The sequence below is a fragment of the Nicotiana sylvestris genome, chromosome 5 (genome assembly GCF_000393655.2).
Source record: "Nicotiana sylvestris chromosome 5, ASM39365v2, whole genome shotgun sequence".
Classification (NCBI taxonomy): domain Eukaryota; kingdom Viridiplantae; phylum Streptophyta; class Magnoliopsida; order Solanales; family Solanaceae; genus Nicotiana; species Nicotiana sylvestris.
In genome coordinates this window covers 26,547,655-26,619,743 of record NC_091061.1, presented here as the reverse complement: position 1 = coordinate 26,619,743, position 72,089 = coordinate 26,547,655, and the positions used below count along the sequence as shown (strand labels likewise).

The window sequence follows — 72,089 nt, the reverse complement described above, 5'->3', positions numbered from 1 at the left end:
CTATGTCGAATTCAGTAAGCAAGATTTGCCACTTGGCCAGTCTCCCAGTAGGCATCGGTTTCTGAAATATATACTTCAAAGGATCCAGCCTACTTATGAGGAAAGTAGTGTGGGCTTGGAGATAATGTCTCAGCTTTTGAGCAACCCACGTCAGAGCGCAACATGTCCTTTCCAGCAGAGTGTATTTGGCCTCGTAGCCGGTGAATTTCTTGCTCAAGTAGTAGATTGCTTGCTCCTTCTTTCCGGTTATGTCGTGTTGCCCGAGGACGCAACCGAAAGAGTTCTCCAAGACTGTCAGATACAAGAAAAGTGGCCTCCCTGGTTCTGGAGGGACCAAGACTGGGGGATTCGAAAGGTATTCTTTGACTTTATCAAAGGCTTCTTGACACTCAGTTGTCCATTTGATCGCCGCATCTTTCCTTAACAGCTTGAATATGGGCTCACACGTGCTTGTCAGCTGGGCAATAAATCGACTGATGTAGTTCAACCTGCCCAACAAACTCATCACGTCTTTCTTCGTTCTCGGGGGAGGTAGATCTCTGATAGATTTTATCTTAGTTGGATCTAGTTCGATACCTCTCCTGCTTACGATGAAGCCCAAAAGTTTGCCCGACGGAACTCCGAAAGCACATTTGGCTGGGTTCAGCTTCAAGTCATATTTCCTTACTCTCTCGAAAAACTTCCTCAAGTCTTGGATGTGTTTATCCTGCATCCTGGACTTGACTATCACGTCGTCCACGTACACCTCTATTTCCTGATGCATCATGTCATGAAAAATGGCAGTCATGGCTCTCATGTAAGTAGCCCCGGCATTCTTCAGACCAAACGGCATGACCCGATAACAGTAGGTGCCCCAAGGCGTGGTGAAGGCAGTTTTCTCGGCGTCCTCTTCATCCATCAATACCTGATGATACCCAGCGTAACAATCTACGAAAGACTGTATTTCGTGTTTGGCGCAATTATCAACGAGGATGTGGATGTTGGGCAGTGGGAAATTATCTTTAGGACTTGCTCTGTTCAGATCTCGGTAATCTACACATACCCGAGTTTTCCCGTCCTTTTTCGGTACTGGAACCACATTTGCCAACCAAGTTGTATACTGGACTACCCGAATCACTCCCGTTTTCAATTGTTTGGTGATCTCCTCTTTAATCTTGTCACTGACCTCAGTTTTGAACTTTCGTTGCTTTTGTTGAACTGGAGGACAATCAGGATGAATCGGCAATTTATGAACCACTAGATCAATACCTAGACCCGGCATGTCATCATATGACCAAGCAAACACGTCTTTAAATTCAAAAAGAAGTTGAATTATCGCCTCTCGCATTTTCTTGTCCGTGTGAATGCTTATTTTGGTCTCCCGGATTTCTTCAGGAGTTCCTAAATTAACCGGTTCGGTGTCATTCAGATTTGGCTTAGGTTTATTCTCAAAATGTTCCAACTCTCGGTTTATTTCCCTAAAAGCTTCTTCCTCATCATATTCTGGTTCTGGGTTCATTAATTCGCAGTTAAATAGCTCGTTGTGATCTGGGCGTGAAGTCCGCAAGCATGTCATATTTAAAGCCGCATTATTATAACTGAAAGGAAAGATAAAAGGAAAAATAACAAAAATCAGAACAAAAGAAAGAATGGGAAAGCAATGATGATTTTTTTTTCATTTTCTTTGGAAAGTTGGAAGACAACAATGTTTACAACTTAGGAATTCAAAACAACAATTGAAAGGAAGAAAACGTTCAAGTTTTGTCCTGGAGATAACTTGCGACACAGGAAAGGTGGCAGGACAGGTCTACCCGGACTTCCGTCTAGTCGGGAATGGCGTGGCCTCCCAGTTTTGAAGTTTGGCGTTCGGTCCCACGTACAGCATCTCAGCAGTGCTTGTGCCTTCACCTGGTTGAACCATGTGAGTCTCGTAGAGCATTTCCCTCATTGCCCCACATATCTCCTCGATTTCCTCAGCCGTGAAGACCTCGTCGTCCTCTTCTTCGGTGTATCTTGGCCTGATGAAGGTTTCATACAAATCCGGCAATGGTTGAGGTAACTTCCAACCCTCATTTCTCCTTTTCTTTGCCCACTCTTTGTCTGCTGGAGTAGGTTTGAAGCCTAGTCCAAAAGGTGTCTTGGTGACTGGCAAGGTAATGGGTTCTGTTATTCCCTGAAGGGTTCGTCCAAGCCCTTTCCCTGGCCTAAATCCGTGCCGGATCATCTCTTTGGCCACCATAACCGAGGCGTTAGACAAGAAAGGCTGGGGGCAGGGTATTCCCTCTTCGTGCTGCTCTGCCAGTACAATCTCGAAAGCTTGATAGACCGTATGTTCGCTCCCTTCTCTCGGTTCAAGATATGGGATGGATGGGTCCCGATAGATAGCATGCTCGTCTTCCCAATGGACCACGATCTCTCGGTCTTCGTACTCGAACTTCACCATCTGGTGAAGAGTGGAAGGCACAACTCCTGCCGCATGGATCCAAGGTCTGCCGAGGAGGAAATTGTAGGACGTATCCATGTCGAGCACCTGAAAGGTTACTTCAAACTCGACTGGTCCTATGACCAACAACAGGTCTATTGCCCCCATGGTATCTCTCTTGATGCCGTCGAAAGCCCTTACGCAGACATTGTTGGGTCGGATTCTTCCGGTCCCAATTTCCATTCTTTGTAGCGTGGAGAGCGGGCAAATGTCAACACCTGATCCCCCATCCAACATTACCCGCTTGACATAGTAGTCCTCGCATTTAACTGTTAGATGCAAGGCCTTGTTGTGTGCCGCTCCTTCCGGGGGTAAATCGTTCTTGCTGAAAGAGATTTGGTTGACGGCGAAGAATCTTTCTGTCATCCGCTCTAGTTGTTCAACCGAGGTTTCAACTGGCACATATGCTTCATTCAGGGTCTTCAGTAAGATCTTTTGATGCTCGGCCGACCTCATCAACAATGATAGCATGGACACTTGCTCGGGGTACTTGCGCAGTTGATCTATCACTTCGTAATCCGGCATTTTCATTTGTTGGAAGAACACTTCCGCTTCTTCAACGCTTACAGGCTTCTTTGGTGGGAAGCGCCTTTGTGTGGCGTTGTTCAGCTCTTGGGTATTTGAATACCTTCCAATGAAAGTATTTTCTGGAAGTTCTCCCATGACCTCTTTACCTTTGTACATTACCAAAGTCTTCTGATAATTCCATGGTACTGTGGATGAGTTGGTCATCGGCTTTTGTGGCACGCGTCCGATAACCACTGGCTCATTCAGCCGAGGTGGTTGAATCGTCCCCCGGGCCACATAGGCCCCTTTTGGCACGTACATAGGTTTTTTCTTTTTGATCCCGAAGTTCTGCGTCTTCTCAGCTCGACCTCGTGGTATGTAAAGAACTCCATCCTTTACCGGTACCACTTTCTTCTCCACCTTCTCTTCGGGCTCGCTCTTTATAGCCTTGGCCTCCTCCCCCTTTTCTGGTTTCTGGTCTGTCTCAGGCCTCTTCCCCGTGTCGACAATGGCAATTATAGCTTTCAGAGCAGGGTCGAATTCTTTGTCTTCGCAAATAATTCCGATCAGCGGCCCATTATTGTGAGCAGGCAATGGATTGTTAGTTACATTCGGGATCTCCTCGTCCCTTAGCACTATTTTCCCTTGCTCTATCAAATTCTCGACCACTCTTTTCAACGACCAGCAGTCATTTGTATCATGTCCCTCGGCCCCTGAATGATAGGCGCATCTGACTCCAGCTTTGTAAGAAGGTGACGTCGGGTTTTGCCTTGTTTGAGGGATTGGTTGCAAGAAACCCAACTGGACTAGCTTCGGGAACAAAGTAGAGTATGGTTCACCGATGGGCGTGAAAGTCCGCCTTCGAGGTGGCTCCTGAGGGCGGAAGTTATTCTGCGGGGGTTGCGGGTTATAGTGGTTGCGGTAAGGAGGCTGATTTCTGGGAGGCGGAGCTGGGCCTCGGTTGGCTTGTTGCGGCAGATGGACATAAGGCTGGGCGTTCATGACCATATAGGGTTGATGAGCATATGCCATATTTGAGTGGGGGTAGTAGTGTTGTGGGGTCCTTTCCGGAAAACGGGGCCTGGGATGACGATACTCCCTTACTTCCCAGGCTGCCATGGTCGTTTCTTCCTTCTTCTTCCCTCTGGCCATTCCTCCGGACCCGCTTTGGACGGCTTGGGAGGTTGCCCTTATGGCTGCTTGACTCAGAATCCTACCTGTCTTCAGACCATTCTCCACCATCTCTCCAATCTTAATTGCTTCTGCAAATGGCTTTCCCATGGCTGACATCATGTTTTGGAAATAGTCAGACTCTTGAGCCTGGAGAAAGGTAGTGACCATTTCCACTTCATCCATGGGAGGCTTCACCCTTGACGCCTGCTCACGCCACTTAATAGCATATTCTCTGAAGCTTTCTTCTTCAAATTCGACAGAGAATTTCGGTCTGGCGCAATGTCGATGTTATACTGGAATTGTTTCACAAAATCTCTGGCGAGATCATCCCATATATGCCATCGGGACATTTCCTGGTCCATATACCATTCCGAGGCTATCCCTACTAGACTTTCCCCAAAATATGCCATTAGCAGTTCTTCTTTTCCGCCGGCTCCCCGCAATTGGTTGCAGTATTTCTTAAGATGTGCAATGGGGTCACCGTGCCCATCGTATTTCTCGAACTTTGGGGTCTTGAAACCCGCTGGCAGGTGCACGTGAGGGAACATGCATAGGTCGGCGTAAGAGACGCTCTTCTGCCCGCTCAATCCTTGCATATTCTTCAAACTTTGTTCAAGGCTTCTCATTCTCTTGGCAATCTCATTTTGTTCTGCAATTCTGGGGTTCTGATCCTGCTCGGGTGCAAGCTCGCACTGAGGCGGTGGAGGATTAGTGCTGGTAGCGAACCTAGTTGGTTCCATTGAGAACGATGGTGCTTGGAATGTAAAAGAGGATGAGTCAAAGCTCGGCTTGTACGTGGCAGGCTGTGCCGTAATCGGGCAAGGCGGGGCAGTAAAGATGTTCATGCTTGCATCGGTGGCTGACATTTGGGGATGAGGCTCAGAAGGCGATCCAGCAGAGAAGGCTGAGGTGGCTGGGTACCCGAATGGGGTAGCAGGATAATTTATGGGGACATTAGAAGTCCCACTTGACCTGGAGAATAATTCAGGGAATCCGGGAACGACACTTGGCGACTCTTTCCCATTATTCCAGTCGTCCAACATTTCCAACATGCGGAGCTGTAGGATTCTATTTTCCTCCTAACAACAGGTAGTTGAACACTTCTCTTTGACCTCGTGAAGTATGAGTGCGAGGCCAGACTTTCACCAAACCAACCGTCTTTTCCAAAAACCCTGAAGGTACTCAACGACAAACGCAGGGTTAATTTGTAGCAAACAACAAATAGGCAATCTCACGTTGGGCATGATGCACCTATACAGTTAAGTGGATTCCTACATGTTTGCTACGAGAGCATGCGTCGTTCCGGCATTTTTCCTCTTATTATTATTTTTCCCTCTTTTTTTCTTTTTCTTCTTCTTTTTTTTTGTTTTTCTTTTATGTTTTTTTTTATTTTGCAGTAAAAGAAATGCGACCGGATCCGATGAGGATTGCCTACGTGAATCAGATCATTACGTAGTTCGAAACACAAATGAAAGAAACACACCTTTTATTATTGAAATGGTCTATTAAAAACTACATTTTTCAAAAGAAAGATCAAATTTTGAAAATAAACCCAGACTAAAAATCACCCTGATGGGAAAACAGGCAGAAGATGCTAAGATACAGACTTGACTTATGAGTGCATTATGGTTTTGAAAATTGGTGTCCGCGGGGCATCGTTCGGCCTCGCTGCGGTCCTAGGTGTGAGATCCCTCTCAAGTTGCTCCAGCTCATGCATGGTCTATTTGACATAACTCATCACTGCCGAGAGGACGGTAACGCTGGTCATGTTCTCACATCGTAGACACCGTCTGGTGATGGCAAGGGCAATGGCCCTGATCTTATCTCTGGTTTGCTTTTTCTCTATGAGTAGACGTTTTATCTGATCACTACATGTCTTGAATACCTGAGCATCCTGTGTATGTTGATTCTTCAGTTGCCGTACTTCTAACTTCATCTGGGCCAATAAGTCGTACCAGTATCTGCTCTCAATTTGGAAATCCTTAGCCTGATTAACTGCTTTGGTCTCAAGTATAGCCATCTCTCTCTTCATTTTGGCAACAGTTTTCTCGTGGTCGCGTTTCGATTGGTTCAAGTATCGGCGATGCTTCTCTACTTTTACTCCCCACTGTGCCTTGAGCTTCGCCATAATCTTTCCCGACTCTTCTAAACCATCTCGCCATTCCGCGACTTCTCTTCTCAAACCCTTAATCAACTGTTGGTCTGATCGACTTCTGGGCTGTTCATCAAGAGACAATCTCAATTTTTGGATTTGGGCCTTAAGTTCTTCATTCTCTCGGACCAATTTATTCTTTTCGCTTCGATCCGCCGCGATTTGCATGCTGTTACTGAATTTCAGACTGTCAATTTGTAGCTTCAAATCACCGATCTCGGCCCGATGCCCCTTTTCTTTTGCTAACAAGTTCCATTGCCCTTGGGATAATTCCACAAAATCTTTGAGATGCAGTCTCTTAGCCGGTCTTTCACAAGACAGGTCGCCCCTGAACCAAGCGTGATATCCTGGGGCAACTTCCCCTTTTGCTATATCCATTACACAAGTGCTTGCCGTCAGATGTTGGCACTCACTCCAGATTTGGCGAACTTCTTCTTCGGGGAAACGACCATCTGGACTGATCTCAATCACTTGGGTACTCAGATCTTCATCTTTCGGCACCACTTGATACCTCCCAAGTTGCCTCAAAACCCGATATGGTGCGTAGGGTTGGATGCTTTTAAGTCCCATCAACAGAAAGTGGGGCCTGGTTGCTGGCATGTATATGATTTCCTCAACAGGCGACCATCCGAGCGTCCACTGGATTTGGCTAGCAGTGAGAGTTCGGAAAAATGAGGTCCATGATGTGACGCCCTCAGGTAGATTGAAACCTTTGACTCTAGTGTAGAATTCTCCAATGCAAGTCTTCTCAGGCGAACCGTAACCCAAGAGCGGAGAGCGGCGGCATAAGTGATCGGTCATCCATATTTGCAACAGTAGGTTACATCCTTCGAAAAAGTCGCCCCTGGCTCGACAAGCAGTGAGAGCCCGGAAAATGTCAGCCATAATCATAGGCGCTAGAGTACTCTTATCTTGGGTGAGCAAAGTACTGACGACCCCAACTACTTTTAGATCGATGTTGCCGTCCTTCCTTGGGAACACTATAAGACCTAAGAAGGCTGTCATAAAAGCTAACTGCCTGTGTTCGTCCCACTTTTGTCGGTTGCCTTTACTACACAGTTTGAAATCCGGCTTATTGAACCCGCCCTCATGACCATATATAGCATACATGAGATGGAGACTGCAGAAACCTTTGGCAAGATCTGGGTGGTGAAATGTTCGGGGTATTTTCAGAAAATCCAGAAACCGGTGTACCGTGACGGCCCTAGGTGCAATCAAGTATTTGAACCTTAATGGAGCTTCATCACCCCCAATGTATCCCGCTATTTCCTCCAACGTCGGGGTTAGTTCGAAGTCTGAAAAATGAAATACATTGTGCGCCGAATCCCAGTAAGTGACCAATGATCTGATAATATTGCCCCGAGGTTGAATGTCTAGTAAATCCGGGAGATTTTTCAGATATTTCCTCACTTTTCCTTGCCCCTCCTTGCCTAAATCATTCCACCATAATCGCAACTCAAAAGGGATCTTGGTCATTACTGAAAACGGTTCATTTTGTATCGTGCTCATCCTGCACATTTATTTAGGGTGATAAGCTTTATTAGACTCAAAAATTAAAATTATCTAGATTTTTTTTTTGCAAAAACGGGAGGTTGGACCCGCCGAGGGTTGCCTACGTATCTCACCCCGTGCGAGAATCAAACCGGCGTAGTTCGGTCGGATCAAAATAGGGAAAGAAAATAAAATCCTTTAAAGAAAAGAAGAATAACCCTTCTTTTTTTGAAATTTTGTTATATGTTTTGTTTTTCATTTTATTATTTATTTTTGAAAAGAGACCAAGGAAATATTTACACATTTTAAACTTCCTCTTTTTTTGAAATTTTGAAAATCTTTTAAAGAGGTGCTACAAATGAAACAATTTTTTTTTTTTGGTTTTTTATTTATATATTTTTTTGGATTTTGAAAGTGATTAAAAGGAATAGTCGAAACTGAAAGGAAAGCTTTTTTTTCATTTTTTTTTTATTTCAGAAAATTCCGGTTAGGTTTGACATTACTCGGACATGGTTTTTTTTTCAAAAGACTAAGTAATTATCTCCCTACCCTGCTATTTTCCTCTTCTCTTTTTTTTTGACATTTTTCGGAAACCGGTCAACATGCAGATCCAAAGCAAATAGGTGCGCACAACAAAAGGGATGCAGCAGGATGGTCTTTTCGTTCCAGGTTGCCTGTCCTAGACGGACCCAACCCCTGTGTTGAGTCCTGTATGTCAAATGCAACATGATGCAGATAAGCGTTCCTACTAGGGATCCGGCATGAGGTTTCGTTATACTAAGTTTATAACCTGGGTAGATGTTCTAGACTGTGTACCCGAGCGGACAACTCGGGTCGAGAAGGGGCAACTTACCGGGAACCAAAAGGCCGTCCGGCTTCGTAACTTATCCGTCCTCTTTCTTATTTCAGGTATCGACACTAACAGAATAAGGAGGCTCGGCCAGGGAGCTTCTCCCCGGAGGTGAAAAGAGAATGGTTCGGCACAATTTATATATAGTTCAGATAATATCAAAGCGGTAAACAACAACATTTAGCACGTTATGTCAAAACATGTAATAAATATCAGATAATAAAGCCAAATATAACAATTATTCTAAGCTCGAATTCTTGAACCCTGAACCAGTGGTTCTGGGTTAATCATCCCCAGCAGAGTCGCCAGAGCTGTCACACCTCCTTTTTGCGCGCCCCGCCCCGAAGGGTAAAAATGCGCGAGGGAGTTTTTCCAATTTAAGTGACAATATTCGAAATGGGATTATTTATTTAATTCAGAGTCGCCACTTGGGAAAGGTTTGGCTTTTGGTGTCCCAAGTCACCGGTTTATCTTGAATCCCAAATCGAGGAAATTTTCGACTTTCCAAATGAAGTCTGCGAACCAGAAATTCTAAGTAAGGAATTCTGTTGACCCGAGGGAAGGTGTTAGGCACCCTCGAATCCCGTGGTTCTAGCACGGTCGCTTAAATTGTTATAATGGCTAAATATCTGATTTAAATACATGTTGTGACTTATGTGCTTTATTAAGTTTAAACCGCTTTTATTATTATCATTTAGTTTTATAGAATTGCAACGTCGCGAAAATGTATCTTGAACCACGTCGCATTCAATGCACCCGTAGTTGTTGACCATTTCGACTCCGTTGAGATTTGGATTCGGGTCACATCAATGTGCACCCGAGTTTAAGAATGTAACTTAATTAAGCCGCGCCTAAAGAAGCCTAGCGCGTTATTATTTTTGTAGAAGGCCATGAAATTCACTAAACGGCCTATCCTGAATTCTAAATATTTGTTATGGTTATTTGTTGAGGGCCCCGCAATTTCGCATTTTTTATTTGGCGAGGCTCGTCTCTATTTTAGAAAGGGTATCCTAAAGTGGCTACATTTCTAATGCATTTATCTCTAAAACTAGAAGGAAAGGTACATGCTAATTTAATTATATGCTTTGGCCTAACCTGGATTCTTATCAATTTCTGCTTAATTATTTACAAAGTGAAGAGGCGTCATACCTTGTGAGGCATGCGAAATTGACCAAATGCTATACTTGTATCCAAACATTTCTTGAATTGAACTTAACTAGACTTATTTTAGGCTAGATTAAGGGAATTGAACACTAGGCTTTATTGCTAATGGGGATTCGAACGTGCTCCTATATACTACCTAGCGGGTCCTGATAAAAGAACTAAAGTAAAACAGAACATCATTGTGTAAGGTGGAAATATTCTATCCTATGCATGTCATTATAGTTAAACAGGAATCCGGTCAAAAATTCTATGTCAATTATCCATGCATTCTACATATTGTACCATTACATCTCGTACTAACAAGCAACTATAAACTAAGACGCAAGAGACTAGGACTCAGCTAAGCACCAAACTGATCTTTTCCTGCTATTGAAATTTACAAACTAATCATATATATAGAAAGAAATCAACATGCCATGAGTATTACAACAAACATTTAAACTTCTCCAACTTTCATTTCATGCTTTCAAACTGTTATGGTTACACCAATATGGGACTTGAAATGTGTACCTGGATACTGAAATGCAAAGAAGAAGTGGAAGCAGAAGAGTCAGCAGCAGCAGCACAAGAATGGTAGTAACAAACAAAGCAATACAACAACAATGACAATCCCAGACCAACAGACCAAAGCAGTAAACCAATGGTACAATAATCAATATTTGATCTTTTCAAAACTCAGAGGAAAAATCCTAAAATCTGATAGAAACAAAACAAACTGGATACTGGACTTCAGACACGAAAGGATGAGAAAAAGTAGTGTTTTCCAGTCGAGCAAGAATTTCTTTTCTAAATCCCCTCCTGATTTCCAAAAAAAACAAACTCTCTTTCTCCCTTAGAAACTGATTCTGTTTGGTTTCAGCTTCCCTTTTGTGTGTATCTCTCTCAAGGTGTATCCCTATCTTCCTCCCTCTCTCTTATCTTATCCCCTCCCCTTTTATAGCTCCAAATCAGGCTATTTGAACAGCCTGTTAATCAATCAGGTCCCCTCCCATGTGCTGTCCCTTTTCAGTTTCCACTTAGCTAATTAAGTATAAACCTCCCCCATGATATTCCTGACAGTACCCTCTAATATTTAAACTAAAAGGCAGACAGGGCAGCAAGAATATAATCTGACAAACATGCTGTCAAATTATTTTAATCAGAATGGCTTTTATGCACATGTTGTGCACTAATGCACATGCCCTCCAATTCAGGCTGTAACTAACAGACCAAACCTTAGATTTCTGAAATCAAATTAGCAACTATAAGTTACTAAACCCAGTCCCTAATTGATTCAGGCAATGCTTACAGAAGCAGGTCAATTGGTTATTGTTCGGACAACTGAAACTAATTGACGACATATGTCGACTCGACTATACTAATCATAACACGTACAATCGTAGCCAAAAATCAGAAATCTAAGAGTATCACACAAGGGGTTCAAATTGCAATGTTAACACAGAAATGACCTCGGGAGCTAATTGAATGACCAATTACGAATTCAATTGAACATACAGTTTACACACATACATTACGAAGAAAGACTTGACCGAATACAGAGGTCCGGTCAAGGTGGACAATAGCAGTTCAAAAACACAAACTAAAACAAAACGTTTGGCCATACGGACGGACCTTTAACAACACACAAACACACGAACTGAAATAAAGAAAAGAAAATTAACTCACCTTAAATCTTTGAAAGAAAAAAAATCAGAAAAAATCCACTTGTGTTTTGAACAGATCCTCCTCAAGGTTGAACGGACTTTAATCGAAGTGCTTTTCAAATGAGAAACACTTTGATTAAGGTTCATGAAACCCTAATCTCTTGGCTTGAACAGACACGGACCAGGCTTGGGTTTCTAGGGTTCGTGGATGGTAGATTTGGGACTTGGGCTTTCTTGGTTAGATTCGGACCAAACCAAGCATGGTTTGGTCACGAGGGGGGTCCGGGGACTGTTTGGTAAGAATTTAGGGCAAATCGGTGTAGATCGAGTTTTGACTCGAATCTTCAAATGAAGATTCGAGACGGTGGGATGAGATTCGAGCTGAAAGGTTGGTGGATTCATGTTTAGGGTGTCAAGGTGGTCCTGGGGTGTTAAGGTGAAGGCCACCGACGTTCATGCCGCCGGGATTAATGGCGAGAAATAAGGGAGCGGTTAGGGTTTCGTGGGGAAGGGGATGAGGACGAAGGCTGGGGTATTGGATAGGGGGCAGGGTATGGTTGGAAACTTATATATGAGATGGGTGGGGTTGATCTCAGCCGTTGGATGAGGCGAAATGGAAGGCTCAGATCTTTCATCTGATGAGGAAACGGTGTCGTTTCTCATTCAGGGTTTAGGGGTTGGTTTGGGTAAGACGGGTCGGGTTAGTTCATGGGTATGGGAATGTGATCTAGGCCGTTGATCAATCTGAGATCAACGGCCCAGATTAGATCAGGTTAAAACGGCGTCGTTTGGACGCTCTGGGTATCAGCTGGTCTGGACCGGGTTACACAGGGGTTTTGGGTTTGAGTTTTGGGCCTCGAATTAAAAATGAAAAATAAGCCCAACTGATTTTCAACCCAATTTTGCACTCTCTTTTATTATTATTTTATTTTATTTTTTATTTTAAAACAAAACCTAAGTAAATCAAATTAAAATTAAATAAACACTTAATACAATTATTTGCACACACATATTAAAATATTTAAAACAGGTAAAATCAAACAAAACAAAAATCACGGACGAAGACGCATATTTATGATTTTCTATTTAACAACCGGATTGCGGTTCAAATTACGCATGACACGTATATTTTGTATTTTATTTTAATAAAATGGGCAAAAATCATAAATAATTAACAAAACGCCACGTAAAATCCGAAAATTGTACAGCATGACCATTTGTTATTATTTTTCATTTCTTTTTTGGAGCGATTGTCGCGTAAGACAAAAATCAATTGCTCACAACAATAACTCAGTATAATTACACCAATGGGGTTTGGGGAGGATAGTGTGTACGCAGACCTTACCCCTACCCTGGGGTAGAGAGACTATTTCTGATAGACCCTCGGCATCCCTCCCTCCAAGAACTCCTCACCTTACTCTTGGGGTGACTCGAACTCACAATACAAAGATAGAATTATTATACCGGAAATAGACTTGCAAAAGCTAAAGTCTTGGAGGAACTGTTGGTATGACACAAGGTTACCAGAACCAAAGGCGCATATAACAATATCCTATACTTTCATATCAATTATCAAAAAGATCCAAAATTGAAACTGCTATTGTGAAACACTACATTCATGTGCTCCAATAATCTGCTCAAGTATTGGAAGAGATTCCAGGAGGCAGCTGTTGCTGCTAGTAAGGAAGAAAGAAATCATAGCCTTCGATGAGATTTGAAACCGAGACCTCATGGTTCTCACCTACTTTATTGATCATTAGGCCACACCCTTGAGTGACAATTTATCAAGCGATTCTCTTGCTTAACAATTGTTATATGAAATGGTAATGTATACCATAAACTTTGTATTAGAATATTTTATGCTTCTTTGAGTCACTCCCACCTTGAAACTTATCAAGTGATTCTCTTTCTTAACAATACATATATGAAATGGGTAATGACTAATGTGTACCATAAACGTTTTTTTTTTTTAGAATAATAAGAGTTTGTACTTCATTGAGTCATTCCCTAGCTACTTGAAATTTATCAAGTGATTCTCGTAACTTAAATGCAAATCCGACCAATTCTAAACTTAAAATAAGGAGTAAATGTATCACATGAACTACTTCTCTTATATGAGCAAGTGATGTTAGTAAGACACCACAAGAACCAACATTATAATTTCTAGATAAATAAGGAACCAAAAGCATAATTATCCAAGGTTGATATGCAGTTCAAGATACAAATATAGGATACTCCACAATAGTCACTAAAACAGGCAAGGTAGCAATGAAGAGTGAGAGGGGGGGGGGCGGTCATCTCAACCAGGGGCGGAGCTAGAGTGTTGCTAGCGGGTTCGACCGAACCCAGTAGCTTTGGTTCAAACCTTGTATTTGTCTTAAAAAATCCATTGAATATGTATAAATTATTAATTTAGAACCCAATAACTTAAAACGATTAGAATTCTAAACCCATAGGCTTGAAATCCTAGCTCCGCCTCTGATCTCAACCATGTAGCATTGGCGTGACTTGTTTTTCTGAACATCGTTCGTATATTATTTCCAGTTCAGGAGATGCCCGAGGAAATTGCATCAACTTCATCGAGTAGCACTGGCGTGGCTTGTTATTATCTGATTAGTATAGAGTTTGATCGACTAACTTAATTAAGAGTGCACAATGTGTAGGCATTTGATTAAAGCAAAGTTGAATCGACAATATAGAGTTTCTAAGAAACTTCAACTTCTATCACTAATACTTGCAAAGTCTCTATACCTTTGGAGCAACGAATTCATTAAAGTTGAGGTGTTGTAAATACTTTTGGAATTTAGACAAGCTACCTAATTTATTCTTCAATTTATTATACTTTGTTTACTAACCGTTGTATTATTTTAATATTTCTTCTCTTAATTTTTTCCAATTAAAAAAGCAGGTAAATGCCAATTATTTCGAGAATAGTGGATCAAGAAGAAGAATAAGAGACTTAAATTTTATTTTTGGGATATTCTAGGTCATCAGGGTTAATTTTTAAAATTTGCTGATAAATTTGGCTGAATAATAAAATGGAGGTTAGATGTAGACAATATTCGGAGGCATAGAGTTAAAGTTGGACCTTTAAAAAAAAAATCATTCTGCAGCGAACTCCTCAAATATTCATATTGATTAAAGGTATCAAATTGTATATTTTCCTTCTTTTTTTAAAAAGAAAAAGAAAAAGAAAAAACATCTCGCGGCTTATCTCTCCCTGCCTCTTTTGATAACTTGCCCCCAACCCCTTCCTTTCTTATGGTAAATTGAGATTATTGTAACTAGATATGTACTTTTAACGACTGGTAAGGCTGCCTACATATTACTCTCCTTATACCTTGTTGGTGAAATTTACTTGCCTTGTTGTTGTTGTTGTATTTGTCGCATCTCCTTTTTGCCCGCGCCGCCCGCAAAGGGACGCGGAAGGGAGTTTTTTTCAATTAAAGGACAATCGAAACGGGATTTATTTATTTATTTTAGAGTCGCCACTTGGGAGATTTATGGTGTCCCAAGTCACCGGTTTTAATCCCGAATCGAGGAAAAGAATGACTCTGTATTACAGTCCGCAAACCAGAAATCCGGATAAGGAATTCTGTTAACCCGGGAGAAGGTGTTAGGCATTCCCGAGTTCCGTGGTTCTAGCACGGTCGCTCAACTGTCATATTCGGCTTGATTATCTGATTTAATACATGTTGAACCTATGTGCGAATTTTAACTTTTAACCGCTTTTATCATTATTATTATTTTTATCGAGAATTGCAATATCATGAAAATACATCTCGAACCACGTCACATCAATGCACCCGTGGTTGTTGGCACATTTCAACTCTGTTGAGATTTGGATTTGGGTCACATAAATGTGCACCCGAGTTTAAGAAGATAACATTATTAAATACGCGCCTAAAGCGACTAGCGTATCATTATTTTGGGTAGGGCCGTGAAATTTGCTAAACGGCCCGTCTTGGAATCTAAGTATTTAATACATACATTTATCGAGGGCCCCGCCATTTATGTGTTCATCCAGCGAGGCTCATCTCATTTATTTTAAAAGGACGATCCTAAAGTGACTACATTTTTATTAAGTTTGTCTCTAAAAGAAAATCTCCAAATTAATTACATGTTTAAAAAAAAGGACGTGACTTATTAGTTATTAGACTAAGACAAAATGCAAATGAAAAATTGTAATCGAGCTTGTACAAAGGGAGGTTATTTCGTTCCTTATTCTATTAGTTAATAACACTAAAGTTGAGATTATGAATAGAACACGAGATTGACACCCGGTAATATCAAAACAAACCAACTATTCTTTGATTAATTTAAACTAACATTATTAGATGACTTGAACTATTGGAATTGACTATGTGTAATACAAAGCCATTTTTTACTCTTTTTACGACTTGTCGAAGCAATGTGTCAATGCTTAAAAAAACCGACATTAAGCTAACATCAATCACTAACATTCGAGAATATTAGTTTACTAACATTATTCACATGTTTGTAGAAATAGATTCAACAGTTCAGTTTAGGTATTCCGCAGGCATTTGCATGATATTAATGAATGAGATATCCTAATATACAAATCAGTAGAAAAGCTAGATCAAACTTAAAGCTTCAAATTTTCATGTATATTCATGCTTATGTTTTCGGCTTACAAATGACCAAGGTTACAGCTGTGTACCAGATTCGAGGCCCGGGAAAATTTGAAGAGAACCAAGCAAGCTCGATAGAAAAACCCCAAAAGTTTGTAAAAGACTAAAAAGCAACAACCCACATCACCACAAACAGACTCAACCATGTGTGTATTAAACCCGGAACTAAACTCGTTTCTCACTTTGTTTTTGCTTTCTCTTTTTAAACCCTCTGACACTCTCTTAAAATTTTCAGGATGTCTTCCTCTCTCTTAATGTTCAGAAAAATCCTCTCTTTTTTTCAATATTTTCGGAATCCCCTCCTTTTCTCAATCCAGCCTCTTTTATTTGTGTCCAGCTCCTCTATTTATAGTCAAACTCTTCTTATTTAAATTAAATAACACTATCTTCCACCCATCCCCCTTTTTAATCCCACTACCTAATGTTTTGTCCCCAACTACATTAAACAAATATATTAGTTCTCACTAACACATATCTTTTCTTTATTTAATTCCATTATTCTCCACTACCGCATGCTTTGTCCCCCACTATATTAAACAATGTATTAATTCCCCACCATTATGTCTTGTCCCCCCACTACGTATTATTTTAATATTATTGAATACTTAGTGGACAGAACACTCCTATTAAATAATTGTTCAAATTTTCAATTCCAAGAATACCCCTCTGAAATTACTGAAATTATCATTTTACCCCTGAAAATACTGCAATTGCCCATTCTACCCCCATCAGCTATAACCAATTCACCTAATCAATCCTAACCAAAATATAGCAGCTATAATCAATTCCTAATCAAATTTCATCAACAAATAATCAACTTCTGCATAATAAACTTGCCCAATTAAACAACATTCATGAATTACTAACAGAGTCAGATTCATATCAACAAACTTAACAGGACAAACAAGTAGATTTAAATCACTAAACTCAACATCAGTTGAACTCAAAATAAATCGAACAACATCATAACAAAGATGAATGATTCAAACTAAATCAAAAACTAAAGACCAACACATAAACACTCACATTAAATCACTTGATGAAAAACTAACAAACTTCAAACAAACAATGAACCCGAATTAAATCTAACACATTCCTATATTAAAACTAAACAAGAACAATGAATAAAAACAAACTGAAGAAATAATCAAGAAATGATAAACAACGAACAAGAAAAGAATCAAACATATACTGATTTCAAATTTGAGAATATCAAACAAAATACGGGCAGAAATGAAACTTAAACCAACTAACCGTAAATGAACAACGACGAACTCGAACGGCAATGGAAAAACTCGAACCAAAACTGCCAACAACCTAACGGATCTTGACTTCAACGACAACCCACCTTCTCTTTTAACCTCGACGAACTCAGAACGACAAATGACGACCTCGACGGATGGAACCTGAAGAACAACGAGATAGTAGGTTGTTTGGACACCCCACTGTGTGTGTGTGTGTGTGTGTGTGTGTTGTGGTGGTTCATCGTTCATGGCTGGAGATCGCAGACTAGGCAGCAGTCATGGTGGTCGTGGGGCTGCCGGACGTGAGGGGGATTTGACTTGGGTGGTCGACTGAAGAAGGAAGCAGCTGTGGTTGTTTGGACGTGAAGCAGATGCAAAATGGCAGCCATGGGACGTGAGGCGTTTGGGTTTGCTGGAGGTCGACGAGACAGTGGCTATGACGAAGAAGAAGAAGAAGCAGCAGCGATGGTGGTTTGGACATGAAGCAGATGCTCGACGAGCAGAAACGCAGCAGCATTGCTGCTCGTTATCGGCGGACGCTGGAGATGGTCGTAACTCGACTGACGGAAAAGAAGAAACAGCAGCCATGGCTGCGTGTGTGTGTTGACGGAGACGAAAGCGAGCAGCTATGGGAGCTGGAGTCTCGAGTGTGGTCGACGACAAGGCTGGTGGTGGTGAGGAGACTGCTTCAGGTGGTCGGCGATGAGGAGGCAGCCATGGCTGCTAGGGCTTGTAGGGGTTTGGTTTTAGAGAAGAAGAAGAGGGAGAGGGGCGGGTAGGTTCTTTAGGTTTTTGGGTTTGTTTTTTTGTGAAATGAAAGATAGGGAGATAGGGGTGTTGGGTCTTTTGGGTTATGGATTGGGTCGACCCGGTTTGAAATGGGCCGGGTCGTAGGGGAAGGTTGGGTATCTTTGGGCCTGTGATTTAAAATTGAAGAAAAGGCCCAATCCGATCTCTTCTATTTTTGTTCTTTTCTATTTATTCAATTTCCTAAATAATAAAGCTAAAATGCTAAGATTAAATTACAAAAAAAACAAAATTATCTAAAAATATTAATTAACTCCTAATAACAATTATCGCACATTTAAATAGCAATTAACGATAAAATCACATAATTTGGCCGTTAAATGCTAAAAATGCACCGTACATTATTTTTTATGATTTTTTCATTTTGTAAAACAAAATTCAGTTAAATATTAAATGCAAACGCAACATATTTTTATATTTTTATTAATTTAAACAAATAAACATGCACAAACAAAAATACAAATAATTATCTAAAAATGCCATAAAATTCAAAAATTGCACACAAAAGAAAATTGTTTTATTTTGAATTTTTTGGGAGTAATTCTCATACAGGGCAAAAATCACGTGCTCACAGTATTATATGTACTTTTACGAGTTAATTATACGTTTCAATGAATTGAAATTGTGATATTATATATACTATACTCATTCTTTATATAGAGGGTTCCTTGCGCCGATGCTCTATCAGAAACAGTCTCTCTAAAAGGTTGAATTTACATAGACCCCACTGTGTGATTACACTGGGTTTCTTCTTCTTCTTCTTCTTCTTCTTCTTGTATTCTTTACATTCAGGTGTAAAAAAAAACTCTTTAGCACTAGCTAATTAAAGTTATATTGCTAGATTTGCTTACTAACAAGTCATATAAACTATATATATATATATATATATATATATATATATATATATATATATATATATATATATATATATATATATATATATATATATATATATATATATATACTGCATTCAATTTTTTTAATGGGATTGTCATAGTTTTAAAACATTGATAAAGGTATTTGACGTTTTATGTGGTCCAAAGTTCTCGTAGTTGCAATTATTGGGCTATGTTATACGGACTCTCCAAAACAGTTGTCGTACTTGTGTCGGATTCTTCAAAAATGAACTACGTATTTTTGAAGGATGTGATATGCACCCATCGACATTTTCGGAGAGTCCGAGCAACATAGATTGTTGGATCTTTTTTGAAGCTTAACATCTTCATGGCCTTGGCAGAATAGTTTGTATATATAATACTGATAAATGTTTGGTTGTCCAACCCAAGTTAAACTGAGAATTGGTCCAACACTTATTCTAGCTATATGCATAGCAAGAGCTTTGCTCTGACATACATTGAATCTATGTTGCTCATGTTGAATTTGGCAAATCCCACATCGGTAGTTTAGCCATTTGGTAGGGAATTTTTCCCTATAAAAGGAGGCCTAATGTTTAGGATTTAGACACACCTCTTATTTGTCTTCTTATCTTCTTAAGACATTTGTATCTTCTCTCTTTAGTATTATTTCACTTGTATTTTTGGAGTGGAATAAAATATTGATTGTGTCCGAGAAAGTAGGCAAATTTGGCCAAACCTCGTAAATTCTGGTGTTCTTTTATTGTTGTCTTATTATCTTATTTATCATTTGGTGGCTGTCATAATTTTTGGTATAGTAGTTGTGATTCATTCACACTATATACATTTGGCTTCCGCAATAATTGGTATCAGAGCTAAGGTACTGTCTAAGTATGCTCTGTGGTTGCAGCATAGTCTGATCTTCCACATCAGAAAAGATTTATCTTGGTACTGTGTCAAGGTTCTATCTTAGTATGCTCTGTGGTTGCAGCTTAGTCTGATCTTCCACACCAGAAAGAAAATAATCTTGATTTGTGTCGTCAGCTATTAAATAATATTCCTGTCAAAATGGGAAGCAATAAACAAGAAGAATCTACATCAAGTGTCAATAATACGTCATCGTTGGCATCCTCGCTTATGATAAGAATTGTGTCAAATGCGAAATTGCGGTAGAAATTTTTGACGGATCAGAACATTTTGGGATGTGACAAGGCGAGATTCTAGATGTCCTTTTTCAACAAGGGCTGGATCTTGCCATTGAAGAAAAGAAACCAGATGTTATTAGAGAAGAAGATTGGAAAATTATCAACCGTGTTGCTTGAGGTACCATTCGATCCTACCTAGCTAGAGAGCAAAAATATCCATACACAAAGGAAACTTCTGCAAGTAAATTATGGAAAGCACTGGAGGATAAAATTTTGAATAGTCAAAATAAATTGTACATGAAAAAAGACTGTTTCGCTTCACCTATGTTACTGGTACCATAATGAATGAACATATTACCAGTTCAATAAGTTGGTCACAGATTTGCGAAATATGGATGCAACTTTTGATGATGGTGACTTGGCCTTGATGTTGTTGGGGTCACTTCCTGATGAGTACGAGCACCTTGAAACTACTCTACTCCATGGGAATGACGAAATTTCTCTCAGAGAAGTTTGTTCGGCTTTGTACAGCTATGAACAAGAAGGGAGAAAAACAAAAGGGCAGAGAAGGAGAAGCACTGGTTGTGAGGGGTCGTCCTCAAAATCAAATGAAGACAAAGAAGGGAAGATCCAAGTCAAGATCTAGACCCAGCAAAGATGAATGTGCCTTTTGTCGAGAAAAGGGACATTGGAAGAAAGACTGTCCGAAGTTGAAGAATAAGGCCAAACATAACAATGAAAAGGCCATTATGGATTCAAATGTAGCTGATTGTGATGATTCAGACTTCTCATTAGTTACAACAGAACCATCAACATCATCATACATATGGTTGATGGACTCGACTTGTAGCTATCATATGTGTCCCAACAGGGACTGGTTCGTGGATTTTCAAGAAGGAGAATATGGAGTCATCCACACAACGGATAACAACTCTCTTACCTCATATGGCATTGGTTCAATACGATTAAGGAACCATGATAGAATGATCATAACATTAGTAGATGTTCGATATGTACCGGATTTGAAGAAGAATCTCATCTCTGTGGGAGCCCTAGAATCAAAAAGGGTTCAAAATCATTGTAGAAAATGGAGTGATGAGAGTATGCTCTGGTGCACTAGTGGTAATGAAGGCCAATCGGAAGAATAATAACATGTACCGTCATCGCGGTAGCATAGTTATTGGGACAGCGACAATAACATCCAGTGACGAAAAAGAGGCAGAAGCAACCAGGCTATGGCACATGCGCTTGGGACATGCTGGAGGAAAATCCTTAAAAACTCTATCAGATTAAGGATTGTTAAAAGGAGTAAAGGCTTTCAACTTAGAGTTTTGCGAGCATTGTGTCAAAGGAAAATAGACAAGGGTTAAATTTGGTACAACGATCCATAATACTAAAGGCATTTTGGATTATGTACACTCTGATGTTTAGGGTCCTTCCAAAACACCTTCATTGGGTGGGAAGCACTATTTTGTAACCTTTGTTGATAACTTTTATTCCCGAAGAGTGTGGGTGTATACAATGAAGAGCAAAGATTAAGTATTGGGAATTTTTCTCAAATGGAAGACGATGGTGGAGAATCAAACAGGCAGGAGGATCAAGTGTATTCGCATGGACAATGGAGGTGAATACAAAAATGATCATTTAAATAAGGTCTTTGAAAAATATGGCATCGTCCGACACTTCACTGTCAGACATACACAACAACAGAATGGAGTGGCAGAACGTATGAACCGGACCTTGCTGGAGAAGGTACGGTGTATGTTGTCCAATGCTGGCTCGGGCAAATTTTTTTGGCCTGAGGCAGTTACATATGCATGCCACCTCATTAATCGTCTACCATCTGCTGCTATTGATGGCAAGACACCATTTGAAAAATGGTATGGAAAGCCTGTTGTAGATTATAACTCTTTGCACGTATTTGGTTCAACTGCATATTATCATGTGACAAGTCAAAATTGGATCCAAGGGCAAAGAAGGCTATTTTTATGGGGATTACTTCTAGAGTCAAAGGATATCGCTTATGGTGTCCTATGACAAAGAAAGTAATATTCAGCAGGGATGTTACCTTTGATGAATCTGCTATGATAAATAAGGTAACAGAAGATACCAAACAAAATGATGGTGCTTCTAAGCAGGTGGAGTTTGAGGGAAAATTTATTTTTCCTATACAAGAAGCAGAGGAGGAAACAAATGAAGATTATCCTCTGGAAGAAGAGCCAGTAGAGAGGGAGATTCCAACTCAGGAACCTCAACAACAACTTGAATCAATTGCAAATAGCAGGCCAAAAAGGACAATAACAAAACCCGTTCGTCTTATAGAGACGGTTGCTTGTGCCGCCTCAATTGTAGCTGATGATGTTCCTACCACTTATAAAGACTCAGTCCAAAGTTCAGAAGAAGATAAGTGGAGGATTGCCATGAATGATGAAATACAGTCCCTTCATCAGAATCATACATGGAGATTGGCTAATCTCCCGAAGGAAAAGAAAGCAATTGGGTGCAAATGGGTATTTGCAAAGAAAGAAGGATTTCCTAACCAAGAAGATGTTCGCTACAAAGCAAGATTGGTAGCCAAAAGATATGCTCAAAAGGAGGGAATTGATTACAATGAAGTGTTTTCTCCAGTTGTAAAACATTCCTCCATTAGAATTATGTTGGCTTTGGTAGCACAATTGGATTTGGAACTAGTTCAGATGGATGTAAAAACTGCGTTTTTACATGGAAACTTGGAGGAGGAAATCTACATGACTCAGCCAGAAGGATTCAAAGTTGCTGGAAAAGAAAATATGGTGTGCAAACTTGAAAAATCATTGTACGGATTGAAACAATCTTCTAGACAATGGTACAAGCGATTTGACGAGTTTATGTTGCGGCAAGGGTACAAGAGAAGCAAATACGATCATTGTGTGTATTTGCACAAGCTTAAAGATGGTTCCTTTGTATATCTTCTCCTATATGTTGATGATATGTTGATAGCTTCCAAGAATTTGGAAGAAATTGATAAGTTGAAGATTCAACTGAAGAAGGAGTTCGAGATGAAGGATCTGGGTGAGGCAAAGAAAATTCTTGGCATGGAGATAATAAGAGATAGGCGTTCAAAGAAACTCTGTTTATCTTAGAAAGAATATTTGAAAAGAGTACTACAATGTTTTGGCATAGATGAAAAGACTAAGCCAGTTAGTACTCCACTTGCTCCCCATTTTAAGCTAAGTACTACTATATCGCCAAAAGATGAAGCTGAACGAGAGTATATGTCAAAGGTACCATACGCAAATGTTGTTGGTAGCTTGATGTATGCAATGGTCTGTACGAGATCTGACATTTCACAAGTTGTTGGAGTTATTAGCAGATATATGCATAATCCAGGAAAGGAGCATTGGCAAGCTATGAAGTGGATTCTACGGTATATTCATAATACTGTAGATGCTGGGTTAGTTTTTGAGCAGGAAGACAATCAGTCTGTAATTGGATATTGTGATTCGGATTTTGCGGGTGATCTGGACAAACGAAGATCAACTACTGGTTATGTGTTTACTTTTGCAAAGGCACCGGTTAGTTGGAAGTCTACTTTGCAGTCAACAGTTGCTTTGCCTACAATAGAGGCAGAGTACATGGCTATTACAGAGGCTGTGAAAGAGGCAATTTGGCTTCAAGGGTTGCTAAAAGAGCTTGGTGTTGAACAAAAAAGTATCACAATTTTTTGTGATAGTCAAAGTGCTATTCAATTAGCGAAGAACCAAGTTTATCATGCAAGGACGAAACACATTGATGTTCGATATCATTTCATATGAGAAATCATAGAAGAAGGTGGAGTCATGGTGAAGAAAATTCATACTACAGAGAATCCTGCTGATATGCTAACAAAAGTGGTGACTGCGGTCAAGTTTCAACATTGTTTGGATTTGATCAACATTGTTGAACACTGAAGATTTAAGATGAAGACACAACCAAAATTTGTTATTGAGAGAAAATTGAAGATGTGGAATTTTGCCAAGGTGGAGATTTGTTGAATTTGGCAAATCCCACATCGGTGGTTTAGCCATTTGGTAGGGAATTTTTCCCTATAAAAGGAGGCCTAATGTTTAGGATTTAGACACACCTCTCATTTGCCTTCTTATCTTCTTAAGACATTTGTATCTTCTCTCTTTAGTATTATTTCACTTGTATTTTTGGAGTGGAATAAAATATTGGTTGTGTCCGAGGAAGTAGGCAAAATTGGCCGAACCTCGTAAATTTTGGTGTTCTTTTATTGTTGTCTTATTATCTTATTTATCATTTGGTGGCTATCATAATTTTTGGTACAGTAGTTGTGACTCATTCACACTATATACATTTGGCTTCCGCAACAGCTCAGACTCTCCAAAAATATTATCGTATGCGTGTCGGATCCTCTAAAAATAGTATATTTTTTGAGGATCCGATACGGGTACGACATCCCGATCCCGTGCAACATCGCATTGAATACCCATGGTTTTATTGTGATAGACATGAGGTGACATGGGTTTCGATTGATGTCAAGCGTCTTAAAGTATGACACTACTTTCTTGACTATAATCTAGAATTACGTTATATGCAGCATGTTTTAAGTTCCCATTCAAATTATCAGAAGTCAGAACGGCGATGACGGATATCCGACAGAGACTTACAGTTGGAGGGGACAAACTCAATTGGCTTACAGATCTTCCTATTAATGTCATACACCAGATTCAGGATCACATGTCTATTGAGGATGCTGCAAAAATGAGTGTTTTGCATAGAGCATTGAGATATGTTTGGGCCTCAAACCCGAAACTCGTGTTTGATGCACAGTTTTGCACAAAGAGAACACCATCAGACATCATTAGTACAATTCTGTTCCAACACCATGGAGCCATTAAGACCTTCTTCCTGGATATATCGATAATACCTTCTTCTCAGCACTCAGTTGTCGATCGATGGATGCTATTTTTGTCAAGGAATGGTCTCGTGAATCTCACTCTTCAGAATCAAAACAATGGCAATGCTCCTTATAAATTGCCTTCATATGTGTATGGTGTGAGACTAGAACGTTTTTGTTATGATACAATCATGTGAGAGTCACGTGGGTAGTTAGTTAGTTGAGAAGGTTGTTAGTTGTTGTATGTAAATTAAGGGTACTTTAGTCTTTTCTTCTTGTATATATATATATCGGCGGCTGTGTATGAGAGTGCAGAGCTTAGACTTGCAAATTCGCTCATTTCTTTTCAATAACAGAAACCGTTTCTAGAACTTTCCTCCAATAACGAGCTCGAGGAATTCTTACAATTTGACAGTTTTGTCCTGTCAAACTGCATTTTCAGGCCACCATGCGGTTTTAGGGGTTTCCACATGCTCAAATGGATTCAACTTAAGCGAGTTGCCTTCGAATTAGACGTTGCAAATTCTTCCCTCTGGATGCCAAACCTTGAGATACTGCATTTTGAGCAGTGCAGTGATCTTCGTTTCTTCAATACATATTCCCCAATTTTTTTTTATTTATATAGCTGGGGCACTGTCACCCTTAAATTGGGTCCTTTCATGGACTGCCAGAAACTGAAAATATTTGCAATTGAATCACAACAAGTTTCACTGAACAGACAAGATAAAGCAATGAAATTGAAATTGGTGTAGTTTTTGGTTGTGTAGTCTTTTGCTTCTGGTACTGGAGCAGAGAGTCTTCCCACGCGCCTCACCAGATTGAGATGTCTCTAGTTATCTGAGTATGATTTTGGCAGTGAAGATCAAACATGTGCCCTTCTATGTAGTGGCGCGGAGTCAGAATTTTCGTTAAGGGGTGTCAAAATATATAAAAGTAAACATATCAGGAAATTAAGGCGAGTCAATACATAGTATATATACATATAATTTATTTTTTTATCTACCTACTGTAACGACCCGACCGGTCGTTTTAATAATTAACGCCTTGATCCCCTATTAACTGTTTTCCCCGTGTTTGTTTATGCTATTTTGATTTCCCGGGATGTTTGGTTTTGAGTTTCGAAGAGTTTTGGGACACTTAGTCCCTAAAGGAGAGCTTAAGTTTTAGAATTTGGATCCTACTCGTACCAGTGTGAAGAAAGCCTCAGAATGGAATTCCGTCGGTTCCGTTAGCTCTGTTGGTGATTTTGGGCTTAGGGGCGTGTTCGGATTGTGTTTTGGAGGTCCGTAGCTTATTTGGGCTTGAAATGTCGAAAGTTGAATTTTTGAAGTTTCCGATTCGATAGTGCGATTTTGATATCGGGTTCGGAATGAAATTTTGAAAGTTGGAGTAGCTTTGTGGTGTTGAATGTGACATGCTTGCAAAATTTCAGGTCATTCGGACAAGGTTTGATAGACTTTTTGATCGAAAGTGTAATTTGAGAGTTTTTGGAGTTCTTAGGCTTGAATCCGATATTAAATTGGTGTTTTGATATTTGTTTTAAGCGTTCCGAAAGTTGGAACAAGTTTGAATGATGTTTTAGGATTGGTTGACATGTTTGGTTGAGGTCCCGGGGTCTCGGGTATGTTTCGGATGCTCAACGGGTCATTTTTGGGACTTAAAAATTGCAGAAAAATTGCAATATGTCAATTCTGGTTTCCTTCTTCGCGTTCGCGAGTGGAGTCTCGCGTTCGAGAAGAAGAGCTGGGGTTGGTGGAGGTTTAACGCTTCGCGTTCGCGAAGTTGTTCCCGCGTCCGCGTGGCTGTGAGGTCTTATACCTACGCGTCCACAAAGATGGTCCCGCGTTCGAGTAGGAGGGGGAAGATGGTCACCGCGTTCGCGACAGGTACATCGCGTTCGCGATGAAGGAAAACTGGACCAAGCGAAGTTGTGCTTCGCGAACATGAGGATCCTTCCGCATTCGCGAAGAAGGATTTATCTGGGTAGAATATAAAATTTCAAAGTCGAGGGTTTAGCCATTTTTATCAAAACTAGAGCTTGGGAGCTCGGATTTGAGCGAGATTTCGAGGGATTTTCAGAGATTTCGATTGGGTAATGATTCCTAACTCATTTTCACTTATAACCCATTAATTTAAATGTGAATTCATCATCTAATTTCGGATTTGGGGTGAGAAATTAGGGGAAAATTTGGAAAAGTTCTTAGACTTAATTTTTGAGTTTTGATTGGGGATTTGATATTGGATTTGGATAATTTTGATATTGTTAGACTCGTAAGTGAATGAGAGTTCATAATCCGTAACTTTTACCCGATTCCGAGGCGTGAGCCCGGGGGCATTTTGGTCATTTTACCTAATTTCGCGTATTAGCTTAGAATTTATTTGTGGAATTAGTTACTTGAAGTTATATTTACATTATGCAATTGAATTGAATAGATTTGAGCCATTTAGAGTCGAGTACTCGTGGCAAGAACGTGGTTTCAGGTTGATTGAGTCGGTTCGAGGTAAGTGGCTTGCCTAACCTTGTGTGGGAGAACCTCCCTTAGGATTTGGTATTGTTGATATTTGAAATGCCTTGTACGTGAGGTGACGAGTGCATATTTGTGCTAATTATTGAAAATCCTATTTTCATTAAGTACCTTTAATTGTGTTTCCTTTCCTGTTTATACTACTTGCATTTTAAGCATGTTGTTAGCTTAGGGAAGCATGCCTAATTGACTTTATTGTTTTACTTGCTCAAACTGCCTTATTTAGATTATGTGTAGCATGCTAGGCTAGAAATACCTGTTTTACCTTGGTATGAAATTGAGTTTAATTGAGTATTCTTCGTGTTGCTGCTGTGTATTTACTTTGGGACTACGGGACGATATCCCGGGAGATCCCCTGCACATATATTGATTTGGACTGTGGTGCGGGATACCGAGAGATCCCCAACACGTATATTGAGGATACTAGGAGATCCTTGGGATACCAAGAGATCTCCAGCATATATATTGAGGATACTAAGAGATCCTCGGGATACTGAGAGATCCCCAACACACATATTGATGATACTAAGAGATCCTCGGGATATTGAGAGATCCCAGGTTGTTATCTCTCTGCTGAGCGCTGTCACACCTCCTTTTTCCGCCCTCGCGAGGGTACAAGGAGTTTTTTCCAATTAAAGGACAATCGAAACGGGATTTGTTTATTTATTTCAGAGTCGCCACTTGGGAGATTTAGGGTGTCCCAAGTCACCAATTTAATCCCGAATCGAGGAAAAGAATTACTCTGTATTACAGTCTGCGAACCAGAAATCCGGATAAGGAATTCTGTTAACCCGGGAAAAGGTGTTAGGCATTCCCGAGTTCCATGGTTCTAGCACGGTCGCTCAACTGTTATATTCGGCTTGATTATCTGATATAATACATATTATAAACTTATGTGCAAATTTTATCCCTTAGCCGTTTTTATTATTATATTTCAAAAGAATGTGAACATCGTTTAAAAAAATATGTCTTTGGATTGCGTCACATGAAATGCACCCGCAATCCAGAACACATTTTTATTCAATGTTTTGGGATTTGGATTTGGGTCGCATGAAATGCACACCCGAGTTTAAGAAGGTAAGATTATTAAAATGCGCGCCTAAAGCAATTAGCGTATTATTATTTCTGGGTAAGGCCGTGGAATTTTGCTAAACGGCTCATCCCGAAGTCTAAGTAATTTTAATTAAACATTTATCGAGGGCCCGCAATTTGTGCGTTTTATTGGGCGAGGCTCATCTCATTTATTTTAAAAGGATAATCCTAGAGTGCCTACATTTTTTCTATTAAAATTGTCTCTATAAAATGAAAGAGAAAAAGTCTTAATTTATTTACATGCTTGAGTTGTTATAGTTGGGTTTCGAATATGATTCATAAATTCTGAAAATGATGCAAGCAGGGCAGTCCGTTGCCAATGCGGGCCCAGGCCCAACGTGTATGGCATAAAACTAGACCTGGGTCGTCTTATTCACATGTTACTACCTAGTTACATTATACTAGGCATGTTCTCAGTTTGTCAAATTAAAAAAAAACTTAGCAATCTAATTTTAATCCTAAATCATTTACATGCTGAATTAACCAATATTATTTAACTAAACAATATTCCTACAAATTCCGAAATGGTCTATTCGTTTAATTTTTAACTAGACGGAGTTACTACACCATTTATTTATTTTTAGGCAATATATATAGATAGTTCATCCGTTAAGCTATCGTCAGATGTTCCACTGTATATATTAAATAGCTACATGATTCTGATTTTTGTAAGCTAAATAATTTATATATACAAATAAAATTCAGAATATAATTAAAATAAATTTAGAACTTCAACTCTTCATTTTCGTATTTATGCTTCCTATTTCAGTTTACAATAATCAGCGTGTCAGTTGTGTACCTGATATTGGAAGCAAAAGAAAAAGGAGATCAGCAGAAATTCAGTGGCATACAACAACAGCAACCCCAGCAACCAGTAACAACCAGCAACGAGAAACTTAGTGACAGATTTTAAAATCAAGACAAAAATCCAGAAACACCAACAACAATCAACGGACAGAAGCAAAGGGAATCTTTTCAGATTTTGAAAGACTAGTTAGTGTTTAACCCTTAATTTCTGAATCCGTATATCAGAATATTTGGATTGTATATCAGGTGTATACTATTCTTCTTTTGAATTTCCAGAATGTTTTTCTTTTTATTTTCTGAAGTCTTAATATTTTCGGAATTTTTTTTCTCTCTTAAAATTTATTGTCTTTCTTCTGTATTCTGTCCCCCCTCTAAAATCTGATCAAGTTTCATCATTTTATTTCTCATCCCAAACCCTTTAATCAATTAATAAAACAACCACTTTCTCCTACCAAACCCACTACTAGTTAAAAAATACAATTATTATTTATTTAAACAAACTTTTCTTGAGCCCCGCAATCCTACTATGTCTTGTCCCCCATGCCTACATTATTTTAATATTATTAACAAATTATTTAATTTTAATGGACAGAGCACTCAAAATAAACAATTGTTCAGAATTTTAATTCTAAATATACCCCTTTGACCTTACTGAAATTACCAATTTACCCTAAACGTACTGCAAATTACCAAACTACCCCCATCAGCTATAACCAATTCACCTAATCAATTCCAACCAAAATACAGCAAATACAACCAATTTCTAAACAATTTTCAACAACAAATTCAAACTAAATGATGAACAACAAAGAAACAAAAAATTATTTTGATTGAACAATATTTTTTAACAACAAACAAACCTACTTTCAGATTCAACAACAACAACAACAAACAAGTATATTCAGATTTCTAAATTCAATAATCATTTGAACTTAAAATTAAATCTAACAACATTACAACCAACAATTTCTATATTAAAACTAAACAAGATCATGAAACAAACTGAAGAAATAATCAAAAATGATAAACAACAAACAAGAAGATCAAACTTATACTAATTTCGGATTCAAGAACAATCAAACAAAGTATGGACATAAATGAAAAGATTCAACAACAATAACAAGCAAGTTTTATTCAAATTCGAATTAAACTCGAATTAGGCTTAAACAAAATAAATAAACATATTCAAATCACTAAACTTCAAATAATCAATTGATCTTTTAAAATTAATTCCAACAAAATTATAACAAAGATACATTGATTTAAAAAAAAATAAAAACCAAAACATAACTTCACATTAAATCACTGAATTAAAAACGAACTTCAAATAAAAATGAACACGAATTAAATCTATATTAAACAACAAACAACGAATTCAAGCGATTTAAACTAAATCTAACAATATTAAAATTAAACTAACAATTCCTTTTTACAAAAATAAATAAAATTAACACGAAATAAACTGAAAAACAATTAATTAAATTTCCATTTGAATCTAAAAATTAAATCAACAAAACACATGAACAAACTAAAAAATTAATTCAACGATAAAACATGAACAAAACAAGAATAGAACATTTATCGATTTAAGATCCGAGAATATCAAAACAAAAATACGGGCAAAATGAAACTCAAACCTACTAACCGGATCGAAGCGACGACGAAGAAGATAGTTTGGCGTCGTTTGAAGAGGACACAACGACGATGATGAAAACAAGAACGCAGCAGCAACGACGAAGCTGGAAGAAGCAGAAGATGAAGTTGTGGTCGTTCATGGCTGGTTTGATGGCGATGAAGAAAACGAAGATTGAAACAATGGGGTTATGGGTGATGATGGTCGTGACGATGACGGAGCTGGAGGTCGACTGGGCAGTGTCGACGATGGGTCGTTCGACTGAAGGAGACGACGACGAAGTATCAGAAGGAGCAGCAAACGCAGCAGTGGCGTAGCAACATCATTGACGGGCAGCAGCATACGCAGCAGTGGCGGAGCAGCAGCAGCAGACGCAGCAGCGGCGGAGCAGCAGCAACAGGCAACAGTGATGGATGTCGTTGGTTGTTTGGATGATTTCGACGTGAGTATGGCTGGTTGCTGTTGGATTGTCGTGAGGACGATGAAGCCACGAGAGGAGGGGGGCAGCCATGGCAGCTGTAGTTATCGTGGTCGATAAGTTGAGTCGAGGAAGAAGAAGACGCAGCGAGGGGTGGCTGTTTGGATGTGCAGGAGCAGGAGTTCATGCTGTGCATGTGTGTGTGTGTTGAAGGAGAAGAGGTGGGGGAGAAGGGAAGCCATGGTTGGAGCTCGGACGTTTTGAGAAGATGAAGAGAAAGAGAGGGGAGTGGGTAGTGTAGGTTTAGTTTTAGGGTTTTTTGGAGTGGAAAATGAAAAATGGGAAGATGGGGGTGGGTTTTTGGGGTTATGGACCGGGTTGACCCGGTTTGAAATGGACCGGGTCTTAGGGAATGTTGGGTATTTTTTTGGGCCTGTGGCTTGAATTTGAAGAAGAGCCCAATTCCGATTCTCTTTATATTTTTTGCTCTATTTTCTTCTACTTTCTAACTAATAAAACTAAAATTCTAAATTAAGTTATAAACTAAATTAACTTATCAAAAATACTAAATAATTCCAAATAACTATTATCGCATATTTAAATAGCAATTAACGATAAAATCGCACAATTTAGATGTTAAATGCTAAAATGCAACGTACATTATTATTATTTTTTTTTTTTTTATGATTTTCTCATTTTTGTAAAACAAACTTAAATAAATACTAAACGAAAATGTGACATATTTTATTTTTTTATATTTAATCTAACAAATAAACATGCATAGAAAAAATGCAAATAATTACACAGAAATGCCACGAAGAACACAAAAATTGCACACAAAGGAAAATTATTTTATTTTGAATTTTTGGGAGTAATTCTCTCATAGGGTAAAATCACGTGCTTACAAGCGGTATTCCTTTTGTGATTATTTTGTCTTCGTTATAGTTGTTGTTATTCTTATTATCCTGTGTTACTTCTAATTATTAGCATTTAATTATAGTGTCGTATTCTATACTGCTTTATCTCGTTTTTCAGCTATAATTAGTAGGGCCCTGACCTTCCTCATCACTACTCGACCAAGGTTAGGCTTGGTACTTACTTAGTACCGCTGTGGTGTACTCATGCCCTTTCTGCGCATGTTTTTCATGTGCAGATCCGGGTACTTCGACTCAGTCCCACTACCTTTGAGGCGAGGCGATCCTCCAGAGACTTCAAGGTATATCTGTCGCGTTCGCAGACCGAGGAGTCCCTTTTCATTCTCTCTTATAATTTTAGCCCTTCTATATTTATCTTGATTTAGACATTCTGGAGTTAGAGTACAATGTAGTATTCAGAGTTTGTGATTTCATGAGATTCCGGGTTTTGGGAATTGTTCAGTTTTTGAGATCTTGTATTGGTATATGCCGAGTGGCATCTTAAACACTTCTATATTTGTTTATCTTCAGTTTTATTAGTTTTTCTGTATTTTGGTTCGTTTTCCGCAATTGTTAGGCTCACCTAGTCGTAGAGACTAGGTGCCGTCACGACAGTTCATAGAGGGAGAACATGGGTCGTGACAAGTTGGTATCAGAGCTCTAGGTTCATAGGAGTCATGAATCATAAGCCGATTTATTAGAGTCTCGCAGATCGGTACGGAGACGTATGTACTTATCTACGAGATGCTATGTAACTGTTAGGTAAATTTCCACTTCATTTGATTTCCTTGTCGTGCGAGATTTTTGATATCACAATTCTAAACTTTTGTCTTCTATTCTCTCACAGATGGTGAGGACACGTGCTACCAGAGATGATCAGGCACCCGCTCCTCCTACTGGAGCCGTCAGAGGCCGGGGCCAGGGTAGAGGCCGAGGACACGCATGTGGTGCAGCCAGAGCACCCGTGCGAGCTGCCACCGAGGAGCCACCATCAGTTCCAGCAGGAGTCCAGGCACCTGATACGCCTACTGCTACTACTACTCCTGCTCTCCAGGAGACTCTTGCACAGTTCATGAGCATGTACACCACTCTGGCTCAGGCAGGGTTGCTTCCCCTTGCTGCAGCCACATCTCAGACCAAAGGAGGAGTACAGACTCCCGCCGCCAGCACCCCTGAGCAGCAAGTGCATGTTGATCAGGTCCCAAAGATTATTCATGTACAGCCTGCAGCCCCAGATTAGCCCGAGGACAGGGCAACGACTTCCGAGGATGAGCAACTGAGGCTTGAGAGGTTCAAAAAGTACAAGCCTCCTATATTCAGTGGTCTAGCATCAGATGATGCTCTAGGATTTCTAGATGAGTGCTACCGTATCTTCCGTACCATGGGTATATCAGGATCGAGTGGGGTTTCTTTCACTACCTTCCAGCTTCGAGGAGCCGCCTATTAGTAGTGGCATACCTATGAGTTAGACAACCTGGATGAGGCAGCTTCCCTGACTTGGACTCAGTTTTCAGATATGTTCTTGAGAGAGTATGTTCCTCAGAGCCTCAAGGATGCATGGTGCGCAAAGTTTGAGCATTTGCGCTAGGGTACTATGACTGTCTCGGAGTATGCTGTTTGTTACACTAGCTTGGATAGACATGCCCCAGCCTTGGTTTCTGCTGTTGGCAGCCCAACTGATGACTCATCATGGAAACACACAAATTCTTACATTACACAGCTCGTACATTGAACCAGCAATAACTCAATTACGTAACACAAATAAGAAAAATCAAAGTGGAAGAATTTTCTAACAATTGTAACATGTGCAACAACAAAAATATAGTTTTCATAAAATTGTTCCATAGAGAAAAAAGCAGAACCCGAAATAAACACTAGGAAATGGTATCTCATATAACATCCGCTGCGGCGTGTAGCCCGCTCCCAAATACTCATCAAGCCAAGATGCTCGGGTCCACTGATCATATGAATACTGATATCAAGCACAACATTTTTGCTCAAGTATAACTGTGGGAACAATGAATATAAGTAATAAAATAGGAGAGAAGCAAGCACATATAAGGTGCAATGAGCAAATCAACATCACGAGGGCTATCTCACCCGTATCTCCATAAGGCCTGAACAGAATTATAACATGCGGGGGAAATAATCATACAACCTCACTGCCTAACACAACATAGAAGAGTAGCACATAACATAGACTAGGGGCGCAAATAGTATTCACTCTGCCTGATAACATAACCATGATGACAATCCACAGGAGCACACAAAGTCGACCTAATAAATATTACATATTCTCGCTGACCTTCCAAATAGGCCCAAACCAAATCCGGATCCTTCCCAAGTAGGTAAATATTCTTCGAAAAATCAACAGCAACCTATCGATAATACATGCCATTAATTACCCCATTCTCAATATTTCTTCACAATCCACTAACAAGAAATAGCCCACATACGGGGACACCTAGTCCCAAAACCTCAGGAATACTAAAGATTCCATACCCGGACTCAACTATGCAGATCAAATGGCTGATACATCACTCACCTTCCATCATCCTGTCTAAGCACCCATATAAGATTCCGACCGCGCAACAAAACATGAACCTCAAAAGCCTCAGAACCGAGTAATCACCATGCTACCAGCCATGCACTGCAAACCAAAACTTAAGGCTCTTTCCAAAAATGCACACTCTTCACATATGGTGGCTAACAATGCCACCCTCTATTAATTCCAATCACTGATCCAGGAGAAACCGCAATTTACCGCATATTCCTTACGCTCATAGAAGACAGCCAACTCAAGCCGTTGCCAAACCACCGAGAACCCCTCCGAGATCTGCCCGCACGCAGTTAAGACATCAGGACCGTACCTCCCCAACTCGACCAAGTCACACCAACAGCCCAATCCCAAAGTGCTGCCTCAAATGCCAGAAGAAAATTCCTATTTCAAGGACCAATCACTTTATCGCTATGCTGACCCAACACCACAGAGCTGACTCATTTCTTCGGATAGTCGATATGCAATAATCCCAATCAAAGTCCCAAATACAGATAATCCCAACACGAACCACGTAGTCAGAAGCTCATAAACCACTGCATTTCCTCTGAAGCACCCCGTCATGCCACAACCACGACACCTACGCTGAATAGACATTCTATGAATCTGAAGTTGTTCCTCCGACTTACCTTGATGCTGAAATGTAGATCCATTATTGGCGTAGAAATATTGCAAGCTCCAATATCATCTCATGCAAAATCTCGATCCTTGGACAAATGCAAAATCCGGGAATTCACCAATATTACATATATACATGCCTCCAGCCCAAACTGATATAAGTCTGACTCTGCAATTTGAATGCCGCTATTGGACTCCTCCACTTGGACAAAGCCATGGGAAACAACGTTTGATAATCCACAAAACTACTCTTCACAGCTCGTACAACACAAATCACACAGTACTCCAATGCCGCCAACTACTCCCAATCAATACCCACCTCGTGGCTTTGCCAAAAACTATGACGACTAGTCAACCAATTAAACCTTCCCAGCTCGCACTCATCAACCAGATGTCGGAAACCGTTGTGCCTCCATACGAACAACAGAATTGTCTCTCAATACCTCTAGGTCTTCAGTTTGAACAACATGTTGAGACAATGTCTGAGCATCCCTGACTCCTTCGTAGTCCGTTGGTAGCATCACGAACCACCGACGTATGGCGAATGCTGAGAGCATAATATTATACACGAGTGGATGTAAAGGAACATAAGTTATATACTTCGAGCTGAATCAATATCGCACGATAAGGAATGAAACAAAAAGGAATTTCCTAACAGTTCTGTAGCCTCTCGAAGATAAGTACAGACGTCTCTGTACCGATCCGCAAGACTCTACTAAACCTGCTTGTGACTCATAGCAGCCATGAACCTGGAGTTCTGATACCAACTTATCACGACCCAAAAATCCTTACGAATGAGTCATGATAGCACCTAGTCTCTAAACTATGTAAGCCTAACATAAACTGAAATAACATTGATGCTTACTAACTTTAAAGTAACCAACTCTGAATAAATCAAAATTTCCAAAACCGGTGGTACAAGTCACAAGCCTATCTAAGAGTAATTTCACAAAATAATACATCACTGCCCCGAAACAACGGAGCAAATAGAAGTAAATACAAATGAAGGTGACTTCGAGACCTGCGAACGTTGTAGCAGGTTTACCTTTAGTCTCCACCGCGATAACCCGCACAACTACTATCAATCCACCTGGATCTGTACACAAAAATATACAGAAGTGTAGTATGAGCACACCACAGTGGTGCCCAGTAAGTATCAAGATTAACCTCGGTGGGGTAGTGACGAGGAAGAGTCAAGACACCTACTGGTCAAATGAAATGAACAAGATATGATAATAAAACATCAAGATAAAGATAACGAAGCAATATCAACTGCGGAGAGAAAATCCAAGTACAAACAGTATAAACAATAAGGGAGAACACGAATAGCAACGAACGAAAACCAAATAAACCAGATAACCCAAGCAATTCAAAACTGACGTAATAAAGATGGAGACAAGTAAGAATGTATCCAATTAAAGAAAACAATGTCAACTCAATCAATCACATCATGTTTAATACATCATCCCGATCATTTCAATCCTCGATTTCTCATATCATAATCTCAACTTTCGAACTTTCAGCACATATGGCACCTCGTGCCCACATATTTTCCATCTCACTCTTAACAACAAAATTCACATGATATACAATACAAAATGTCCTTACAAATGCACTTTAAGATGTTCAAGAAGTCATATTTACATAATATAAATTAAATTTCAATTTCTAAATAAGTTTGAAAAATCGGCGAAAAAAGATGAAGTTATTTTTAGAAATCATTCGAGTAAGAAACCTCTATGGGCCCGATTATGATTTTTACCACTTTCACATATATATATATATATATATATATATATATATATATATATATATATATATATATATATATATATATTTCATGAAACCTCTATGGGGAAGGTTAGAAAGATATTTTTCAAAGGATATTTCTGAGGATGAAAGTTTAACGAAGTGATTTGATTTGTATCCTGTCTTTGGAGACATGCGGTATCCTCTGTGGTGCCATGATGTGGTATATGTGATTTCTTACTGCTCAGACTTTATTTACTTTTATTACTTACTGGGTTGGAGTACTCATATTACTCCATGCACCTTGTGTGCAGATTCAGGTATTTCTGAGCTTGGTGGCAGTTTCATCGGAGTTAGCAAGATAGTTGTCTGGCGACCGCGGCTCTGTTTTCTCCCTCTTTATTCTTTCTTATATATAAATTGTGACTTTTTCCCGACCATATTGGTCTTGATGCGGTTAGACAGTTGTAGTAGATGCTCATGACTAGTGACACTCCAATGTCAGGCTTGTATGTCATTTTCGCACTGTTCATTCAGACTTATATTATGAAATATTTGTGTAATTAAAGGCTTAAAAATGACTCTTAATGATTAAAGGGTTAAAAAGGGTGTTGTGTCGGCTGGCCTTGTCTTCACGAAAGACGTCATCACGATCAGGTCTGGGTTTTGGGTCGTGACACACAAGTTCAAATTCCAAGTGTAACCATCTAGTATTTTTTTTATTAATACCCTTAGTAGAAATTTCTCACTCCTCCGCTGTTAACATAACTTGGGAGCCAATCAGAAGAAGCAGCCAGCTTTTTCTGGATCTTGTTTTTGATTTTTTGGATTCTATGAGACTAGAGATGTAGGTTAGCCTAGTGCACAAACTATTCTTCATTCTAACCAGGTTCGAGACCCGTGACCTATAAGTCAACACAGAGACAATTTTACCGTTGCTCAAAGGCTCCCTTCAAATATGAAACTAGAGATGTAAGTTGACAAAATGTAGTTACAGTATGGCACTTTTTGCAGTACCTTGTTACTAGTTTAAGGAAATTTATGTTTATAAAAGAAAATTAAAACTTAGAGATGCAGCGAACAAGGCAGTGGAATGATAAACCAGACTATATGCCACTGCTTGCTGTTATGTTCAGCTTGTGGATTCAAATTCCACCCACTCGTAACTACCAAACAACCAAAGAGTAGCAGATAGTTGCCCACAAAATATATTGTGACATTACTGAAGTAGGAAGATGAAAATCTAATTCTATTACTGAAATGATAACATGATAGTAAAAAAATTGAAAGCTAAGAGCTGATATTAAGGTTTTCAAGCATCTTTGAAGAAGTCTTCACATGAAGTGCCGAAGAGATAACCTTTTCCAGAAGAAACTCAAAAGAGGAAAGATAAGTCCTCGAAAGCTGCTGTTACGAGCACTATTTTGGATGAATAGTCCAATCTTTAACCGGAATCAAACTTTCAGCATACTGATAAGCACAAACATGATTAAAACGTAAAGTATCACCTATTTCACCAGGCAACTCGCGGACTACTTTAGCAGTTTTAAGCACTAAGTTGTAGGCGACCACCTTTCCGGGAATAGTTAGCAGAAGGACTGAATCTTCTTCACTCTCTCCTCGAATCACAGACAAAATGGAAAATGCATATTGTGCGCCATATGATGTCTGCTTAACTATCTCAGGAAATGCTGAAATTAACCGAGCAAGATGAACACGATACTTTACTGACCACTTCCAGGTATCTTTGTCTAACTCAAGCACATTAAATTTCTTAGCATATAGGCTTTGAACCTGAATAAGTTGCAAATGGCCACCCCATTCCCCAAAATACCTAATCTTTTCGCTACAATATCCCTGAGGTCTTGGTGGCATATTTTTCACAACGACTTCCTCTGATTTAGCATCAAAGTAAACGGAGGAGTATTCACCAATCCAGTGAATTCCACCATTCCAAAAGACTCCACTATCAAAGCGCATACCATAAGGTGGAGAGAAACAACAACAAGACGTCCATGACTTATTACCTGGCACATACACACTCACTTCATAATCTGAAGTGCCAAAAAAGTGACCCTTAAAAGTAGTACCCAAATGCTTAATACACAAAGCTTTGTAATAGGATGGTTCTGAAGGATCAAATATCAAACTATATCCATAAACCACTTCATAATACATGACATAGGGGTCGGCAATTTATGATACTCATTCTTTGCAGGATTGTAAACGATACCAAGTTTGAGTTCAGATACTTCAATTTTGGTGGAGATCACACACATCAACAAGCCATTGCAAGACTGTGTAACCTTGATCCCATCTCCTATTTGCAGCCACTTCAAGGAATTGAAGAGGAGTTAGGCTAGTTACATTATCTGTGAGTGGAAGGGATTCAACTTTTTGGAGATTGGTTAGGCAATTGTAAAAGTAGATCCCAGATGGGGTTGGAGCACTAGAAAACGCAAGAGTACGACAATGACTAACCCTAAATTGCATACTGCTAATGATTGAGAACCAAAGTTTGCATACTAGACTGAACTTGATGAGAGATCTTGCAGGCAAACGGAGTAGAATCTCAGATAAAAGGTCAGCATTTCCAGAGATGACATCCACCGCTGCAGTAACAACAAGTCTTTTGTCTATGTGGCTCTCCTCCATTGTCAGTCTAGGAACAAAACAATGAATCAGTTTTCAAACTCGAACAGACCTGATAGATACAGGCATGGCAAACAACTAGCAAATATGATATGCTATTCTAGACTGAATAAGACTTGAATTTAAAATTTACTTGCAGCCTAAAGCTGTAGCTCAAACGATCATCACCTATAATACTAATACGCAGTACGAACCTGAACAAGCCAAATGTTGGGAAGCGTATCAAGCTAATAGAAAGAAAAAAATATTTAAGAGAGAAAAGCAATAAATTGCACAAGACAAGACAAAGACAAGATTTACGTGGTTCGACAATTTTTGTCTACTCCACGGCCATACAAAGAATAGCTCTTTATTAATTGAAGAGAGAAAGAAGAAATTTTGGGATGATCTACAAATGAAAATGTAGACCCCTATTTATAGGCATTTGAATACCCTGCCGAGATAAGCGCTTACATCATAAGAATGCCGATGTAAGTGCTTACATCATAAGAATGCCGATGTAAGCGCTTACATCACAAGAATGTCGATGTAAGCGCTTACATCATATTTTCATCTCTTTTTGATTTTTCTTTCTTTTGTTTTGTCTACTTTCACATACAACAATAGGTTTGGTCCTATCAATCTCCCCCTCAAACCTATGTTACATCAAGAAAGAAAATAAAGAAAGATTTGCTATTCTCTGGTGGCGCCTTCACGCTATCAGTCTTGAAGACCAACTGAGGCAGTGCACAGCCTCAGTTTGTCAACACCGACAACTTTGGTCAACATGTCTGACGGGTTCTTTGATCCTGGTATCTTCTGTAGGGAAAAAGTTCCTTCATTTATCAACTCTCGGATATGATGATACCTCAACTGGATATGCTTCGATCTTGCATGAAACACTGGATTCTTGGCAAGATGAATTGCACTCTGACCATCGCTGAAAAGCTCACAATTGTCCTGCTCTTTACCTAGCTCTTTAAGAAAATTCTTGAGCCAAATCATCTCTTTTCCAGCTTCTGAGATTGCCATGTACTCTGCTTCAGTGGTAGATAGAGCAACACTTTTCTAAAGTTTGGACATCCAACTAACAGCAGTACCACCCAAGGTGAACACGTAGCCCTTGGTACTTTTTCGACTATCCAGATCGCCGCCTAAATTTGCATCAGCAAAACCTTGTAAGATAATATTGCTCTTTTTAAAACAAAGTGTCATACCTGAGGTGCCTTTGAGATATCGCAATATCCATTTTACACCTTCCCAATGCTCCTTTCCTGGATCTGACATGTATCTACTGACAACTCCAACAGCATGGGCTATGTCAGGTCTAGTGCAAACCATAGCATACATCAAACTTCCTACTGCTGAAGCATACGGAACTTTGGATATGTATTTCCTTTCTTCGTCTGTCTTAAGTGATTGGTCCTTTGACAGATTTAGATAGCTTCCGAGTGGAGTGCTTCTGGTCTTTGCATCATGAAGACTGAACCTGCTTAGTACCTTCTGTATGTACTTTTCTTGAGACAATTTTAAGGTTCCTTCCGACCTGTTTCTGCTAATCCTCATCCCAAGCATTTGCTTAGCTGGTCCTAAGTCTTTAATTTCAAACTCCCCTGCCAGTTGTTGTTTCACCAAATTGATCTCATTTATGCTAGATCCTGCAACTAGCATATCATCAACGTACAACAATAAAATAATATAGGATTCATCAAGATTTTTTATATAACAACAATGGTCCATCTCACATCGTATGAAACCATTTTTATGCATGAATCCATCAAATTTCTTGTTCCATTGTCGGGGAGCTTATTTCAAACCATACAAACTCTTCAACTTACACACAAGGTTTTCTTTACCAAAAACTTGAAAACCTTCAGGTTGCTTCATGTAGATGTCTTCTTCAAGGTCACCATGCAAAAAAGCAGTTTTAACATCTAACTGCTCCAAATGCAAATTTTCTGCAGCTACGAACTTAGCACCAACCTGATAGTAGTTAATTTGACTACAAGAGAGAAGATCTCGGTGTATTCAATTCCTTCCTTTTACTGAAAGCCTTTTACTACTAATCATGCTTTGTATCTCTTCTTACCATCATGCTCTTCCTTGACTCTGTACACCCACTTGTTCTGCAATGCCTTCTTTCCTTTTGGTAACTCCGTAAGTATCCATGTTTTATTCTTTTGAAGAGAATTCATCTCTTCTTTCATGGCTAGCTTCCACTTATCAGAGTCTATCACCTACATTGCTTCAACAAAATGATCTGGTTCTCCAGCATCAGTAAGAAGTAAATAGTGAAAAGAGAGAGAGTTAACCTATCTGGAGCATTAGTGACTCTTTTAGATCTCCTCAATGTAGGTTCATGAGAAACAGAAACCGAATTTGATTCAGGTCCTGATTCCAGACTTGGTTCTGCATTTGATTCTATCTTTGGTTCCGGTTCTGATCCGGGTTCGGCTTCTAGTTCTTCTTCAAATTCGGCTTCTGGTTCTTCATCTTCAATTTCAGAATCAGTTGTAATCCCTCTAGCCATTTCATTTTCTGAGATTTCTTCTAACTCAACTGTTTCAGACATTGTCTGTTTGCTGGTGCTGGTTGGTTCTACTTCAAGTTTGTCCTTGTACATCACATTTTCATTAAATGTGACATTCCTGTGTCTTAGAATCTTTCTATTCTGATCATCCCAAAACCGATAACCAAAATTATCATCACCATAGCCAATAAAGAAACATTTTTTGGCTTTAGGATCAAGCTTATCTTTATCATTAGAGTTTACATGCACATAAGCAACACAACCAAAAAATTTCAGATGTGAGAGAGTTACCTTCTTTCCTGTCCATACCTCCTCGGGAATTTCAAAATTCAGTGGTACAGAGGGTCCCCTATTTATGAGGTAAGCTGCCGTGTTAACAGCCTCAGCCCAAAAATACTTCGGCAATCCAAAATGTATTCTCATACTTCTGGCTCGTTCATTCAGGGTTCTGTTCATCCTCTCAGCAACACCATTTTGTTCCGGTATTCTAGGAACTGTCTTGATCATTCTGATCCCATTCTCCAAGCAAAATGCTTTGAACTCTTGGCTATCATACTCTCCACCATTGTCAGACTTAAGATATTTTAACTTTAGAGTTGTCTGATTTTCAGCTTCAGCTTTCCATCTTTTAAAGGTAATAAACACATCAGATTTATTTTTTCAGAAAATAAACCCATACCTTTCTTGTGGAGTCATCAATGAAGGTGACATAATAGCGTGAGCCTCCTAGAGAAGTTACAGGAGCTAGTCCCCACACATCTGTATGCACTAGTTCCAGCTTCTCTTTCTTTGGCATCCTTCCCACCTTTGAGAAACTAACTCTCTTTTGTTTCCCGTAAATGCAATCTTCGCACAGACCTAATTCAACATGTTTTAGGTTTGGCAACTTTTCTTTGGATGCCAAAAACTTCATTCCCTTCTCACTCATATGTCCGAGCCTCCGGTGCCACAATGTTGTATCACGACCATGATCAACTGTTGCTATAGTATCTCTTTCTATTGCAGTTGCATACAGTGTTCCCCTTTTGAAGCCTCGTGCCATAACCAAATTCCCTTTGGTTATCTTCCACGATCCGTTGCCGAATGTTGTTGTATATCCTTCATCGTCAATCTGACCCATAGATATTAGATTTTTCTTGAGGCCGGGAACATGTCGTACATTTTGCAATTTCCATAGCGTGCCTTGTGAAGTCTTTATATGAACTTCACCTTTTCCGGCAATGTCGAGAGGTTCGCCGTCTGCTAGATAAACTTTCCCAAATTTTCCAGCAATATAATTATGCAATAATTCTTTGCATGATGTAGAGTGAAAGGATGCACCTGAGTCCAAAATCCAAGATTCGACTGGACTGTCTGCACAACAAATTAGTGCATCACCGACTTGTTCAGCAATTACATTTGCTGAATTTTCTTCCTTCTTCTTCTTTGGTTCTATACACTGGCTACTGTAGTGACCCTTTTTATCGCAATTCCAACAAGTAATGTCCTTGCGATTTTTGGATTATCCTCTTCTCCTTGACTTTGATCTGCCACGACCATAACTCTGTCCTCTTTGGTTAATTCTCCCCCTGCTATCGGTACTAAAAGTAGATCCTGGGGAATCACTTGATTCTCTTCGACGAATATATTCGTTTAGAACCAAGTCTCTAATATCATTCAATTTGAATTTGGTACTTCCTGATGAACTGCTAACTGCAGTTACTGTTGCAGACCAACTCTCCGGTAGAGATGATAGTAGAATCAACGCCCTGATTTCGTCATCAATTGTTATATTAACAGAACTCAACTGAGTTAATATTGTATTAAACTCATTGATATGTTCCGTGACTGATCCACCTTCTGTCATTTTTAAGTTGAACAATCGACGCATCAAATAGACTTTATTTGAAGTAGATGATTTCTCATACATATTTGATAACGCCTTCATCAGGCCTGTAATGGTCTTCTCGTTAATGATGTTAAACGCCACATTTCGTGTTAGCGTCAAACAAATCACACCAAGAGCTTGGCGATCTAATAGATCCCAATCCGTTTTGGACATAGTCTCCGGTTTCACCTCGGTCAGAGGTAAGTGTAATTTTTTCTGGTACAAATAGTCCTCTATTTGCATTTTCCAGAATCCAAAATCTTTGTCATTGAACTTGTCAATCTTAACCTTCCCTTCTTCCGATGTCATTTTTCACAAAAACAATTTATGTGAATAGTTCTTGTGAATAGTAACGATGATCAATAATGCCGCACTATTCTTGTGAATAGTACCTGCACCAATACTGTACTTTTCTACCAGAATTACACTGTCTATGCTCTGATGCCAGTTGTTGGGAAGCGTATCAAGCTAATAGAAAGAAAAGAATATTTAAGAGAGAAAAGCAATAAATTGCACAAGACAAGACAAGACAAGATTTACGTGGTTCGACAATTTTTGCCTACTCAACGGCCACACAAAGAATAACTCTTTATTAATTGAAGAGAGAAAGAAGAAGTTTTGTGATGATCTACAAATGAAAATGTAGACCCTTATTTATAGGCATTTGAATACTCTGCCGAGGTAAGCGCTTACATCATAAAAATGTCGAGGTAAGCGCTTACATCACAAGAATGTCGATGTAAGCGCTTACATCATATTTTCATCTCTTTTTTATTTTTCTTTCTTTTGTTTTGTCTACTTTCACATACAACAATAGGTTTGGTCCTATCAAAATTAGAGCATATTTTGCAGATGCTAGCAATCACGCATTTTGGATGTGTCTGGTATCACAAACAATAGCATTTGCTTACCTTGGATTGTTGAAATCATTTTCTTCTTCCACCAAAAGGGGAAATATGACCTAATTCACTTCTGAGTTACTTATAGGCAAAAGTCAATTTCATTTACAAGCATCTCAACTTCTCTTGCTTTAGCCAACATTTCCACAACATTGTTAATCTTTAAGATAAATAAAAAAATCATAAAGACCCTATGATCAGTACTCTATCACAGGGGAAGACCTACATGTAGGGTAGAGGGGATACCTAAACTCGTTAGCCTTAGCAAAAACATATATATATATATATATATATATATATATATATATATATATATATATATATATATATATATATATATCGGTCTATACATAGAGGACCCCTTAAATAATTTATTGGTGCCCCAAAATACAAAAAGGGCTGGATTGTAGCTTTGGTTGAGTGTATGGCTAAACTCTCTCTACATGCTTGGAGACCTCGGTCGAAAATTGCCAGCTGCATCTTTAATGTTTTTGTTTCACTTTATTGATTCCAGCCATAATTTATACTTCATAATCAATTGGTTTACTTTTTAGAATTCAATTTTAGTTTGATACTTAGAAGTCAACTTATTTTTTTTATTCGTTTTCAAGCCTCTCCCTTAAAACAAAAAGGGCCAACGTGTAGCCCCTCTCTCCACTAGTTGAAAAATATGAACTCTTCTCCTTCCTTCCAACGATCACTTTTGACAAAGCAGCAACATATGTCAACTTTGACAACAACGACTAGGAGTTTGTATTTTGATGATAAGTTATCATAATCGTTAAGTTTGCAAGAAATTGCACGTTGAACTTTGTCACTACTAATTGGCATATATAAAGATATTAGTGCCCACGTCCTACTCAAATTATGGGTCCACCTCTACTCTATCATGCCTTGTACAATTAACATATGTCACCTATTTTTGTACTTAAACAACAACGGCAACTAGGCTTCGGATCCAAACAAGTTGGATCAGCCTTACAGATCTTCACTGACCACATTACTCCATTTAAATAAAATATTTTTCAGGGAATACATAAATTCTTGGAAAATTATATCACCTACACCTTTATGTCAAATAATGAAGGAACATTTTTTTTTATATAGAAAGACATCCTTTTTGGTGCCTTTGATGAAGCAAATAAGGGAAAATAGGATAAACCTAGAAAGATTTAACACTATAATGTTACACAGTACAAGGAAAATAAATTTTTTTAAAAAACATTCTTACCGTTTGAGAAGAAACAGAAAAAGGCCAGCAAATGCAACAAGAATTCTCCAAATTCAATCCATTGATAACAACAAGAATTGGGGATTCTATGCTTGTAGTGGTAGTTTTTTTGCTTTTTTTACCGAATAAAAGGGAAACCAACGGCGAAATGGGAATATGGGGCCGTGAAAGAGTAAATATGTGGAAAATAAATTAAGGGTTTATGTTTACTTTCAATTAAAATTTCTTGACTTGAGTTTTACGAAAAAGGCGCGAAAATTTTCACTCTTCGCGGTCATTATAAATACATATTTTTATTTATATATAGAAAATACACTACAATAAAAAGAAACAAATAATGCATAACTTGTGTAGTATTTTCTTTTCTAAAGTTCTTGTCCTCCTCTAGATAAATGAACAATAAGTTGCATTGTTCGTGTAGGCTATACCAATTTTTATACTTTAAAAAAAAAAACAATGTCAAATACTGATATGTTATTTTAATTATTATTGCAAATCATTATTTTATGAAGTTCATTAACTATTATATATGTGTGTTTAGTTGAATTTGAATTACTTTATAGAGCTCTTAAGTTATATGTACAGTACTACTAATGTAAAATGTATGCACAATCATACCACTTACAAGATACTTACTAATTGCTTGTAATAACTTTACTTAAATAACCTAAAAAATGTTAAATAACGTGTTATTTCCTCCGTCCCAAATTATCTTATGGTGTTTGCCTGGGCACGAAATTAAGAAAGAAATAAAAATAATTATAACTTATGATATAAAATAAGATATAAATATTTGTATGGCTACACATCATCTTATAAGGGTAGTATAAGCATTTTAAAAATTAAATTGTTAGTATTAATTATAAAAAAGTATTAGTTTTTTGTGTTTACAAATGCTATGACTTATTTTCGATCATAAATTTTAAAATTCCTTACTCTCCATCCAAATTTATGTGACACTCTTCTATTTTTAGTAGTACCAACTAACTTTAAAATATTTATTTTACTCTTAATGAGGTGCTGAATATTGTGGTCCGTTTGATAAATATTGCAGAGAACAAAGAATTCGTCACCAAAAAACTTCACTCAAAACACCTCAATTGAATGATTTGGTAGAGAGGATGAACATAACTAGAGAGAGTTAGATACTTGCTTTCAGAGATTAAATTTCCAAGTACTTTTTGGGCGAAAACACTTAATGTTGTTGCTTATATTATTAATTTGTCTCTTATTATTGCCTTGGATAATGATGTTCCAAATAAGGTTTGGTTTGCCAAAGATATTTCTTATGATTACTTGAGAGTTTTTGGATTGTAAACTTTATGTGCATGTTCCTAAAGATGAAATCAAATAAAGACGGGGAAACATCAAAGGTTATGGTAGAGTAGTAAGTACTCATCCATTTTGACTAAAGATCGCGAGTTCAAGCACTGATTATGGAGTTGCTTTTAGTAAGGAATGTTTTACTTCATAAAGTGAAACTATCCGGCGTGAATTAAAGTTAGTCGTGCCCAAAGTAGGGCAAGGGAGAGCCAAAAAAAAAAATGGCAAAAGATTGGTAAATCCTCTTTGTTTAAAAGAAAAAAAAATCCTCTTTGTTTACTCACTCTCTTTTACTAGATGATAAAAGACTTGTTCGTGGAAAGGCGAATGTAGACAACTTTTTCTTCTTGTTAGAGAGGCTGCATTTTTACAGAATTCCTTGTACAAAATAAAAAAAGGAAAATAAAACTTATATAAGCACACATTCCTGGTCATAATTAACACGAGATGCATGAATTTCATCAAAAAATTAAGAAGAACAAATACAAAAAATGCAAGAAAATTAACATTAAATATCTTTTTTTTTCAAGAGTATTAACAATGGAACCCCACAACAGCATGTTAGTTGTCTTTAATCCACATGCACCGTTTCTTTCGTCAACTCAACAATAATTTTGATTTTTTTTTTCCGTTTTTGGTTTGTTTTAAGACTGAAATCCAGCCTCCAATCTTGTCAGAAACATAGGATTCTTATCCTGTATTTATCCAATGTTCGCATGTTAATAGTATAAATCTACTAGTATATAGTACTTTTTTGAAGTGGTAGGTCATAAAAAAGGCAACAAACAGCAAAATATTTCTAAAATTGTAGACTTATTACTTATTTGTTTAACTTACCAGTTACTACTAGCTCTTCTATTATTTACTTTATAACTACGAAATCAGCGAAGTATACCTGAAGATCATTTTTATTTAACTATGTGATCATCTCGTCTAATTGTTACGACATTACACCACTTTTATTTATCTGATTAGATCATTTTTTTTAATTGGACAAAAAAATATCTGATTAACATATTAATCTATGTGACAAGATGTTATTAGTTAACGTCTAGAAAGTCTCCATCCAATAATTTTCTGTGTGCGTCGTCACATCTTTTAGAGATTGTAATTCTATGAGGAAGAAAAATAGATAAAAATAAATGAAGTACTTAACTTTTCTTTTTAATAATTATTCAACTATTGAGTTCAATTTTATTATTATTATTTTCTTAACCCTTTACTTATTCTTCGTTTACTGTCCAAAGTATCGGCTGTTACAAAGTTTTTTGGCATATTCACTGATCACTCGAGAAAATTATATGAATAGAGTTTAAGTTATATACATAATTAATTAGCGAAAAGAATATAATTCTTCACACTTTTTACAGGATCACCTAAAAAATATTTACTCGTAACATAAATTGACTATAACTTATTAGTATTACTAAGAAAACCAAAATTGTGAAACCAAAATATAAATCTACATATTCATATTTTGGTAAGATCATAGGCTCCCACCTCCCGTTTTTTGGTCTTTTTGTGGGGTGTTTTGACTTCTATTCATCAAAATGATGCGCAAATATTTATAGGACTTTTTACTTTCTTCTTCACTACTGTTTTGGTTTCAAATAATTATTGTTTTAATAAATTGAGTTTGTTTAAAATGATATTTCAAAAAGTAAGAATTATCACACACCAAAAAAGGTGTTTAAATCAAGCCAATAAATCTAAAACATTATATTTTATAAGTATATTATAATTGGCTGAAATATATTTTACTATGATTTTTTTATTCTTAAACACATTTTGATGAGTCTTGGATTGTTTAGTTATGTGTAAACACTCGGCACAAGTGTTTAAATACATATTATAGCCTTCGTTATACTTTGCAAACATAAATTCCCCTACTGTTGATAAAGTTGTTAAAAATACCGTCCAACCGTTAAACCACTTCCACCACAGAATGTGTCACGGGGGCGTTTTCAGTCAGGTCAAACACACTCCTGCATGGCAGTCAAGTTACGCACTTGACACAACCTTCCCAACACTTAGCCAAAAAAATTCAGCAAGTTTCTACTTAGAATTATTTTAGGTAGCAAATATAACGAGAACACAATCAAATACGGAAAAATCCTAACATTTGTATTAATTCGAAAACTTACAAAAGAAACCCTTACTTGACTATGATCTCAAGTCGATTAGAGCTCCACTTTGACAAAGAACACAAGTTGTTCTTTAGTCAATACTAAGACCTGCCCAATGCCTAGTCTTAGTCCCTTTTGAAACACTTAGAAACTCTCATGTTTCACTCATGTTTCCCTCTTGAATTTCACACGAAATTCCCCACACACATCTCACTAAGTTGAAAGGCACCTATTTATAGCACGCAGGCAGCCTTTGGCACTTGACAACACATTGACACTTGTTGCCTACAACTTTTGCCACTTGGTGGGCTAATGCTAAAATTATTCGTATCTTGTAGTTGACATCCTCAACTATATAGGCCATGATCTAAACGAAATGATAGTGGATACAAGCATAAAGCAGTCATGGGTACAAGTAGTTACAAAAAGGTAACCGCCAATTACTTTGGCATGTGGACAGTATGTGATATTTGACTTGGTCATTTGTTGCACACCCAAGGCTTGCATCCTTGGCCCTTTGACATTGCTCCGCACCAATGCCTTGCTTGCAACCTTCCATCCATGATTTTTCGGCACACGCAACGCCACTATCGCCCCCATACGCCTTGGACGAGTTTCTGCCTTGTCCATGTCAACCCTTGTTTCACCTGTGTCATTGCTTGTATTTTGCTTCACACGACCTTGTCTTAGCTGTTAAAATTCTTTGCTATCATTCTACATTGCTTTGTTATAGCTTAGCCCGCACTTGACATTGCCACAACCCAAAGTGTTAGTACCACTAGCTCTGGCGCGCATGCCTTGCCATGCCGCCCCAACTTTCCCACACTGCCTTGTCAAACCTTTGCCAAGCATGTCTTGCCTTCCCTAGGACCTTAGCCAATACGCCAATGCAAATGTTATACTCCATGATTAGTAAGTAGTACTTTTTACAGTAATATGCCACGTGCTTTTCTACACGATCTTTTGTTTGTTGTGCGTGATTTAACTTTTTCAGAATATTTGTTTTCTTCTTTTACCAATTTCAGTTGTCCATCAAACTGAAAGGCCAAAGTAGTGACAATTATTAGAACTCATTTGATGTAATAAAACTTTATAAGGAGAAAGTCTAGAAAGTCTCCATCCAAATAGTTTTATGTGCGCGTCGTCACGTCTTTTAGAGATTGTAATTCTATGAGGAGAAAAACAAATAAAATTAAATGAAGGACTTGAACTTTTCTTTTTAATAAATATTCAACTGTTGAGTTCAATTTTATTATTATTAATTTCTCAACCCTTTACTTATTCTTCGTTTACTATCCAAAATATCGGCTTTTAAAAAGTATTTTGGCAAATTCACTGATCACTCGAAAAAATTAATATGAGTAGGGTTTAAGTTATATACATAATTAATTAGCGTAAAGAATATAATTCTTCACACTTTTTGCAGGATCACCTAAAGAATATTTACTGGTAACACAAATTGAATATAACTTATTAGTATTACTAAGAAAACCAAAATTGTGAAACCAAAATATAAATTTACATATTCATATTTTTGGTAAGATCATAGGCTCCCACCTCCCTTTTTTTGATCTTTTTATGGGGTGTTTTGACTTCTATTCATCAAAATGATGCGCAAATATTTATAGGACTCTTTACTTTATTCATCATTACAGTTTTGGTTTCAAATAATTATTGTTTGATAAACTGAGTTTGTTTAAAATGACATTTTAAGAAGTAAGAATTATTACATACCAAGAAGGGGGTTTAAATCAAGCCAATAAATCTAACATATTATATCTTATAAGTATATTATAGTTGCCTGAAATATATTTTATTATGATTTTTTTATTCTTAAACACATTTTGATGAGTCTTGGATTGTTTAGTTATGTGTAAACACTCGGCGCAAGTTTTTAAATACATATCATAGCCTTAGTTATACTTTGCAAACACAAAGTCCCCTACTGTTAAATAAAGTTGTGAAAAATACCCTCCAACCGTTAAACCCCTTCCACCACAGAATGTGTCAAGGGGCATTTTTAGTCAGCGTCACTCCCGCATGGCAGTCAAGTTACGCAATTCATAGAGCCTTCCCAACACTTAGCCAATTTTCAACATGTTTGTACTTAGAATTATTTCAGGCAGCAAATATAACGAGAACACAATCAAATAAGGGAAAATTCCAACCTTTGTATTAATTCGAAAACATAGAAAGGAAACCCTTACTTGACTATGATCTCAAGTAGATCAGAGCCCCACTTTGAAAAAGAAGACAAGTCGTTCTTTAGCCAATACTAAGATCTGCCCAATACCTAGCCTCAGTACCTTTTGAAATACTTAGAAACTCTCGCATTTCACTCTTGTTTCCCCCTTGAATTTCACACGAAATTCCTCACACATATCTCACTAAGTTGAAAGGCACCTATTTATAGCATGCAGGCAGCCTTTGACACTTGACAACACATTGACACTTGTTGCTTACAGCTTTTGCCACTTGGCGGGCTCTTGTAGTTGACATCCTTAACTATATAGGCCATGATCTACATGAAATGATAGTGGATACAAGCATAAAACAGTAATGGGTACAAGTAGTTACAAAAAGGTAACCGCCAACTACTTTGGCATGTGGACTGCATGTGATCTTTGACTTGGTCATTTGTTGCACGCCCAAGGATGGCATCCTTGGCCCTTTGACATTGCTTCGCACCAATGCCTTGCTTGCAACCTGCCATCCATTATTTTCCGGCACACGCAACGCCACTATCGCCACCACACGCCTTGGCCGAGTTTCTGCCTTGTCCATGTCAACCCTTGTTTCACCCGTGCCATTTCTTGTATTTTGCTTCACATAGCCTTGTCTTAGCTATTAAAATCCTTTGCTATCATTCTGCACTGCTTTGCTATAGCTTAGCCCGCACTTGACACTGCCACAACCCAAAGTGCTAGTACCACTTGCTCTGCCGCGCATGCCATGCCATGCCATGCCGCTCCAACTTTCCCACACTGCCTTGTCAAACCTTTGCCAAGCATGTCTTGCTTGCCCCAAGACCTTGGCCAATACGCAAATGCAAATGTTATACTCCATGAAAAGTAAGTGTATTTTTTACAGTAATATGCCACGCGCTTTCCTGCACAATCTTTTATTTCTTGTGCAGGATTTAACTTTTTCAGAATATTCGTTTTCTTCTTTTACCAATTTCTGCTATCCATCAAATTGAAAGGTCAAAGTAGTGACAATTATTAGAACTCGTCTGATGTAATAAAACTTTATAAGGAGAAAGTCTATAAAGTCTCCATCCAAATAGTTTTCTCTGCGCGTTGTCACGTCTTTTAGAGATTGTAATTCTATGAGGAGAAACATAGATAGAAATAAATGAAGAACTTGAATTTTTCTTTTTAATAATTATTCAACTGTTGAGTTCAGTTTTATTATTATTATTTTCTCAACCCTTTACTTATTCTTCGTTTACTGTCCAAAGTATCGACTTTTAGAAAGTATTTTGGCATGTTCACTGATTACTCGAGAAAATTACTATGAATAGAGTTTAAGTTATATACAAAATTAATTAGCTTAAAGAATATAGTTCTTCACACTTTTTGCAGGATCACCTAAAGAATATTTACTTGTAACACAAATTGAATATAACTTATTTGTATTACGAAGAAAACCAAAATTGTGAAACCAAAATATAAATTTACATATTCATATTTTTGGTAAGATCATAGGCTCCCACCTCCCTTTTTTTGGTCTTTTTGTTGAGTGTTTTGACTTCTATTCATCAAAATGATGCGCAAATACTTATAGGACTTTTTACTTTCTTCTTCAATACTGTTTTGATTTCAAATAATTATTGCTTTGATAAACTGAGTTTGTTTAAAATGATATTTTAAAAAGAAAGAATTATTACATACCAAAAAGGGTGTTTAAATCAAGACAATAAATCTAAAACATTATATCTTATAAGTATATTATAGTTGGCTGAAATACATTATACAATGATTTTTTATTCTTAAACACATTTTGATGTGTCTTGGATTGTTTAGTTATGTGTAAACACTCGGTACAAGTGTTTAAATGCATATCATAGTCTTCGTTATACTTTGCAAACATAAATTCCCCTTCTGCTAACAAAGTTGTTACGCACTTGACTCAGCCTTCCCAATACTTAGCCAAATTTTCAGCTAGTTTGTACTTAGAATTATTTTAGGCAGTAAATATATCAAGAACACAATCAAATACGGGAAAATTTCAACCTTTGTATTAATTCGAAAACTTACAAACGAAACCCTTACTTGACTATGATCTCAAGTCGATCAGAGCCCCACTTTGACAAAGAACACAAGTCGTTCTTAGCCAATACTAAGACATGCCCAATGCTTAGCCTTAGTCCTTTTTTAAACACTTAGAAACTCTCACGCTTCACTCTTGTTTCCCTCTTGAATTTCACACGAAATTCCCCATACACATCTCACTAAGTTGAAAGTCACATATTTAAAGCACGCAGGCAGCCTTTGGCACTTGACAGCACATTGACACTTTTTGCCTACAACTTTTTCCACTTAGCGGGCTAATGCTAAATCTGTTCCTATCTTGTTATTGGCATCCTCAACTATATAGGCCATGATCTACACGAAATGGTAGTGGATACAAGCATAAAGTAGTCATGGGTACAAGTAGTTACAAAAAGGTAACCGCCAATTACTTTGGCATGTGCACTGCATGTGATCTTTGACTTGGTCATTTGTTGTACGCCCAAGGCTGGCATCCTTGGCCCTTTGATATTGCTCCGCACCAATGCCTTGCCCGTAACCTGCCGTCCATGATTTTTCGGCACACGCAACGCCACTATCACCCCCAAACGCCTTGGCCGAGTTTCTGCCTTGTCCATGTCAACCCTTATTTCACCTGTGCCATTGCTTGTATTTTGCTTCACATAGCCTTGTTTTAGCTATTGAAATTCGTTACTATCATTCTGCACTGCTTGGCTATAGCTTAGCCCGCATTTGACATTACGACAACCCAAAGTGCCAGTACCACTGGCTCTGGCGCGCATGCCATGCCATGTCGCCCCAACTTTCCCACACTGCCTTGTCAAACCTTTGCCAAGCATGTCTTGCCCGCCCCAAGACCTTGGCCAATACGTCAATGCAAATGTTATACTCCCTGATTAGTAAGTAGTATTTTTTACAGTAATATGCCACGCACTTTTCTGCACGATCTTTTATTTCTTGTGCAGGATTTAACTTTTTTAGAATATTTGTTTTCTTCTTTTACCAATTTCTGCTATCCATCAAACTGAAAGGCCAAAGTAGTGACAATTATTAGAACTCGTCTGACATAATAAAACTTTATAAGGAGAAAGTCTATAAGGAGTAAATGTATCACATGAATTACCTCTCTTAGCATAAAAATCATGAGCAAAGGAGCATACTCAATTAATTGATGATGATGTTAGTAGGAAACCAGATGAACCAAAATCTTTCTGGATAGTTAAGGAACGAAAAGCATAATTATCCAAGGTGAATATGCAAAAGATACAAAATACAATATCCTCTACGATAGTAAATAAAACAACCAGAAGGCAAGAATCAAGACGATGATGAAGAGTTGAGAAAGGAGTTCCGGCCATCTCAACAACGTAGCACTAGAATAGTTTCTTTCTTTGACCATGGTTCGAATACAATTTCCGATTTAGGAGATGCCCGAGGGAACCGCAACAACTCCTTTGAGATCTTCAAGGATTGGCTTTCATTAATACTTGAATCTACCAAAAGGATGGCCTTACGGAGTAAAGGGGCAAAGCCAAGTATGAACCTTACAAAGCGCAATTCAGTTCTTGAACCATAGAATCTGCTTATACGCAATGTTTGAAGATTATTGAGTCCTGGTTCCGCGCAGTCTGGTTCTTCAAAATAATTTACATCAACTTCCATATCACCTATGTTCCCCTGGCTGGACTAAAAGTAGTTTAAAAGTGAAGTAATGTTTTCAGCTCTTTACTCATAAAATGATTAAAAACTCATGAATTTAGCTACTTACAAGAAATTGAAGTATCTTCAAATTGGGACAACTTCTAAGAATCCTTAGAAGGGCAAATATTTGATCTTCATCATCAAAATTATAATGAGCAAAATAGAGAGATCTCAAATTGGTGAGGCGCGTGGGAAGACTCTCTGCTCTAGTATCAGAAGCCAAAACCTAGACAGCAAAAAAACACAAAAGAATAAGGTTAAACAGTACATATATGTGCATTATTCTGAGCTGTGCAGATAAAATCAATTTTTGCAACTAACCTTGAGGAAGTATCTGCCCAAAATAAGATGACTAACATTATGCCAACAGCTGAGAAAATCGGTCAAATTCATCGCTTTATCTTGTCTGTTTTGTGATACTTCTTCTTGGGATGTAAATCCAAGTGTTCTCAGCATCCCACATTCCATGAAAGAACTCAATTTAAGGGTACCACAGCTATGCAAAAATAATATTGAAAGTTCTGGGGCATGTATATTGAAGAAATGAAGACCACTGCAATACACAAAACACAGAATCTTAAGGTTTGGCATCCAAAGGGAAGAATGTGCAACGTCTAATTCAAAGGCAACTCGCATAAGGTGAATCCATTTGAGCATGTGGAAACCCCTAAAACTGCATGGCGGCCTGAAAATGCAGTTCAACAGGCCCAAACGTTCTAGTCCCACACCATACACATATGAAGGCAATTTATAAGGAGCATTGACATTGTTTTGATTCTGAAGAGTGAGATTCACGAGACCATTCCTTGACAAAAATAGCATCCATCGATCGACAACTGAGTGCTGAGAAGAAGGTATTATCGATATATCCAGGAAGAAGGTCTTAATGGCTCCATGGTGTTGGAACAGAATTGTACTAATGATTTCTATTGTGTCTGATGGTGTTCTCTTTGTGCAAAACCGTGCACCAAACACGAGTTTCGGGTTTGAAGCCCAAACATATCTCCATGCTCTAGACAAAACACTCATTTTTGAGGCATCCTCAATGGACATATGATCCTGAATCTGGTGTATAACATTAATAGGAAGATCCGTAAGCCTATCGAGTTTGTCCCCTCCAACTGCAAGTCTCTTACAGCTATCTGTCATCGCCATTCTGACTTCTGGTCATTTGAACAAAACAGAGGGAACTTAAACATAAATGAGAACATGTTTCAACATGCTGCATACATTAATCCAACGTAGCTCTACATTATAGTCAAGAAAGTAATGTCATACTTTAAGATGCTTGACATCAATCGAAACTCAGGTCAACTCATGTCTATCACAATAAAATCATGGGGAATGAATATATGTTAGAACAAAGCTCTTGCTATGCAGATAGATAGCATAAGTTGGTCGTCATCCAAACATTTATCAATATTATACACAGTGGCGTAGACACATACAATAAATGGTGGTCAGTTGAACATCGAAAAATTATACTGAGTATATAAATCAAAAATTATTTTTTATACATGTATAGTAAATCTTGAATGCCCTTAGCGTAATTCCCGGCTTCGCCATGGATATATACAAACTATTCTACCACGTATGCCATGAAGAAGTTAAGCTTCAAAAAAGATCCAACAATTGCAACTAGGAGAACTTTGGACCATATACAACTTTAAAACATCTTTATCAATGTTATTGAACTATGACAATCCCATTAAAATTAAAAATATTGAATGTAGTATACATATATTTATAGTTTATATAGCTTGTTAGTAAGCAATTCTGGCAACATAACTTTAATTAGCTAGTACTAAAGAGTTTTTTTACACCTGAATATAAAGAATACTACTACTACTACTACTACAACAAACCGAGTGTAATCCCACGAGTGGGGGTCTGAGGAGGGTAGTGTATACGCACAGGGGCGAATGCAGCAAGCGAGTGCTTTGAACCCAGTACTTTTGATGCGGATCATAAATTTATTTGTAAAAATCTATCACAATTACAAAAAATAGTAGATATGAAACCATAACTTTAAATATACTATGAGTTCAATGCTAAAAACATTAAAGGTTGAACCCATAGTATTTAAATCTTAGATCCGCCTCTGTGTACGCAGACCTTACCCGTACCATGAAAAGGTGGAGGGGTTGTTTCCGATAGAACATCGGCACAAGGAAGCCTGGATATAAAGAATGAGTATAGTATATATACCATCACAATTTCAGTTCATTGAAACGTATAATTAACTTGTAAAAGTACATATAATACAACAACAAGTCCACTAAATTTCCATTAGTGGGGTCTGAGGAGAGTAAAATGTAGGCAGCCTTACCCCTGTCCTGGAAAGAGTAGAGAGATTGTTTCCGGTGGTAAAAGTACATATCCAGTTACAATAATCACAATTTACCTTAAGAAAGGAAGGGGTTTGGGGCTAATTATCAAAAGAGATTTTTTTTCTTTTTTCTTTTTTAAAATAAAAAAGAATGAAGAAGGAAAACATACAATTTGATACCTTTAAAGAGGAATGTCAATATGAATATTTGAGGAATTCGCTGCAGATTGATTTTTGAGAATGTTCGATGTTTGGGGTTTTGTACCAGAGGAAAGTCGACGAGTAAAAAAGGTTTTATAGATCAGATATGAAAACCAACGACCAGTTTCCCATTTTGATTGGGAATTGGATTTGGATTTCCTGACATGCGCGGGAGCTTTTTTTATTTTTTATTTTTTTTATTTGTGTTAACTCTGTTCTAACTTTTAAGATAACTTAAAAATCAACCGCAATTATTCGATCATAATTGAGTGAGATTAATAACTTAAAAATAAGGTAGGTTAATTATTTGATATAACACATTAAAAATGGGAAATTACCAGCTATGTCTATTTATAAGTAGCTCATTACAAAAATTGGCCAATTGATAAAATATTACTAATATTAGCCAATTAACTACTATTTGTAGCAAAAAAAAAAATCAAATTTTTGCTTTGTTTTGAGTGGGTGTTATTAGAATAGATTGGGCACAACTTAAGGAGCTTGAATCTCAATTTTGGGATGATTTGGTGAAGTTTTGAGGTGGTTTGAATTGAAAATTCGAAGTAAAAGCTGAACAAATGATATGTGTATCACACTGTGTATCATTTGTGTATCACATATGTATCATATTTGTATCAATTGTGTATCACATGTATATTCATGTATACCTGTGTGTGAGATACATGCGTGATACATGTTTGATACATATGTCGCAGAAGACTTTTTGAACTCGATTTAATTACGAATTTTGATACAAAACCAGTCCAAATCACCTCCAATCTTCCTCAAATTTTGTATATAGACTTATCTATATATTTTCAATGAATTTCAACTATACCCACTGAAAAAGTTCCTTTTTTGTTTAGATTTTTGGAATATTGTATAGATTTTTGTATTTCATCACTTTATTTGCTACCTCGTCCATGAAATTTCCTTTCCGTCTTGTACTAATGTTGCTAATCACGCTTAAAATATGGAAGGTGATTTTTTCATGTGATTCTTTGATAGAAAGAACCCTATTATTTGGTTTTTCAATTTTTGTTGGCTAGTTTTGGTAAGTTTATGACTAATGGTTAAAGGTTGGTAAGTTGAGATTTATTTGGGACATTTATGTAAGTTTCCCATTAAAAACGCTTATTATGTAGTAATATTTTTTGATATTGTCCATAAGTTAATTTTTTCACTTCCAAGGGATTCCTAATCCTTTACTTGTCGAGTTTTTGTTTTATGAAAATTGGGGTTGTGTCACTTCAAACTTCTAGGGAATTTTTTGAAATTATATTGATTATTATGATGGTAAATACTTGACTGACAAGTTTGAGTTCTTTCTATTTTGTACTCTTTAATATATGTATCATTTTTCTGTTTGCACTACTCCTTTCATTTATTTTTTAAAAAATAGCAGCCTGATTTTTTTTTAACCCCTCTACTGATTAGCATTATACAAAGATGAGCAGATAGCAGAATGCTATGTCAACCCTGATTGGTCTGTTCACTGATAGCTAGAGAACCACACAATAGATGTAAATCGCACTAGGCAATGCCGGTGCGACGAGCTCTGACTTAAGAGGCTGCTGGTGAGGAAAATCGATCCCAAGTCTCTCATATAGGAAACCACTCACCCAACCAACTCAGTCAACTCCTGCGGGCAATATAACTCTAATAAGTTAGCACTAAAGAGATATGTTACACCTGAATCTAAAGAAATTGCATACACTCACAATTTCGATCCATTAGTTCAAGTAACAAAATAAAGGATCCTGTACACTAGTCATTCAAACATATAGAACAGAAGGCAAGATGACGATGAAGAGCAAGAAAGGGGTTCCAGCCAGGGACGGAGCTAGAACACTACTTACAGGTTCGACCGAATTCACTAGCTTTTGTCCCAAACCATGTATTTGTTTTAAGAAACTCATCGAATATGTGCAACTTATTAATTTAGAATCCAGTAACTTAAACAGACCAGATTCCTGAACCCATAAACTTCAAATCTTGGCTCCACCTCTGATTCCGGCCATCTCAACAACATGGCATTGAAGACCTGCCTTGTTCTTTTGAGCACGGTCGGAATACAATTTTCGATCTAGGAGATGCCCGAGGGAACTGCATCAACTCCTCTGAGATCTTCAAGTATTGTCTTTCATTAACATTTGTATCTACCAAAAGGATAGCTTTCCGGAGTAAAGGAGTAGAGCCAAGAATGAACCTTACAAACCGCACTTCAATTCTTGAACCATGGAAATTTTTTATTAGCAACATTTGAAGGTTATTGAGTCGTCCTTGTGCCCTATTGTCTTGTTCTTCAATAAGATTTACATCCATTTCCATGTCGCATTTATTCCTCTGGCCCGACTAAAAAGCAGTTTAAAAGTAAAATCAGTAACGTTTGCAGCTCTTTACTCGAAAAGTGCCTTACAACTCATGAATTCAGCTACTTACCAGAATTTGAAGTATTTCTAAATTGGGAGAACTTCTAAGAATGCTTAGAAGCGGAGATATTTGATCTTCACGGTCAAAATCACAATCAGATAAATAGAGACATCGCAATCTGGTGAGGCGCGTGGGAAGACTCTCTGCTCCAGTACCAGAAGCAAAAAACTAGACAACAAACAATCACAAAAGAATTAGGTTAAACATTAAAAATATTTGCAAACATATCCTTTTTTTCGCAACTTAATTACCTTGAGGAAGTATCTGCCCAAAATAAGATGACTAAGGTTTGGCCAGCTGCTGAGAAGATTTGTCAATTTCATTGTTTTATCTTGTCTGTTTAATGAAACTTCGTCGTGTGATTCAATTGCAACTATCTTCAGCTTCGTGCATTCCATAAAAGGACTCAATTTTAGGGTGTCATTGCCACAACCATAGAAACATAAACAAAAAAGGTTTGGGGCATATATATTCAAGAAACCAAAACCACTACATTGCGTAAAACGCAATCTCTCAAGGTTTGGCATCCACAGGGAAGAAGTTGCAGCGACTAATTCAAAAGCAACTCGCTTTAGTAAAAGTGTTTTGAGTTTGTGGAAACCCCTGAAACTGCAAGCCGGCCTGAAAATGCAGTTCGACAGGACCAAACGTTCTAGTCCTACACTGTACAGATAGGAAGGCAATTCATAAGGTGCATTGACATTGTTTTGATTCCGAAGAGTGAGATCCACGAGACCGTTTGTTGACAAAAATAGCATCCATTGATCGATAACTGAGTGCTGAGAAGAATGTATAACTGAAATATCTACGAGGAATATCTTAATGGCTCCATGATGCTGCAACAGAATTGTACTAATGATGTCTATTGTGTTTGACGCCATTCTCTTTGTGCAAAACGGTGTATCAAATACGAGCTTCGGGTTTGAAGCCCAAGCATATCTCCACGTACTAGACAAAATACTCATTTTTGCAGCATCTTCGATAGACATGTGATCCTGGATCTGGTGCATGACATTAATAGGAAGATCCGATAGTCTATCGATTTTGTCCCTTCCAACTGCAAGTCTGTTGCAGCTATCTGTCATTGTGATTACAAATTCTGGCAATTTGAACAAAATATGTAAGCACTTAAATATATCTGAGAACATATTAACAACATGCTGTATATCTAAATCAACGATTAATTGTACTCAAGAAAGTAATTTCATACTTTAAAATGCTTTGAAGCCAATCCAGACCATGTCAAAGTAGCTGTTAGACCAATTCTCATTTTACCTTTTGTTGGAACCACAAACTTTTTTCACTAGACTCATCCAAATATATAATCTAATCTACCAATTATCAATTATGCCATTAAGATGTTACACATATTAAGTTTGAGAAACAATAGATCCAAGCTATGTAGCTCCGACGAGACTGTTTGAAAATGCGATGGGTGCGTGTCAGATACTCCAAAAGTAGTGCATTCTTGGAGGATCCGATACGGGTGTCGCAACTGTTTTGGAGAGTCCACACATCATAGGATCCAAGTACTGCAGCTAGAATTTTGTACTACAGAAAATGTTAAAGGAAAGGGTAATGTATAACTCACCCCAAAAGCTAGTTCATGAGGTGAGGATTGACCATATAAGGAAACCATCCTATTCCTAAATATGGTGATGTGGGACTCAACACATAGCACGTTGACATCTAGAGCGTAGACAATATATGATAGGTGTCCAACATTGGATAAACAATGAATTGGAATGAGCCTGACTCCGATAGTATGATAAAAAAAATTAGATCCCGGGCCTAACTCAATTTTTTTTTGTTGCTAAATCAGAGAACATTTATTAAAACAGGAAACTAAGTAGAGTTATTACAACATGAAACTGATCTTAACGATTCAGTCCCTAAATAGTAAATGCGAAATATTAAAGAAGCAAATAAAGATGGTTGGTCCCAAAATAGGTGAAAGATTGTCCAAAACCATGTAAAAAACATCTTTTCCTAAAGAGCCGATGTGGGACTCAACAAAAATTACATAATACAATCAAATAAACGTAATTTACCATTAGAAAGAGAAAGTTTTGGGCTAATTATCAAAAGAGAGATAGAGAGAGAGAGAGATTTTAAAAAAAAAAGGAAAACGTACAATTTGATACCTTTAAAGAGGGGATGTAAATATGAATATTTGAGGAATTTGCTGCATAATGATTCTGGAGAATCGTTTGACGTTCGCTGAAACTCCAAAATTAAAGCTGAGTACTTCCATAAGTTCTGTTAACAAGCCAAAATCAATTTAATTAAAAGCTAGAATTTGAGTTTGACCAATTGTCTCTTACATACTTTTAAATTAATTCCCAATAGTATATACTTCAAAAAGATCCTAAACAGTATTCCCTTGTCCTTTTTGTCCTGGAAAATGCATGAATCATGCATGTGTGTCTTTAATTTTCTATTTTTTTTTTGGTCCAGGTGTCATTAATTTTCTGTATTACATATATTTATACATTTCTCTTGTTTCGTAATGGCCGGTAGTTGTTTACTGTTAACTAGACATTATTTTAATTGGGGAATTCACTTAAATTGCTTAAATTCATATTATTGCTAATAAAACCGGCCATCGGTGTAAATCTTGGTTATAGTAGTAAATATTCAAATCAGAACTTTGAAGGTCGTTTTACGTGAATATCACTTATACATGAGTTAGTCGATCCTAAGGGTCAGAGAGGCGAAAGGTTTCATATTAAAACATTTATTATATATATATATATATTAAATTTAGAAGTCAATTATTAACACTTAAAATCGTTATTTTGAATTCAGAACTCATAAAATTGAAAAATCTAGAAAAATCTGTCAAAACAAAATGTTTAATTTTAATTTGGTCAACTGCTAAGATTAGCTTTACACTTATAAAAGAATTGCAATTATTTTATATTCGATAGTCTAACATGATCCAATTTAAGGGTGCCAGTGTCACAATCATAAAGTCTTAAATATAAAAGTTTTGGGGCATTATTTATTTAAGACACAAGACCACTGCACCACATGAAATCTTATTATTTCCATTATTTTATTCAAGAATTAGAGTTTTCTACTTTAGACTCAAGATAACTTGGACAAAATTGGCAAAAATTCATATTAGTTCATTTGGTCATCTTTGAATAAAGTATAGTAGCAGCGTTAGAAAAAAAAAATTAAAACCAAGCGTAGTTGTTAGGTGTTCTTTACAAAGTAGGTTTATGTATAAGTCTATAACGAATAATTACGAAAAATAATTGAACCAAACCTATATGTATAGAATAAATATTATTTTGTATAAGATTTAAACCCATAAGTATTTTGGACCTCGAAAAGTATCAAGCGAGGAAGCTTCTCTCTACCGGTATTTTCTCCCTTTTAAATGAAGGAATTCGAGGAAAGTAGAATGTTTACAACTTCGAACTTGCAATAAGTTCAATAATAGTGTTTGATTTTGATGACAAAAATAGCACGGACTACCCAGTTTTCGGACTGATTACTCAAAAAGTTAGCATTTGCAAAATCATTGAAAAATAGCCATTATTTTACTGCAACACGGAAAGTTTCAGCATAATATACTGGAGATCGGTGCACCAGTGTATGAACTTCCAGTATATTATGCTGGAACTCCAACACGCGGAAAGTTTCAGTATATTATGCTGGACCGGTATAGTACCCTGGAACTCCCGTATATTATACTAGAGTAATTTTCCGGATTTTGAACAATGTTTTCGTTCAAATTTATCTTTACATGAAAAGTGATTAAATTTCAATTACTTTTGAAACTGTGACTATTTTTGAATTACCACTTGTAAATCTTGCTATTTTTGAATTTCTCCCTAATTTATACATAAGAACTAAGAACATATTACTAATTTGGTTTAACTGGTTCTTGGTCATATTATTATAACTTTCAGATTTTCAGTTTGTCATTATATATATTTTCAATTGTATGAAAAAAAAAACTCTAATGAAACGATGAAAATGAAGTTAATTGGCATGGTTAACATCTATCGCACAATTAATCAAAGGGATAATATATTAATTAGCTAAACGGGGGGGGGGGGGGGTTACACTTCGCGAACGGGGGCACCTTATGGCCCCCATAGTTGCAATGTTTTGTATAATTGTACTTATGTTACATCCCCAAAAGATCTAGGCAGTTCAGTTCCTAAAATGTCTGTCCATTATACATCATTGACAAACACCGAAGGAACTGCTAGAGACAAAGATTTGTTCAAAAAAATTTCTTTTGCACCATTAATTATTTCAATTCTTCTTTTCTTGATCCAATCTAAATTAAGTTTTTTAGTTATCTAACATTCTATATTTGTTATAGCTAATATATCAACAATAACTAAACATTTTATATGATGTATATCATAACGCCATATCAAATACATATCACACCATCGAAAAATCAGAAAAATTTACTTTTAGAACAACCTATATACTAAATGCTTAGTTTGTGTTCCTTTTATTGTACCTAATAAACATATGTATATGCTAAATGGTTCTTAGTTATTTAGTTCCAGTTAGCCATATTTTTGTTCTTCGTTTAAGCCATGACCTTCCCCCTCTTCCTCGAAGATTATCTCAACATCTTGGGCAAACTCCATTTGTTCTTCTTTTAATCATCTTCACCCTATACCTCCAATAAATCTTCATCCAACTGATTCTCCTCAGCAACTAATAAATCATTATTTACCATTATTTCATCATGTGCAATTAAACCATTCAAGAAATCATCTTCATCATGTCATACCAATCAATTAAATCATTCAAGAAATCATCTGCATCATTATTGTTAATCACGCTAATACCACTCACTAAACCATTCAAAATACCATCTTCATTCGCATAATTAGCATCATTATTTACCATCAAGTCCTCTGCAATATGATACCAGGGTATCGGCCTCAACTTCCAAAATATTCAACAATTGTTAAGTGATCAATAAATACAGAAAATGATTAAATAAGTAATAGCCTAACCTAAGCATAGATATAGTAATTAAATAGGCAATAAATCACAAAGAAACAAGTTCCACTCGCATGATTTAACTCAACTACAACGCATAAGTACTCGTCACCTCACATATACGTTGTACCCACACATTTAATCACGTAGCAAATACACAAACAAGTCATATTCCCTCCAGTCAAGGTTAACCACGACACTTACCTTGCTTCGCAACTCAAACAATCACTCGACCATGGCTTTTCCATTCAAACAAGCCTCCGAACCAGCCAAATCTAGAAATTTATTGACCAACAATTCAAATTAAACTTTAGAAGCTACTCACAATTCGAAAGAGGTTCAATTTAAATTATTTTCGAAAAAGTCAATGAAAGTCAACTTTTCGGGACCGCACCACTTAATCCGATAAGATTCACAAAATTCAAACACTCGTTCCGATACGAGTTCAACTATACCAAAATTAACAAATTCCAATATCGAATCACCCTTCCACTCTTCATTTTACAATTTTGAAATATTTTACAATTTTTCTGATCTCTACTAATTTAACGATGAAAATAATTATAGAATCATGAAATATAATCAAATCCGGATTAGAATCACTTACCCCAACGATTTCCTTGAAGAACCCTCGAAACATCGCCACTCTCGGACTAGTTTTCAAGAAAAATGAAGAAAAGAAGCTGAAATGTGTCTTTAAGCTGACCAGGCAAGTCGCCTCTTTAAAATGAGACATGTTTCAGCTTATTTCCATGCAGGTCGCATTCTAAAAGCGACCTACTTCAGAAGTTTTCCAGGCAAAAATTGCAGTGAAAACTACAGTACCAGTTTTAAGTAAATCAATTATAACTTTCTGTACAAATGTCCAAATGATGAATGGTTTGACTTTCTGGATACTAGACTCAAAGGACTACAACTTTTATTTTTAGATCATCTCTAAATTCCTTATAGATTAAAAGATATAAGCTTCCGAATCTAGACTAACAAGCTTGCACATTCGAGGTTATGCGGCCCAAAGTGCTGAATTGCTCAAACTTATTCAAAACTCGCCCGAACCTCTCGGGACCTCAACCAAACATACATATAAGTCCTAAAATATGATACGAACTCGCTCACGTGATCAAAACACCAAAATAACACCTAGAATTTAGAATTGAATGTCAAAACGCATGGATTTTCAAAGAAATTTCAAGAACTTCAAAATTTTCAATCAAGTGTCTGAATCCTATCAAATCAACTCTGAATCACGCCAAATTTTGCAGACAAGTTTCAAATAGAGAAATGGACTTGTACAAACTTTCAAAACTAAATTCTGGGCCCGTTAACCACAAAGTCAAACTCGGGTCAAACTTTAGAAATTCAAGTTTTATAAAATCAAAACTTTTAATTTTTCAAAAACTAATGGAAAACGTACCTACGCACCTCAGGATAACTTCAAATTTTGTACACAAGTCATAAATATTGTTACGAAGCTGCTTGAACTCTCGAAATCTAAATCGGGACCCGGTATTAATAAAATACAATTATGGCCAAATTTAGGAATTCTTTAAACCTTTAAATTTCTAGTTTTCGACAAATGGCGTTAAATCAAGGTAGGGACTTCCGAATTTAATTTCGGGCATATGCTAAAGTTCCAAATCATGACACGGACCCATAGGGACCGTCAAAATATTGATTCGGATCCATTTACACAAAACATTGACCGAACTCAACTCAAATGAGTTTTTAAGGCACGATTTCATATTTTCATCAATTTTCTTATAAAAACCTTCCGGAAAAAGATACGAACTACGTACGCAAATTGAGGAAAGCTGAATGGAGCTATTCGAGATCTCGAAACACAGAAATGAAGGTTAAAATTAAAGATGACCTATCGGGTCATCACACCTTCCTCTTGTTGAATACCTTTTGCAGTAAAAAGAAATTTCCAATCGTATACCTTTTTCCCCTTACACAAGGAATTAAAATTGAAAATGTATTTCAAACTCACATGAGGTACAGAGCAATACCTGCAACTTCAAAGAAATAGGAGAATTCTTTAAAATCTACCATGAGTATGAAATGAGGCTGGAATTAAAAAGCAGCTTCTGTAGTTTAGCATGCAATTTCACATTCTAGGAAGAAAGGTTCAAAAATTTCACGTAATGAGTAAAATGTTGCATACAAATCTCATTTAAGCATGCCTTAAAAGAAAATAACTAAAGTTATAACTAAATTTTGTATAAGCAGAAATACATAATATATAATGCATACTTTACATTTACAGTGATTTAAGATATGGCAGCAACTTCCAAATGCCCATTACTAAAATATCCTCCATTGGGCCGGAACAAAGGATTTGTTAGCCAATCTGTATTATTGTAATAAATAATAAAATAGTAAACTTTCTGAAATAGAAATAGAAACAGAAAGTTAGTAGCAACAGAATGTCGAAATAATATTTAAAAAAATAATTTCGGAATAAATCAAGCCCACTGAATGCACAATGTATTCTTAAAGAAATTATTTCCTTCAAGTACCCGAGGTGCTGGAATATTATCCCCCTAGGATAAACCGTTTCAACTCACCAACGTATTAGTACCAAAAACTCTGATGAATTGCGAACCACTTAATGGCTGTAAATCACACTGGAATAGATTTGTGCAGAAGAAGAAGAAGTCTTGAAGTTCAGAAAATTTGTAAGGAAAAATCTACGGAATCAAACGAATTTATAGCCAATGGAAGTACTGTTTCTGAAAGCTTACAACTCTTCAGAACAGTCATTTAAAAACGGGAGGAAAATTTAAATAAAATTCCGGGAAGAAAATGAATCGGGTCGCGTACAGATCCAGTCCGGGTTGGATATTTGGCTAATTTAATTAATATTTTATTAAATAATTAAAGAAATTTTGTCCAAAAAGCTTAATCAATCAATCGTTGACCAAATCCGAAGCGGAAGCCGAGCCGAGCGACGACAACGGCGCAAGGCTTGCCTTCTTCTTAACTCTTTAAGAGCTAGAAGAAGAGTATATATATATATATATATATATATATATATATATATATATATATATATATATATACTCATCAAAAGCCTTTTCTTCCTCCAATATGGGACAATGTTTCTTTGTCAATGTCACGACCCATTTTCTGAACAAGATGGGACCGACACTTGATCACTAAACATGACCGAACGAACCATCTATTATAACTCCAAACTTTACATGCAACAAGGCAATACTCTAACCAAATACTTTTGATTAATTTAAACATTTAAATAAATCAACTCCAAAACTTTATTCATAGTAACCAATGAAATACTGCTAAGTTATTATAAAAAACATCTGAATCTTAACCCAACAACTATGTCTATGAAGTCTCTACTGATAAACTAACGCACTGCTCAGGACATGAGATTTCCTGGCCAGTAAGTAACCAAGAAATAACTAAATAAAGATGACTCTAAGGAATACTCCGCGAACGAAAGTGGAGCTCACCAATAGCACTGAAAGAGAAGGAAGTCCTAACTCATAGCCTGCTCGCCTGCAAATCTGGTTCCTACGTTGTACCACAGACCAACGTATGTTCCCAAAAGAGAACGTCAATACCATCCATTGTACTCAGTGAGTCTCAACAATAGGGGCGAAACTTTAATAACATATACATTATGAGCAAAGGTTCTAAATGCATGTAAAACATAAAGCTTGTAAGAATAATTCTAAATAATTGCATAATGACAGTTTTTGAATATTCTAAAAGAAATTCTTTTCTTTTTCTTTCTTATAAACAAAAATACTTCACTTTATACTCTGGGAGTTCCAACTATCCTGACTTAATTTTGTCTCAGTCACCGTGTGATCGGCACGGGTACGATCCCAACCTGATCGAATAGGCCCAATCCATGAGGTGCCACTCGCTTCATGGTTCTCAGCGCTCATGTATCATACCTTAGTATGGCTAAGTAAATTCTCAGCAACGAGACCCTCGGCTCGTGTGCTCCCTACTTTGGCACAAGTAGTTTCAGGAAGTCAACGCCTTGGTAAGGACCATCGGCCTGTACGATGACCCTTTCTCATAATAAAGGATACTCCCAAAAATCTTTTCTTTCTAAAACTTCTTCTTGTGACTTTTCAAGTCTAAATCTTTTCTTTATAGAACATCATGTACATGCTCATGCTGGTATCCTTAAATGTAAAACATGGCATAAGAATAAAATAAACATGTAAAAGTATTTCTAAAGATTTTTTCTTCTTCATAAATTTTCAACATGAAAATAACAAATAAGAATAACACAAAAATCTGAAAATTTAAGCACATATATCATAATAAATCATCTAAACTTTTGCTAGAACAATTCTAAGTTAATAGGTACTCACTCGCTCCAATTAAGTAAATATAAACTGTTTTAAGCAATTCATCAAACACCTTGTATGTGTGCTTTTGTGAGTTAAATCACTTTAGTAAAGAGTTATATCAACTCACCTCGAAACTTCTCGAGCCAATACATAGACCCCAGTCTAATTGATATCAGTCAAACAATCGATTCTACAACAACCAGTGCATATTAATCAATTTTAAAGTTTCACACCTAAACATGAAATTTATTGTTGATATAGAGGAAGAAGAAGATTAACTATTCTATTCTTACCTACTACTACTTTAGGATAATTGAGAATAGGAAATTCTATGTACCTAAGTTCAAGAATTAGTGATATGTGAAGAACCCTATAATTTTTCGTTAAATTTCTGCTGCCTCTCGTAATACCGTGCGCCTGTTTCTCTGTTTTCTGATCTCTAAGGCATACGCCCTTTTCTTTGTTCCCTTCAAACCTTTTAGCTTGGGTCACGTGATTCTCTTTTGCTTAATTATTTCTCTCTTTTTTTTTCTTTGTCTGTATAAGACTTTAAGCCTTTGTTTACAACAGTCCTTTTATGGGCTTTAGGTAATTATTTTTTTGACTTAACTAATAATTAATGTTACTCACTTTTTAATAATTAATAATATTAAAATTATTACTAATTCCCTAATTGTATATCCAATTCTTTATAAGTAGAGAAGTAACTCAAAATCATTCACAAGGGTTTAAATCCGTAATAAAAGTATAATTTGAGATAAAAAAAATTAACAATTAAATTTTATATTTAGCGTGTCTTGAAATTTTTATATATTTGAGGAGTGTTACAGTCAAGAAGAGAAACTCAAATATTTCATTTTTCCTACATTTCTCATTCACCTTCTTTTAAGCAAAACCAAGCTTAAAAAACTCAACAATCTCCCACATGAATGGGGAATGGCTATAAAACAAAGGAATGCACGGACGCGTGTGTGATTTACATGCAAGAATTAATTGCATCTGGATAAGTATGTTTCCCTTTGAACTTTCCATAGTGAACTTATATCGGATATACTCGGTCAATTGGTAGAGTTGGTATCTTTGAACCGTCAAGCTTTGTTGTATTCCTAGACAACATAAGTCACACAATCAACCCTTAACCATCTACGGTTCTCACGGTTGTGTTCGTTTCAGCCATGAACACCGCCTGGTTTCATGAGTGCTTAGAGAATGGGCATTTACTTTCATTCCCCTTGAAGCGGTTTATACTTCACACTCACATAAGTGATTTCTAAATGTGTAATCTTATAGACATACTATCTGGTAATATCCTGCCAGACCTAGCAAATCCTTAGAAAGCTTTAAGCTTTATTGACTCATCAAAAAGCCTTAATGCTTTACCTCGATTTCTGAATATTGTCTTCATCACGAGAATGGGTTGAGTTATTTGACAATATTGAATCGTCATTCATAATTTTGTTTGATATCTTTGAACCTAGCTCTTGGGATATCCAGTCTGCTAGGTAGAGTTACTGCCATAATGACTTGTCCTAGACCTTAACCTCATTCCTTTTGATGATCTTTCAACTTCCTCTCTAGATAGGACTTTTGTAAGTGGATCTGACATGTTATATCTTGACTTTACGTAGTCAATCGTGATAACACCACTAGAGAGTAGTTGTCTAATGTATTGTATCTCCGTCGTATATGATGAGATTTTTCGTTGTACATAACTCTCCTTGCAATGCATATTGCCGCTTGACTATCACAATGTATATATATAGGTGCCAAAAGTTTGGGCCAAAATGGAATATCTTCCAAGAAATTCCGGAGCCATTCAGTTTCTTCACCGGCCTTATCTAAAGCTTTGAATTCAGATTCCATTGTAGAATGGGCGATGCACGTTTGTTTGGATGATTTACAAGACACTG

The 72,089-nt window shown here is 37.4% G+C and overlaps 3 protein-coding genes across 4 annotated transcripts; all 3 read right to left on the bottom strand.

The window, feature by feature from the left end:
* Positions 1 to 38,308: 38,308 nt before the first annotated feature.
* On the bottom strand, positions 38,309 to 46,640 carry LOC104227736 (F-box protein At5g07610-like). Of its 2 annotated transcripts, none has more exons than XM_009780045.2 (2): positions 46,494 to 46,640; positions 38,309 to 39,997 (listed from the first exon to the last, which is right to left on the bottom strand). In XM_009780045.2, exon 2 carries the CDS (start codon positions 39,511 to 39,513, stop codon positions 38,755 to 38,757), a length of 759 nt encoding a protein of 252 aa, XP_009778347.1. In that variant the 5' UTR covers positions 39,514 to 39,997; positions 46,494 to 46,640; the 3' UTR covers positions 38,309 to 38,754. The 2 variants fall into 2 exon arrangements, with proteins under 2 accessions (XP_009778347.1, XP_009778354.1); XM_009780052.2 differs by lacking the exon at positions 46,494 to 46,640 and adding an exon at positions 40,182 to 40,351.
* An 8,808-nt stretch (positions 46,641 to 55,448) lies between these two features.
* On the bottom strand, positions 55,449 to 58,487 carry LOC104227753 (F-box/FBD/LRR-repeat protein At1g13570-like). The gene is made up of 4 exons (XM_009780072.2): positions 58,406 to 58,487; positions 56,218 to 57,059; positions 55,964 to 56,122; positions 55,449 to 55,881 (listed from the first exon to the last, which is right to left on the bottom strand). The coding sequence occupies exons 2-4, from the start codon at positions 57,049 to 57,051 to the stop codon at positions 55,555 to 55,557; spliced, it is 1,320 nt and encodes a 439-aa protein (XP_009778374.1). The 5' UTR covers positions 57,052 to 57,059; positions 58,406 to 58,487; the 3' UTR covers positions 55,449 to 55,554.
* A 1,541-nt stretch (positions 58,488 to 60,028) lies between these two features.
* On the bottom strand, positions 60,029 to 63,120 carry LOC104227763 (F-box/FBD/LRR-repeat protein At1g13570-like). The gene is made up of 4 exons (XM_009780079.2): positions 63,004 to 63,120; positions 61,111 to 61,958; positions 60,869 to 61,027; positions 60,029 to 60,781 (listed from the first exon to the last, which is right to left on the bottom strand). The coding sequence occupies exons 2-4, from the start codon at positions 61,942 to 61,944 to the stop codon at positions 60,449 to 60,451; spliced, it is 1,326 nt and encodes a 441-aa protein (XP_009778381.1). The 5' UTR covers positions 61,945 to 61,958; positions 63,004 to 63,120; the 3' UTR covers positions 60,029 to 60,448.
* Between the last annotated feature and the right edge of the window lie 8,969 nt (positions 63,121 to 72,089).

Bases quoted from the DNA above. Each gene is read 5' to 3' on its own strand.
- LOC104227736 (XM_009780045.2), bottom strand. From the start codon at position 39,513: ATGTATTATGAAGTGGTTTATGGATATAGTTTGATATTTGATCCTTCA.
- LOC104227753 (XM_009780072.2), bottom strand. From the start codon at position 57,051: ATGGCGATGACAGATAGCTGTAAGAGACTTGCAGTTGGAGGGGACAAA. The intron at 56,123-56,217 runs GTTAGTTGCAAA...TTTGCTGTCTAG, and splicing joins TGGGCAGATACTTCCTCAAG to GTTTTGGCTTCTGATACTAG. The intron at 55,882-55,963 runs GTAAGTAGCTAA...AACTACTTTTAG, and splicing joins TGAAGATACTTCAATTTCTT to TCCAGCCAGGGGAACATAGG.
- LOC104227763 (XM_009780079.2), bottom strand. From the start codon at position 61,944: ATGACAGATAGCTGCAACAGACTTGCAGTTGGAAGGGACAAAATCGAT. The intron at 61,028-61,110 runs GTAATTAAGTTG...TTTGTTGTCTAG, and splicing joins TGGGCAGATACTTCCTCAAG to TTTTTTGCTTCTGGTACTGG. The intron at 60,782-60,868 runs GTAAGTAGCTGA...ACTGCTTTTTAG, and splicing joins TAGAAATACTTCAAATTCTG to TCGGGCCAGAGGAATAAATG.